At 37.2% G+C, this 72089-nt stretch overlaps 3 protein-coding genes and 1 non-coding gene across 7 annotated transcripts; 2 read left to right on the forward strand and 2 right to left on the reverse strand.

Annotated features, from left to right (window-relative positions):
• The first annotated feature begins 22845 nt into the window (after window positions 1–22845).
• Window positions 22846–29734, forward strand: LOC105045990 (vacuolar-sorting receptor 1). Of its 2 annotated transcripts, XM_029264748.2 has the most exons (13): window positions 22846–23191; window positions 23303–23615; window positions 24675–25367; window positions 25484–25572; window positions 25676–25745; window positions 25827–25910; window positions 26012–26088; window positions 26182–26263; window positions 27902–27984; window positions 28074–28131; window positions 28369–28497; window positions 28910–29016; window positions 29364–29734. In XM_029264748.2, the coding sequence occupies exons 2-13, from the start codon at window positions 23324–23326 to the stop codon at window positions 29460–29462; spliced, it is 1863 nt and encodes a 620-aa protein (XP_029120581.1). In that variant the 5' UTR covers window positions 22846–23191; window positions 23303–23323; the 3' UTR covers window positions 29463–29734. The 2 variants fall into 2 exon arrangements, with proteins under 2 accessions (XP_029120581.1, XP_073114502.1); XM_073258401.1 differs by having other exon boundaries at window positions 22846–23615.
• Window positions 29735–30989: 1255 nt separating this feature from the next.
• Window positions 30990–51279, reverse strand: LOC105045989 (protein FATTY ACID EXPORT 3, chloroplastic). Of its 2 annotated transcripts, XR_832174.4 has the most exons (8): window positions 50920–51279; window positions 49554–49941; window positions 49237–49404; window positions 35081–35127; window positions 34923–34960; window positions 31550–31651; window positions 31395–31433; window positions 30990–31309 (listed from the first exon to the last, which is right to left on the reverse strand). XR_832174.4 is itself a non-coding variant. In XM_073258402.1 (7 exons), exons 1-6 carry the CDS (start codon window positions 51163–51165, stop codon window positions 31564–31566), a joined length of 975 nt encoding a protein of 324 aa, XP_073114503.1. In that variant the 5' UTR covers window positions 51166–51279; the 3' UTR covers window positions 31394–31433; window positions 31550–31563. The 2 variants fall into 2 exon arrangements, 1 of the variants encoding a protein (XP_073114503.1); XM_073258402.1 differs by lacking the exon at window positions 30990–31309 and having other exon boundaries at window positions 31394–31433.
• LOC140858346 (small nucleolar RNA R71) lies at window positions 41042–41147 on the reverse strand. The gene has a single exon (XR_012141910.1). It is a non-coding gene; the product is annotated as a small nucleolar RNA R71 (small nucleolar RNA).
• A 15344-nt stretch (window positions 51280–66623) lies between the features above and the next one.
• LOC105045988 (uncharacterized) lies at window positions 66624–71187 on the forward strand. 2 transcript variants are annotated; one of them, XM_073258400.1, is made up of 3 exons: window positions 66624–68016; window positions 68146–68707; window positions 69391–71187. In XM_073258400.1, exons 1-3 carry the CDS (start codon window positions 67266–67268, stop codon window positions 70853–70855), a joined length of 2778 nt encoding a protein of 925 aa, XP_073114501.1. In that variant the 5' UTR covers window positions 66624–67265; the 3' UTR covers window positions 70856–71187. The 2 variants fall into 2 exon arrangements, with proteins under 2 accessions (XP_073114501.1, XP_010922754.1); XM_010924452.4 differs by having other exon boundaries at window positions 66624–68707.
• The last annotated feature ends 902 nt before the right edge of the window (window positions 71188–72089 follow it).

The following is a 72089-nucleotide window of genomic DNA, read 5'->3' on the forward strand; positions in this document are numbered from 1 at the left end:
GCTATAACCAACAAAGGGAAATAAAAAGAGCGGCAGTGCTACGAAAAAACCACTCAAGAAAAACCAACCAAGAAGCTGTGATGATGAAGAGAGCGCGAGGAGGGTTATTTACCTCGGAGGATTTGAAGGAATAGAAGATTGGAAACGAAGATGGTCTCGGGGCAGTACCATTTCAAACAACATCTGCTATTGACGTTGGGCCTTGTTGGTATATATTGACATAGAGGGTTCTCAGGATGTTGAAATTTTTTTTTCTTCCATTTTTCACATTTATCTTTTTCGCACAACGTCTGCTATTGTTTTGACACAAAAGGGATAGTATCGGCATGTTCTCTACAATGATTGTTCTTATTTGGGGAGTAATTGGACTTTTCAGATATGCCTTGAGAATGCATCGCAGCAATAAGTTGCTTGTTTTTTTTTTTTTTATCTCTCCATTGATCTATTTTATTTTCTTCTTATGTTTGCTAATTTTCTCAAATATCTTATTACATTTAAATAAGGGGAGGGAGGGAAGCTTTGACAAATGAAGAATTGAGACATCCTTTTCAGAATTTTCCTTTGAGTGTATTATTTAAATCATGTTATTCATCTAGTTTGTATTTAGTGTAATGATGCAATAACTCATAATCATATCTTTATCTTTCAAATTATTTTTTCCCCTAAAATATGAACTATATTCCAGCTGGTGGTATTATACAAAAATAATTTTCCTAAAGTTAGTATATATAACTGAGAATAATTACTGATAAAACTCGCATATCAAAATTCCTAAAATGAAATCCTTCACTAGGGTGGGTAAGGGTGGGAATTATCAAATCTGTCCTTCACTTGGACCACCTTCAGCACATCTCACCCTTGAAAGTTGAATTGGAGCTGACGTTGGTTGAACTCAATTTCTGTACAAACATAACAATAGTTCCAGGTATTACAAACAACTTACACTACAACCAATCTGTTAGACAAAATAAGTAATGGTTCAGCAGAGATCATGCCGCAATGATCTGGGACTCAAAACCACCTAAGATTAGTCCTGACTCCTGAGCTATCCACGGCCTAATCACCATATATATATCAGTAGACATTATGCTGTCGTCCTGCTTTTATTTCCTGTAGGGCACAACTACGCTTCGTAGTTACATTTTTCAGTTGGGCCGCGTCAAATTTTGATAAGCTCTACTGCTAGGGTCAGTAATTTCAGTAGGTTGATCAAAACAAGGCTGAGATTTGTACGTGTTTTTGTTTTAACACCTTTGTGAAACAAAAGAAGGGCACCTAACTTCATTTAATCTACGAACCATGACTTCTTGAGTATATTAGGCTGGTACTTTTACGTATAAAGTGGCCTCATCACGAGTGTTTGATATGTATATATTGGGTATGTATCTACACCAAATGGTGCCAATTACCAAGGCCTTGAAATTAAAAGAAAATAAATCTTGTGAGGACTTGAAAAAGAAGTTATCTATACACTCTAGGTGGTGACTTCAAGAAGGATTTAAGGGTATATTGGGTATGTATCTACACCAAATGGTGCCAATTACCAAGGCCTTGAAATTAAAAGAAAATAAATCTTGTGAGGACTTGAAAAAGAAGTATCTATACACTCTAGGTGGTGACTTCAAGAAGGATTTAAGGGGAAAAATTGTGACCTCACTTGAAAAAAGCTCCAGTGGTGATCTGCACATTTACGTACCTTTGCTTTTGGGGGTTGGCTTACCGAATGTCCTTCAGGCATTTCAGACCAAATGATAGAGGTCAATTTCAGACTTTAGTGTGAACATGGGAGAGAGCGTTAAACTTTATACTTAGGTTTTGTGAACTGTTTTGACTAAAGAGACTGGTTCAACAATGGACTCCATAAAGAGTGCACTCAAATGGCGTATTGTAATAGGTATACAATAGACTTTACCTTCCAAGGAGTAAAATCTCAGTAGTTAGTGGAAAGCATATAATATAACTAGTATTCTAAAGTTGCCAAGAGTCAAACTCAACACGGTGCAACTACAAAGCATTTCAAGCATGAAGACATTTTATAAAAGGCAAGAAAAATGTTCGTCAAAGAGAAGAATCAGAAGAATATATAGGTCTGAGACATCTCTCATCCACTCACCCTTATAAGGGCGTCTTACCTACACTAGAGAGCATGTGAAGAGATAAGCCCTTGAGGGAGAGCGAGTGATAGATGCCTCCAAAACAAAGTACACAGTCTCACTAGGGTTTTATTTCTCCAGTGCTGATTGCTTCTTAGGTTGCTTCACATTGAGGATAAGCCAGATTCTTTAGATAGATCTCTGTATGCTCCCATTACAAACGGGATAGAGAATACGATCCTCCTGTCACCCACTCGGCACTTTTCCTTTACCCCATTGAGACTTGTTTTTCAAGGGAAATCAGTCTCAACATTGTGTTCAGATTTTCATACTTTTGTTGTGGTTGACTTCTCAATGCTACTCCCTGTTGGGCTGACTCTTGGGATGCACTAAAAGATAGCATATGTTCTTATTAGAGAATAAAGGATAAAGAATGGAAATAATGTTCACTGAATTCAACCTGATGTCTTTGAGATGGGATCCAACAATTGCAAGGATGAAGATGCGATGATTCAACTTGCCTTATTGGATTCCAGAGATTATTTTTGATGGACGGTTGACAATGATGCATGGAACTTAAGATCATTGTTTCAACTCACCATTAAAATGTCCTTGCAAATTGTATCTCGTTCAGTTGTCTATAGAGCACCATCTAGTCATGAGTAATATAATCTGAGGATGGTCTATTTTAACTGCAGAAAATGTTTTTTTGGATTTTTAATCTTTGAAATTGTTTCCAACAACTATTAGTAAGATTTCTTGAATTTTAAACATCATAACAGCGAGCAAGTTATGGCTTGCTAACGATGCTGCTTGGATGATGTAGAAACACCTGTTCTTTCACAATGAGTGCTTCCTTCTCTCCTGCTACCTCATTATATATCGTTAGCTTCCTCATGCTGCACTTCACTCTTACGTAATAAAGAATGACCATTTCAACTTCTAAAAGAATTCTAAAAAGCTATTAATGTTATTTAAAACCTTTTCATCTGCCAAGGGGATGATGTATTGCAGATCGAATGAGCAGCAACAGCAGCAAGAAGCACAAGGGCTATGGATATTGGTCTCCTGACATTACTCCACCCATTTTGTATTTTTGGCAAATACATCCTATCTTCTTTTGTTCGTTATTTATCTCATTTACTTGTTTTTTAGAGAGAAGCTAGATCAGTGATGTCTAAATTTCTTCCAGCATGCATCAGACAAATATTGAATCAATCTCATCTGTTAAGTAGCAGAAGCTCATCTTTATTACATATTGTTTGAGCCTTTGATACATGTGAAATGCTTCCATATCTATAATTTATTAATCAAAAACTTATGAGCAGTTCTCTTGTTTTATTCTTCTAACAAGGGTTCGTCATATGCCATATTGTTACAGGAAAAAGAAAAACCAGAAAAGGAAAATTTGCAACTCCTCATAAACTCATTTTGGCTGTCTAACCATAATCTCCAGCACTTTATAAGCATGCCATTCTTTTCACTTCTTAAAAGAGCATCAGAAGTTTGTATGTGCAAACTATTTCCAATTCAATATGAACAAGTGTTAATCGATTTCAAGCAGTGATTGATGGAAATGGAGGATCTGTTGTCTCTACCTGGATAGCTAACTTGAATAAACTTTAATATTCAACAAATGGATTCAAGAAGGGAGTAACATCATCTGCAGGGAAAAATTGTGAGAAAAATTCAGATGCGTGTCTAGTGGTGAGTTACCCATCATCTTACCTTTGTTGGTTGCATTAAAGAATGCCCTTTAACGAGCATGAATTCTGTGGGCATGAACTTTGCTGGCTGTTTGGCCTCAAGAAAAGGTAATAGCAGTAGACCACCACTGCTGGCTGGTAACAGGATTTATTGACGACTTGACAGATGAAGAACCAGATTTCAGGCCTTACGAAAGGATAGAAGACTGCTTTACCTAGATCAATTGTCAATCTTTTGATTAAAGAAAAGGTTTTATGGGAGCTATCATAACAAGATTCTTATGAATCTTCTTAGTTTTTTATTTCTATGATCTTTTTTTTTTTCATTGAACTCAACAACTGAGAAGTTCAATCTAAAGATTAGAAGCATTTAATTGAAAAACAAACTATATACAAGTAGTATAATAATAGTCCTTGCTTAAAAAATAAATTAAAATCGTTTGCTCAAGTGTTACACTTGATGCGGAGTAATTGCAAAGCATTACAAACATAAGCTACTCTAAAAGGAGGACAAGGAAATGCTCAGAAGAAAAGATGATAGCAAGAACCAAAGCTTCAGACATCTCTCCTTCACTCTACCCCAAGGGCTTCTGACCTACACTAACAAGCATGTGAGGGGAGAAGCCCTTGAGGGAGAGTGAGTGCTAGATGCCTCCGTAGAACACGTCCTCTCTTGAAGCGTACATGTCTAGTGCTAGTTGCTTATTAGATTGCTTCATACGAGGACTCATGGGATGCCTTATATAGATCTCTGAATGTGGATAAATATCAGTGTATAAGATCTTCCATTATACACTGGATGGAGAATAAGATCCTCTTATCCATCCACTTGGCCCTCCTCCGTACTCCCATTGAGATTTCATTTCAAGGGAAATCAATCAAAGCATTGTGCTCGAAAATTTAGCTTGTGAATATTGACTTCTCAAAGCTACTCAACGTGCTCTCAAAGCTACTCAACGTGCTTTGGGTTATAATCAAGGAAATTGGGTTGTTGCCACGTTATGGTAGCTTTTATGTACGTAGTCTTCTAGAGGACTTAAAGAGGTTGCAATGCATGATTCGGATATGGAGGACCTTCTGAATTGGCTCTTGGGATATATGAGGAGTTAGCCTATTCTATTATTACAGAATAAAGTTTGAAGAATTGGAATCATGTTAGCTGAATTCAGGTTGAGATTCCAATCCCATATCTCTAACAAAGATAAGATCATGATTCCGAAACTTATTTCCTTGGAATGCAAAGGTTGCCCTTGATACATTCCATCGCTATTCAGATACAGATAGGTGGCAGTGACTTGCAACTTCAACGTCACAGAGACCAAACCTACTTGTAAACATGCACTCCTTCATATTTTCAAGCAATTTGTCCTTTGCTTCAGGTGTCTCCAACTCATCCAAGGCATCACCCCAGACACATGCACTACGGTTCAACAACATGTAATTGTTTTCCTGGCCTTCCACTACGTGGGTCATAATCTTGTTGAGGCATTTTACTTCAAAAATCTACATCTTAATTAATTCTCATCTATATATGAGTTTTATTACAGCAAATTATTTCCAAGAATTGCTGTAAAAAATTGAAATAGTTAAAGTTGAGATCTAGGCTATGCTCATGAATCATGATCCGAGAATGCTTTCACAAGTAGCTTTCAACCTTGTGGGGGCACCATCATTTTTTGATTTAAGAGACTAGATTTTAAGGCGTTTTTCAACACCGTTGCAAGTACAAAGCATGTTGATACTACCTTATTGGTGATCTTCTTCATCAAACATGTGTTGTATGATAATTCTGAAACACGCTGGACCAGTACATGGCTTAGTTTCTTAGAAATTGTTATTGAGGGCACCATCAGATGGAGAAATTGCTAACACAACTTCTTATGCTCATGATCACTGATGCATTTTGTTATAGCTTGACCTCCCCTTACACTCAAAAAATGACCAAAAAAAAAAAAACTGCACATATCTAATGCAATGAACATCTGACGTCCCTTGCGAAATTATTATTCATTCTTTGCTAAAAATATATATTCATATATTAGTTCTTGAAATCTTTAGATTTGCATATTAATTCTTGTATTTTCTATGTTTATATTTAAATTGCTTAGATCTTGTTAGGTGAAGTTAACTAGATGATAATAGAATATTCTACTTATATTCTTCTAGTCATATGAATTTTACGCTTTTTGATATTTTTATCCATATTTCTTACACTTAGTCAACCCTTAAGCCATGCCCTTCTACCATTTGTCTGCTAGTATTCAAATCTCCAGCGAGTAAAGGATGGAGTGAGTAAGAACAGACTGATTCCTGAGGCTCATTTGTTGTTAAGCTAAGGATGTCTATACTTTTTCTGCGCCTCTCCGGGGTAGCAAAATGAGCCATTTTACAAATAAAGAGCTTTACGAGATCTTTTTTATAAATATGAAAAACAAGGATAAGTATTTCATATGAAAGATTTCAATAATTAATATTAAAAAAATCCAAAAAATATATTATTCACTTCTATCAGCAAGTTTCTATCAAGTTTGCCTTCCCAAGCTGAGATGGCTGAGGAAAACCGATCAAGAGGTTTTATAATTTGTTCAGACATATTTACCAATAAGCTTATGATCTCGAAAGGCAAAGCCTCCCACCACATGGTTAGTAGAACATGTGGCTACAAGGTTTCTCAACGCCTTCACATCAGACTGCTGAAGTGGCTTTGATAGATGTAGGATCCTTTCTGCTCCTCCCGAGCATCTTTATGTAGCATTACGCAACAACTCCCCGTGCTCTCCATATAATGGCAGTTGCCTATCTATTTTACTTTATTTTATTTCATTTTCCAGTTAGCTCGTAACATGTGATAAGTGGCATTCCATAGTATAAATCAAATTTATTCAAATCTCCCAATGAGTTCACCGGAAAAGGAATAGAAGTTAGTGCACAAATTAGAATATAAATGTAATATAATGATGAAGCATAATAAGAAGAAAAAGAAGATAATGATGATGATGTTGAAGTTTTGTTCGGCACTTTTAGTTAAGAAATCATGTCTCCAAAATGCCTGTCAGTGAAATGGGCCACATCCCTTACCAATGTCTTTAGATTGGATCCGATCACAGGCCAGACTTGTGCCTGAAAAGAGAACTGCTTTGCGCACCGCAGGCAATGCGGCTCATGCGCACCGCCTGTAGGAGCCAATTACTGCAAGCGATGCATGCGGAGCTGCACCGCACGTAGTGCATAAAGTATTTTTCATCTAACAAATATCAAAATTTACTCTAAAGTCTGGACCTGAAGTCCGGCCCATGAGCAGATCTACTTTAGATATTACTTTTCTGGCTATTACTCTAGAGGGAAATTCTTTGTACACTGCCTGTAGTGTAGAAAATCCATCATACCATTTCGTTCTATTAAGTCATATGGCCATCGCTTTCCAATGCACATTTATTGTCCGCATTTCTAATTTTCGTTTGAAATTTTGGATAACAAAAATGTCCCTTTCTTTTCAAAAAAATTATAACATTCGGTGCCGATATTGTGGCATCCTATGTTGAAATTATAACTTTCTACATAGGATGTCATAATTTTTTTCATAAGATATCATAAAGAGGGAGGAGCATTTTCGTCATTGAAAATAATTTTTTCATAGGATATCATAAAGAGAGAGGAGCATCTTCGTCATTGAAAATTTTTCATAATTTTTTCAATAACGAAAATGCCTTTTAATTTTTATGACGTCTTGTGAAAAAATTATGATACCATATGTAGAAAGTCATAATTCAATATAAGTGCTATAATATCAACATAGGATATCATAATTTTTTCATAATGAAAAGAATATTTTCGTCATCCAAAATTTCAAACAAAAATATAGAACTATAGATATTAAATAGATATTAAATGCATATTAGAAAGTGATGGACAAGATGGTATGCTCCGCGCCGGATTTTCTAAACTGCAGTTGCAGTACAAAGAATTTCTCTAGGCAACGTCTAGCCTTGTAAGAATGGCCCAGCCCATTATCTGCCTATTTTTGTTGTTGAGGACAGATCGGATCAAACGCAACCAGGCCAACTTGACTTACCATGAACCTCTCCGAGCCTGGTGATGCTATATCTTTTATATGAAGTGAGAATATTGGGGGATGATGTTTTCAATTAATAAGGACTCATCTGATTTGTAGGAAGAATTTTTTAATATATTAAAGGATATTTTTGGGAGAAAAAAAAAAAAAAAAAGCTCCAATTCCTATCTCACGGGAAGCCAAAAACTTATATCCTATATCCTACTGGGATTTTTTTTCCTCATGAGTATGAGAATTATATTTTTATGAAAATATATTTTTTTAATCTCTCTTTTTTTAAAATTTTAATCAAATAAAAATATTTTTTTATTTTTCATTGAATATATTTTCTCCTTTCACTTCCCAGGAACTAAATGAGTCAAAGTATGTGCTCAATTTGCAACACTCATCAATTCAATACAAGGAGATGGTAGGAATCTATACAAATATATTAAAGAAAAAACCAACACTCTTCTGAAGCGATAAACATCGCAAATCCATCACATCACATGTCCATAATATGGAATGCCACATGTTCTGCATCTAATGGTGCAGGCAGCCCACTTTGTGGCTGAACTGCTTATATAAAAAATAATAAACAAAAAATATGGTGAATTTACTGATGGATTAAATTCACATTGCGATTGAACTGCTGCTATTTAAAAAAATAATTTAAAAAAAGTATGGTGGTTTTACATCAATTTATCTGGCATTAAAAAAAAAAGAAAAAAAAATATGTGCTTTGCGTGTGTTTTCTTGGCAACAGTGCCTTCCATGGATTTTAATTGCAGAATGGGACTCGATTTGAATAGAATAATCTCCATATAGTTTTTCAAGAGGATGGACATTAATTGCAAGGTGGACATTAATTCAGGAGGAATAATGGTCTAAAAATATTGGATAAGATTTAGATAGAAGCTCAATCTGCTGGCACCTCTGATCGATGGAGGGGACTGCTCGATCAGAGAAGCATAAGATACAATACGATGGACGACAGTCAGTGAAGGAGGGCGGGGTTATAAATATCCCTCTCTCGATATTGGCCGGCATGCATAAGTGGAAGGCAAGATTTTTAGGTGAGTTCTTTCACTATGGATAAAATTTTGTGCATTATTTTCTTTGCTTTGAACTCATCAAACTGTATGGGGTGGTTGCTGTAGGTGTGCTGCAGCCATCCCTTCCCCATACTTCATCATCTGAGAAAGGGGGAGGGTCGGTCCAGATCAAGGTGTGGTCCATTAGCCCTTTCTCCATCAGAGCTACGGGGAGTTGTTGCATCCTTTGGTAGCCTTCCCCTCTCGTGCTACATCATGTGGGAGATAGGATTATTGTGATCAATGTGGATGCGAAACCACCATTGATCGTGATCTATAAAGGTTGCTGCCCTCCAATTTTCAGAGACCACTATGGATGATGCTTTAGCAGGCATCCATGGTGATGTCGAGGAAAGGAGAGCGAGAGGATAGTAGGGGTCGAGATGGTTGCTGAGCTTCAGCCCCCCGATCCCTTAGTTTTTTTTTCTTTTTTGATTTTTGGGTTTCAATCCGAAGGACTTAGTTTCGGATCTCAAGTTCGGCCAGATCAGTTTAGGTTTTATTAATCGAGCTAATGGATTCGATCTGAAGGATCCGACTGGGTTAACAGGTTAGGATTGGAGGACCCCTTTTTTTGCATGGACAACTTAAGGGACTTGGGCTATTGGGTGATGGGTTATCAGATATAGGAATGGGTGAATTTGAAGTAGAATTTTGAAATTTTTTTCCCCAGATTGGGTGAGCCAGGGCGATTGGGTTTGGTCTGGATTTTGCAGCAACCTCCAATTTTCAGAGACCACTATGGATGATGCTTTAGCAGGCATCCATGGTGATGTCGAGGAAAGAATAGCGAGAGGATAGTAGGGGTCGAGATGGTTGCTGAGCTTTAGCCCCCCGGTCCCTTAGTTTTTTTTTCTTTTTTGATTTTTGGGTTTCAATCCGAAGGACTTAGTTTCGAATCTCAAGTTCGGCCAGATCAGTTTAGGTTTTATTAATCGAGCTAATGGATTCGATCTAAAGGATCTGACTGGGTTAACAGGTTAGGATTGGAAGACCCCTTTTTTTGCATGGACAACTTAAGGGACTTGGGCTATTGGGTGATGGGTTATCAGATATAGGAATGGGTGAATTTGAATCAGAATTTTGAAATTTTTTTCCCCAGATTGGGTGAGCCAGGGCGATTGGGTTTGGTCTGGATTTTTCGATAAGATTAGGCCTGTGTTTAAAGTCAGAGTTTGGTCCCCGATCAACTTCAACATCAGGTGGCCTAGGCTCAGGGTGATGGTTGGGTTGAGCCTAGGTGTTTTTAGGTCTGGGCTTGGGGTCAAGTGGGCTCAGGGGGATCATTGGGTTGAACCTGAATTTTTTGGGTCTGGACTTAGGTTAGGTTTGGATCCCTGATTAGGGCCATCATCGAGTGTCTGGTTTAGGGTGATGGTTGGGTTAGGTTTGAGTTTCGAAATAGATCTTAGTGTAGGCTTAGGGCTAGATCTGGGTCTCTAATCAAGGTTAACAACAGAGAGTCTGTGATAGGGTGATGATTTGGTTTAGCTAGTTTTCCAAATGGTTTTGGCCTGGGTTAGAGTCAGGGTTGGGTTCCTAATCCGTGTCGTTGGGATTAGGGTTAGGATTTGGTCTGTGGTGGTGGAGGAGGGAGATGACGGCTGGTGGTGAGGGTCCAAGTTAGGGTGATCAAGATGGTTGTCAGTAGATTGACAGTCGGTGTTGGGTAAGGATTGGGGATCGGTCCACAGCATGATGATGGCGATGTGCTAGGGACTTTGGAGGGTTAGGAGTGGGATGAGTACGGTCCAAAATAGGGTTAGGGTTTAGATGGAGATGGTGCCTACGAGGGTTGGGGTAACATTGGTGTCCGAGCTAGGGTAAGGATTGATGTTATGGTGATGGGGATGGCAACAGGGCAGCCCACTAGAAGATAAGGATATGGATCAGAAGAGGTGTGGAAAAAAAAAGGATGTTGAATCTAAGACCATGAGAAAGGGAAGAAGGTCGGGATGATAGAAAGTACCAGAGGCGGAGGACCCAGTAGTGAGCCAGCACCGTCGCATCTTGTCGATGGGGTGCTTCTCAACAAGCATTGGTTTGCATTGGTTTTAGGCTCCTTGGGTCGCTTCCTTGAACGGTTGGATGATGGAGAGGGTTTGGCAATGGATGAGCATCAAAAAGGGATCCGATGGTCGATCGGGAACTGATAGAAGACTTCGAGTATGGGGCGTTGGCCAATTGTGAGGGGTTGCAGGAGGCATTGGGATAGATGGGTCGAGAGAGAGTCCGGCATCCGATGAGGGAGGAGCATCAGGCATGGATATGATGGGTGAATGTGGATAGTGGCGGCGTTCGGAGATTGTGCGGAGGTGGGGTCCGAGAGGGGGTGGTATTGGACTTTGGGGGAGGTGGTGGGGTGGGATGGGTTGAGAGAGGGTTAGGATTATTTAGGGGCCCGTTCGCATTGAACAGTTTATGGGTGAGCCATGCATAAAATAACCCCGATGATGGAGGGTCTCCATAGAAAAAATTGTGGCAATAGATGCATATAAAATATATGTGGGTGGTAGCATTTTTTTAGCTTTAAGATTTTTTTTTTATGCTGGCATCCTCATATCCGTATATATAGAAATTAGGAAGCATTTATATTGCTATGCCTTTTGTTTGAATTAATTTTATTTTTTAAAATGACAAGGTAAATCCAATATCGTATTAGCTTATTTTTGTTGAAAAAAATAACATAAATCACTAAGGAAAGAGCCTTTTTTTGAAATGATTTGATCCAAAAAAATAATTTTTTCATATCATAAATCTTATATAATGTTGGCATACATAAGTTATTTTTTCAAACAAAAATTTATCGACATAAATTACCAAGAAAAAAAATTTAGGAGATAGAAAAATTAGATATTTAGATATGCTTATTAAATAATTCATTTTTAGATACTAGCAAGAATTGATTAAATCTTTTTTAAAAATTACTCATTAACATATTCAATTTTCTCCTGCACTTGTTTACCAGTAATCTTGGTTCTATTTATTTATGCCGTATTTAGGTTCATATATTATTTGTTCCTTTTTTTATAGTTCGGTGGATGACTTTCCTGCATATGAAGATTCATGATATATTCCATAGATATTTATTCTTCAACGAGCAAATTCAAGTGGATTTGGCGACTCCAAGCATGTCTTGATTTATTTGGAGAACTGTTTATGTATTGCATATTTTATATTTGATGTCTGTTTTCTGGATAAAAACAATGAAGATAAAAACAAGAAGATTTTGTAGGAGATGAATAATATAATTTTAATTAAAATAATTAATTTTTTAAAATTATTATTATATTTTTACCATGCATTTTTTTGTCTTTGTTCAACCCGCTGTGCAGTATGTAATGCATTTAAGATGATGCAACATTATGACGTAAACAGTTTGTCCATGAGAAATTACATATTCTCCTCCATAAACTCTGTTTGCAGGGTGCTGGACAAATAAAAGAAATCCATTTTCTTCGTAGTTTTGCAACATATGATGTATGGGAAGTACATTTCAAGATTTTTTTTTTTTGACGACATATGTTTCAAAATTTTTATTAATATGAGAATTATCAGAATATTTTTTTTTTTGATAAGATTGTTAGAACACTTTGTCATGTCCCAAACCTAACATCCGAGTCGGATACATGATGCAGCCACATAAACCCTAAATTGATATCATAGAGATCATGTAAGGCCTAAAATAAATTTAAATTCAAATATTTTTAAAATAATCAAATAAATACCAATCATGTCAATCAAGTCAATCCATCAAAATAAATAACTAATTTATTTAATTACAAATATTCAAATGTCCAATGGTATAAAAAAATTTAACTAACTAAGTAATAAGAGTTTCAGTATTTGACTTCTCGCCTAACCCATCTGAACTAAGCTTTTGGAGTCTTTGAAAAAAAACACAACAAAGGGATATGAGCTTTTTCAGCTCAGTAAGAATTATCGTACATCTACATCAAAATAATAAATATATTAAAAATATATCAATAAACATATCAATATGAAATCATGAAATTTCATAACACATGTCTAAAATAACTCAAATACTGGCATAAATATGCATCGAACACATAATCAAGAAATAGACTATCACATGCTATCAGGTAAGGTCTTTTAACATAAGTCCATCTGATCTTAACATCGATTTTTTCTTTTCTATAATTTCGGTTTGATAACCTTTAATTTTTTAACTTTGGACTAATCAAGATCATGCGACAATCTTTATTCGAATCGATTTTTTCATGATCTTCCTCAAATCAACTTTTCATGATCTTTTTTGGATCAAATTCTCATGATCTTTCTCGAATCACATTCTTCATGATCTTCTTGGATCACATTTTCACGTGTAAGTCTATGGAGGCTGTCTTAGGCATAAGCTCCTAACCAGCTATCCCTTGATCTTTAACGGATCGAATTTCTACACATAAGCCTGTGGAGACTATTCTACATGACGAGGCTAGTCCAAACCACATACTTTTCATTAAATTATAATATATTGACTTCATTAATCAATTTCAATTTATAGTGTGATTAAAATAAATATATCGTATCCATATAATCATACTATTAATTACTGATACTCATACATAATCAATACATAACGTACTCATACTGAAAATCATACAAGAAACAATAATATCTAAAACATAATAAATCCATCAACATAAATCCATCTATGCAAAATCAATGATACAAATTCAATGATAAAAATAATATATATATATATATAATGGTAATCATGTACAGAGATTCTTATCTTCACCAGTGACCGATCTAAATATAGAAATCGATGAACTTCTCAATCTATAAATTCGAAATCAAGATATTTTGTTTGATACCTTCTTATACAGCAATTGCACTTCTACATGATCAAGATTAAACATAAAAATCATGTGTGATGAAGGATAAAAAATCACAAAAAAAATTTTAAACATTATAAGTCCAGGACTCTCTTAGGATCAATCAATCGATCTGGGTTATGTAGGTATCTGGATCCTCTACTGATCTATGAGATTTTTAGAGAGAGAAAATCATGAAGAGAGAAAAAATTTTAAAAAAAAAATTAAAGAAAAAATTTAAAGAAAAAATTTAAAGAAAAAGTAGAGAGAGAAGCTTGTAAGGAGAAGGTAGAAAGACAAGAGAGAGAAGAGAAAAAATTCTTTTTTCTTTTCTTTTTCTTTTTTCTTTTTTTTCTTTTCTTTTCATTTTTTTTCGCTTTGGTTCGATCGACGTCTTCTTTCTTCTTCTTCTTTGAAATAGGGGAAGAGGAAAGACATGAGGCCAGCCACCTCCCTAGCAGCAACCTGACGAGTGGTGATCTCTCATGGTGGCAGACCATCCAACAGCCTCGGATCCTCAGCAACCAAGGTCATCCGATGATGGTAGCTGATCCGGTGGAGAGGAAAGAAAGAAACAAAAATATAGGATCTCCGGTCCCCTATGAAATCTGACAGTCGATGACCAAATCCGGTCATTAAAAGCTTCAGGGGGTTTTAGAAAGAAAAGAAGAAGGAGAAGAAGAGGTCCTTACCTCATCTTCGATGAGAAATCGACAGTGAACCATCGAAGGACATCGACAAAAATCCAAAGAAGATCTGACAGTTTTTGCCAACAATTTGATTGGGGAGTTAGGCGATGCATTGAGGAGGATGGGGGAAAGAATTTATAGATCCGGATCCTAGGGCCTGCTGAAGTTTGAATAGGCCTAGGACCCCCTATCGATCGGACTTCAAAGAGGAGAAGGATTCCTTCGAAAGTCCTCTTCCATTCTATTTCTTTTTTTTTGCCCTGCTTTATGATTGATGCAGGAAAAAAAATCTGGATTATTATATTCTTTCTTTCTTAAAATAATTTTATCCTCAAAATTAGCATGCAGCAAGTTAAAATCTTAAGATTACAAACTTATCATCTTATCTTCAAGCTCCTAAATAATCTTCTTAATGGAGAAAAAAAATTCAAATCCTTTATTATGATACCTTGACTTAAGCCATCACACTTTCGCTGTGCACTCTAATTTAAATTCATCAAATTTCTCGACTTTGCTAAATAATTTTTGAATCAATAAAATTGTAGATTGTTAATTTCTCAAATTACAAATATGAGATCCAAATTATCCATCCAAACTCTATGATTCACTTCTGTCATAATCCCTAGTAAGCATAACCCTAAGCTTCAAAATTCGTTATGTCATAGTTCACCATAAAATCCAATCCACCAATAGAACCAAGTATATTTTTTATTTACATGTGAGTTTCATACAAAATCCTCTAATAGGTTCAGTGCTTGAAAAATATTTCTCTCTCATACGATGCGATTCTTTCTTGAGCCACACTCTAAACAAACTTTCGATATATAAATCCAAAATTGTAATAATCAAATGATTGACATCAATTAGAAAAATCATCATAATCTTCATTTATATCATATTTAGAATTTCAAAATCATCTAAATAGCAATTGAACAAGTATATCCAGCACAATACAGCATATCAATGTATATCTCACTTTATTTCGATATCAACACATCTCATATTTAGGTCAAATTCTACTTATTGAATCCAAGACATAACCCATCAATTCTGTTATACACATCATCATAATACCTAATGATCTAAAATCCAAACTTTGAATCTTTTATGCTATATATATCATGTACCTAGTGATCATAACCATATACTCAAATACCCTTTTAGTCATAATCCCTAGAGATCATAACCTTAAGCTCTAATATTATTCTGTTACACTGTATTAATCATATCCCAAAATTTTAATATCACTTATATCACAGTCCCTAGTGACATTAAACCTATGATTTGATACCACTCTATCACATCCTAATCACTTATGTCATAATCTCAAGTAATCCAAATCTAAACTCTGATACCACTCTGTCACCATCTTTAGTGATCATAATCTAAGCTCTGATATCCTTTTGTCATACTCCATTGATTATAACCCAAAGCTTTGATATAGCTTATATCACAATCCCTAGTGACCTAAACCTAAGCTCCAATACTACTTTGTCACATCTTATTGATCATACATAAAGTTTTGATGTCACTTTATAATCCCTAGTGATCTTAAACATAAGCTCTGATACCATTCTATCACGTTCCGAATCCAACACTCAGGTCGGATACGTGACACGGCCACATGAACCCTAGATTGATACCCTAGAGATCATATAAGGCCTAAAATAAATTTAAATTCAAATATTTTCAAAATAACCAAATAAATACCAATCATGTCAACCAAGTCGATCCATCAAAATAAATAGCTAATTTATTCAATTATAAATATTTAAATATCCAATGGTATCAAAAAATTTAACTAAGTACTAAGAGTTTTGGTATTTGACTTCTCACCCAACCCATCTGAACTAAGCTTTTGGAGTCTCTGAAAAGAAACAATATAAGAATATAAGCTTTTCCAGCTCAGTAAGAATCATCATATATCTACACTAAAATAATAAATATATTGAAAATATATCAATAAACATATCAATATGAAATCATAAAATTTCATAACACATATCAGAAATAACTCAAATACTGACATAAACATGCATCGAACACATAATCAAGAAATAGACCATCATATGCCATCAGGTAAGGTCTTTTAACATAAGTCCATCTAATCTTAACATCGATTTCCTCCTTTCTATAACTTTAGTTTGATAACCTTTAACTTGCGGCTTTGGACTAACTAAGACCATGCGACGATCTTTATTCAGATTGATTTTTTCATGATCTTCTTCGGATCAACTTTTCATGATCTTTTTTGGATCAAATTCTCATGATCTTTTTCGGATCAAATTCTTCATGATCTTTTTCGGATCATATTTTTATGCATAAGCCTGTGAAGGCTGTCTCAGGCATAAGCTCCTGGCCGGCTATCCCTTGATCTTTAGTGGATTGAATTTTCATACATAAGCCTGTAAAGACTATTCCACATGACGAAGCTAGCCCAAACTACATTCTTTTCTTCAAATTTTAATATGTTGACTTCATTAATCAATTTCAATTTACAGTGTGATCAAGATAAATATATCATATCCATATAATCATACCATTAATCATTGATACTCATACACAATTAATACATAATATACTCATATTGAAAATTATACAAAAAATAATAATATCTAAAACATGATAAATCCATCAATGTAAATCCATCTATGCAAAACTAATGATACAAATCTGAAGGTAAAAATTATATATATATATATATATATATATATATATATATATATATATATATAATGATGATCATATATAGGGATTCTTACCTCTATCGGTGATAGATCTAAATATAAAAATCGATGAGCTCCTCAATCTATAAATTCAAAATCAAAATATTTTGCTCAATACCTTCTTGTACAATAATTATACTTCTACATGATCAGGATTAAACATAAAAATCATGTATGATTAAGAACAAAAAAATCATGAAAAAAATTCTTAAACATTATAAGTCCAGAACTCTCCTAAGGTTAACCAATTGATCTGAGTTACGTAGGTATGTGGACCCTCCACTGACCCATGAGATCTTTAAAAAGAGAAAATCATGAAGAGAGAGAAAAAAAAAATCTAGAGAGAAAATTTTAGAGAGAGAAACTTAGAGAAAGGAGAGAGAGAAGAGAAAAAAATTTTTTTCTTTTCTTTTTTCTTTTTTCCTTTTTTATCTTTTCTTTTCTTTTTCTTTTTCTTTTCTTTTTTTCCTTCGGTTCTACTCACATTTTCTTTCTTCTTCTTCTTGTTCTTTGAAACAACAGAAACAGAAAGACATGAGGCCAGCCACCTCCCTAGCGGCGGCTCGACGAGTGGTGGCAGGCCGTCTGATGACCTCGGATCCTCAGTGACTAAGGTCATCCGATGATGGTAGCTGGTCAGATGGAGAGGAAAGAAAGAAACAAAAATAGGAAATGTCCGATCCCCTATGAAATCTGACGACTGACGATCAAATCCGGCCATTAAAAGCTTGGGGGGATTTGGGAAAGAAAAGAAGAAAGAGAAAAAGAGGTCCTTACCTCGTCTTTGATGAGAAATCAATAGTGAATCATCGAAGAATGTTGACAAAAATCTGCGAAAGATCTTACAGGTTTCACCGATAATTTGATTGGGGAGTTTGGCAATGCATTAAAGAGGATGGGGGGAAGAATTTATATATCCAAATCTTAGGACCTGCTGGAGTTTGATTGGGCCTAGGACCCTCTATCGATCGGACTTCAAAGAAGCGAAAGACTCCTTCGGGAGTCCTCTTCCATTCTATTTCTTTTTTTTTTGGCCCTGCTTTAAGATTGGTGCAAAAAAGAAAATCTGGATTATTACACACTTTCAATTAGAAGATGGTATAGGGGACGGCAATGGCTATTGCTGTGGCCATCTACAATGTTCTTCTTAAATAGGAGTTGCAAGAAGATAAATCTAGGGACCTTACTATGGTGCTCAAAAGTTTTTTTAATCATTTTATTATTAACTTTTTTCTAGCCATCTGTTTTGAGATAGATGGCACCGATCTATTTATCAACAATCAATTTTAACTGATCATGTGTGTAGTTCGTATGATAAATAACTCAAATTTTAGGTATAACCTAGAAACCAAAAAATTGGTAGGATGTCCTGGAAGTCGCGCCCCTCCTTCCTCCTTTCTCCATCTCGATAGACCACCATCCCTTTTTGTAAGGATTGATGAGTGACTAGCCTGAGCAATGAGGAGGAGGAAGAAGAAGGTAGTGTGTGGCTATGGGAAGGTGAGCAATAAAAGTGGAGAAGGAAGGGGACAACGGGCCTAAGTGGTGGAAGGAGAAAGGAGGTAGAGAAGTAAGCGGTGACGATAGGAAGACGAACAACAGAGAAGGAGAAAGAAGAGAGCAGTGGGCCCAAGCAGCAGAAGGAGAAGGGGGTGAGGAAGCCAACGGTGGCAGTAGGAAAGTGAATGAGAGGCCCGAGTAATGAAGGAAGAGAAAAAAAGGGGGACAACATATGGTTGTGGAAAGGTGAGCGACGGCTAGAAGAAGCCACAAAAAAAAAAAAAAGGAAGATTAAAAAATAATAAAATATTATATTTTTAAAAAGTAAAATATAAAAAATTCTATATCTAAACTTAGATATGCTCACAAATGATTTCTTCAAGATGTGGGTGACGAAGAATTTTTAAAGGCTTTAAAAACAGGTGGTATATGTGAATGGGAAATGCTGCTAAGAGATTACGTTTTATATGCTCCAAATGAAGTGAATGATGCAGCACGCAAGCTCAATTAACAGACTCATCCTATTTTCCTAAAGAAAGAGTCTCTTGGGAGACGAAAAGTAGCCGTGCCTTGGTCGTGATGGAGGCATGGTCAACTTTTGATCACGAACATGGTTCCAGAGCTTTTGAAGGAGATGATTATGCCCAAAGCATGCCTAGATATTGGCGTGAAAAGAATTTCAGGAGCTTTCGAAAGTCTTCGGCTTCTTCCATTTTTTATAAAACCCTTCATTTCTTCTGAATTTGGCTAAACCATCTCAAAGTCACAAGATCCCTTCTATCAAATTTCCTTCCCTTGTTTAGTTCCTCATTTTATATTTTCTTTTCCCATATTCTATTATAAAACATCAATATAATTTTTTCAATACTTATATAATAAATTGAGGGAAGTTTCTCATTTCCTCCCCTTTCCATTCAAAAAAAAAAAGCAAAAAAAAATTCCATTAATAGCAAGATGTTGGATCATTGTGCCCACTGTGCTAGAAAACCCCCGTGGTTGCATTTACAATCTTTCCCAAATTAATTTTAAGTTATTTATGAAATATGAACTTCCTTCTTGGATGAATGATTTCTTCAAACTAATCAATATATTGCTAGTTATTTAGTAGATTATATAAATCATAAATTGAATTGCAGCTCAGCAGTTGCAGTTCTTCTTCATTCATGTTTAAATTTTCAGAAGGTGTACGCTAAATATATAATGAAAATAATTTTAGCATCATTTCATTTAAAGTGCTCGGTGATATGGATAACCCCAATATTTCCTGAAATGATAAAATTATAAAGGCATGATGTTTTAAGAAAAAAAATAGCATTTATTTGTGGCATAACTATTGCTATCATTCGTCATCACCTCACTCTCCGTGCATAAATGAATATCTTGTAACAATAGATTAATGAATCATTCACCAAAAATGAAAAAAATCGAAGTTGGATTTTTCCCCGGATCGTTCGTTCCCTCACATCACAGCGTTGCCCGTGCCACACGTGTTCATTCCCAACAATTACCACACGTGTTCTTTACGTCGCACGTAGAGAGATCGCGCCAATCCGGGAGCCGGAGAAGCTTACGTGGCAAAATGTAATTGGTAGTGACACGCGTGCGTCCTGAGATGGGAGATGTTACAGGGCCCAACAATGGTACCAACATGAAACAACGGTCCCGGCATTCATGTGGCATGATAGGAAAGACAAGAGAATGAAGTTTGTATGGCACTTACTTGAGTCGGAACTAATCCAAATGGATGGCGCACACACTGTAAATTATAGACCGGCAATTATTAACTTGCTTTCTATATTTTCAGAGACACTTATCAGTTGATATCATTTGCGTAAGTGTAGTATGATCAAACTATGTCATATGGATAGCATGTAATCCGTGAATTGGCCTCAAAATAGTCACCGCAGCGTCTGCTTGGTATCATATTTGGGCCCCCAAGCACTTCCTTGTGGAGTTTTTTTTTATTATTATTGGTAAGATTCTTTGTGGAGTCGCTTTAATTCACGTGCTTCACGTCTAGAAATCCAAGTTTGTCATATTATCACGTCGTTGTCGCCGTGCAGCGTCGGTGTGACCGCACCGTGGTCCGTGCCAAAATTATTATTTTAATTTGAAGGAGATATATATTTTGATAAAAATATAAAAATATTTTTTTTATGACTCCCGTACTTTGGGTTTTACCTGTTGTCACGCAGCTAAGTATCTTAGTTTAATTATATTATCTTATTTAATTTTATATGTTTTCGATTTTTCTCAGTAACTGTAGATGCCATTTGCTTTTCAAGTGCAACACTATGCTCCATTTTCTTTTATTTCTTTTATGAGAAAGAGGAATGAGAAACAACTAAGGTAAAATGTGTGCGTTATTATAGAATTTTTTCTTATTGTTAGTTAACCCAATACTTGCCACAATTGTCATACCACCCTTTAAGCAACTATAGATTCTATCTTTAGTTTGGAATGATGCATCTTCAAAAACTGGACCTCGATACATGATTCCCCAGATGAGCCTCATACAAGTTGACACGTAAGTTTCTTGGGCAACACTGCACTACATCCTTTTTTAATGTGAGTAGTGCTTGGTCGATGAGCATGTGATATTAATGGTTTCCTCATCATGTGAATTTTGCTTATCCTCACTATGATTTGGATATCGTCTATATCATGCATTCATGCTTTATATATTTTAGTAACCCCAAAAAAAGAAATTTTCTTGGATGATATTTCCCAAAAATTCTTTGTGCAATATTTTTTTATTTATATTATATAACTTTTATGCATCAGAAAGGATAGATTCATCAATATGTAATGTGATAATTGATTTGAGAATTTTTTTTTTTTTTTTTTGATAAACAGAATCTATGTTGTTTGTTTGCTGCTCAGACACCTCCATTTGGCCATTTATCAATAAATTCTCTTTGATCCGATCTGGCCTTTATTTGCATTTGTTGGGAGAATAGAAGGGAACTCCACTTTTACCGGCATTACCTAAATCTAGATTTATGGGGATGTATTATTGGAGTATTAAATAGCATCTACTGGCTAACAAAATGATGTGATCACTGAGGTCCGAGAGACTCCAATAAGGTTTGGTCTTTGTTTTCACTATTTTATTCCTATAATAACATAATGGTGATTGGCCTGCTAGTCTTCGACATATTAAATAAAACAAAAAACAAAAAAAAAAAGTCATTGCTTACACATAATAGATACTAATGATGCAATGCATTGTACTAAATATTGATATAATTATTAAAATCATTAATTAAGCTAATGTATTATTCGCATGGAAAAGTAGTTGATATGATCATAGATGATAAGGATAAGCTGGCAAAGACCTATCATGAGCCTATACGAATACAAAATCACAATACATTACGAATATAAATTGTTAGATTATTATTTTTACCTTAGTTTCTTTAAATTAAGATTGTGTGCAATTTTTCTCACATTTTTGTTAATAGGTTGTCATATTATTAAACTTGTAACATAATTTTGGATAAAAATTTTATATAGTTAGTGGACCATTAAAATATGATCATTGTTAACACCTTTTGCTTGCATATAATTCCGGTAAAATCTCTCTTGTATAAAAATATTTGATAAATTAATATTCATATAGTTTCAATTAATTGGCCGAAGTTTGGATGGTGATGATTATAGTCACGAGCTGTTTAGTAGTTACAAGATATTCCTCACTTAACCAGTCTCAAAAATTACATTCTTCGTACGGAACAAATCTGTTAAACAAATATCTTCAATCACCATCATACTAATTATATTTACAAAAAATATATTTTTTATAATTATAAAATTTGATTATTATAGTGTATATATATATATATATATATCTTCTTATCTCTCGATATTTTTTATTATAAAGATGGTTCGATCATATTAGATTGAGCACATCCAACAAAATTAAAAAATAAAATATGCTTAAAAGTAACAGGAGTAGCCACGGCCTCGTCTTCCGGATGCTTAGCAACGAAGATGACGGCCTAATCCGCCGCCCCCTCTCATAATAATTTTTCCCCCCCGCATCTCACACCGTCCATCATATTTGATGGACAGTCAATCATACGGTTAAAAATATAGATCATGATGAATGATGTCTTGTTATAAGTATTAGTGCGGAGTCGGTTAACTCGAAAATTCTGAAGAGTGGAAGCTGCAAAGGCGAACACGTCGCTGCAAGCAGCCCTGCTGCTACGAAAAGAATCCCACCCCCTCTCTCCCTTCTCAAGCCCTAGAACCAGAACCAGTAAAAGACTTCCCTTGTTGGAGAGATCCGACTTCACAATTCGTGTTGGCTTTGTTTATCCCATCGCGTCTTTAAATAACGATCAGCATCTCCCTAATCGGCCTTCTCTTCAAAATCCGATCTTTCGAGGGGAAAGAAGCTATCTCAACAATTTTTCTTGGATTTTATAGCTGTCCGCAGAAAAATTTGGTTTTTTGATCTGTTTTTTCTTCCTAGATCGAGTTTGTGAGGTAAAGATTGGTTTTTTATGATTGCAGTTTCTCTAGCTGAAGTTTTAGATCTATCGATCTGGATTTTTCTCCCTAAGTGAGCTTTATCATTTTTCTGGGAGATTGCCGTAGGGTTTTTATAGTTGGGGAAGAATGAGAGGAAAGCTGTGGTTCTCGGTCTGGGTTCTGTTTCTCTGGGGCTCTTCTTTGGGGAGATTTGTGGTGGAGAAGAATAGCTTGAAGGTGACTTCACCTGAATCACTGAAAGGGATTTATGAGTGTGCTATTGGGAATTTCGGTGTTCCCCAGTATGGTGGGACGATGGTCGGGATCGTGGTCTATCCGAAGGCGAATAAAAAAGCCTGCAGGAATTTTGCTGATTTTGACATCTCCTTCAAATCTAAGCCAGGAGGGTTCCCCACTTTTCTTCTTGTGGACAGAGGAGGTGAGATTTGATGTTATTTATATTAAATTTAATTTACCGTGTGTTTCATTTCGATCCATATGATTCACCAACAGTACGGATTTTCTTGAGCTTTTTGGTGTGTCTTTTTTTCCTGCTTAATCTTGAATTGGCGAGGATTTTTTTTTTTTTTTTGGTTCAACTATAACTGTGCAGATTTTTTTTCTTTTTTTTTTTTCATTCGGCTGGGTTTAAATTGTTCCAGAAATTTTTTTTTCCCCCTCTTGTTGCTCCCCCCTCCCCCCCAACACACACACACACCACCAAGAACAAAATAAAGTGGTCTGAACCTTTTGATTTTTAGTTTCATGTATTGCATACCATCTTATGTATTTGCTCTTGTAAAACAACTATTAGGAAATTAAAAAAACTGGGGTGTTTTATGTTATGTTGGCATCTTTTTAGCTGGATTTCACATTTGTTAGCTCTTGCGTCTTGGTTTGAGTGATGTTTTGTCATTTGATTGTGCTAGTGGAGTCTGATAACTGATTCATGAATTTGCTAGTTATGAGATGTTTCCATGTTCAGCATCTTTAACATGATTTTGGTGAGACATATTTGCTTGTGAGAATGTGGATCCTGTCCTAATTATAGGAGGCAGTCTAAAGAACTGATTGAATTTTGGGAGCTAGATATGTAGAAAGCTACATGTCTCTATCCTGTTGAAAGTGCAAAATCTTTCTATTTCTTTCAAGAGTGATTCATATGATCATCTATAATTGATTGAACAGCCTACCAGTGGAATCATACTCACTCCAAGTATTATTTCATATTCAAGCACATAATGAATATTGGCACTTCCCTTAGCAATTCTATTTGGTTTCAAGTTTTTATTTTTAAAGAAAATCTAATTTTTTATTAATTTACTGGTTTTCTTCTTAATGATAATTGCATTTTCTTCAAAACACTGCTATTCATACTCATCTGTGGTTTATAGTTCATATCTAACGATGATAGGCTGTTGAAACTCTTAATACATTGATTATTTTAGATTCCTCCATGTGAACTAACTAATATTCAATTCCTTCTCATGATGAGCAGATTGCTACTTTACAGCAAAGGCATGGAATGCACAGAATGCAGGAGCTGCTGCAATCCTTGTTGCTGATGATAAGGTAGAACCTTTAATAACAATGGACACACCTGAAGAGGAAAGTGGTGGGGCAGATTATCTTCAAAACATCACAATTCCTTCAGCACTTATTAGCAAGAGCTTTGGTGATAATCTAAAAAAAGCACTAGAAAATGGTGACATGATTAATGTCAATTTGGACTGGAGGGAATCTCTACCTCATCCTGATGAGCGTGTGGAGTATGAGTTTTGGACCAATAGTAATGATGAATGCGGCCCAAAGTGCGACAGTCAAATTGAGTTTGTAAAGAGCTTCAAAGGGCCAGCACAAATAATGGAGAAAAAGGGCTATACCCAGTTTACACCGCATTACATTACTTGGTACTGTCCTGAAGCTTTTATCCTGAGCAAACAGTGTAAATCGCAGTGCATCAACCATGGCAGATACTGTGCCCCTGATCCAGAACAGGACTTCAGCAGAGGTTATGATGGGAAAGATGTGGTGATCCAAAACTTGCGGCAGGTCTGCGTATTTAAGGTTGCTAATGAAAGTGGGAAGCCTTGGCTGTGGTGGGATTATGTGACTGACTTCTCGATCAGGTGCCCAATGAAGGAAAAGAAGTACACAAAGGAATGTGCTGAAGAAGTAATCCAATCACTGGGTAAGTTTGACAGTTTCTTCTACCATCTATGCTGTTTGATAGGTTGCTTTACTGATCAGGGTAAGCATATCTGTGCTATTTAGGCAGGATCAGATGATTTTTGATGGTTTGTACAGGTGTTGATCTCAAGAAGATAAATAAATGCATTGGAGATCCTGATGCTGATGAAGAAAACCCTGTGCTTAAAGCTGAACAAGATGCTCAGGTGAGCCTGACATTCTTGTACTAGGTTATACTATCTTAATCATGACCATGGCATTATCTATCCACCTGATTTATTACTCATATCTTGTAATTTCTAAACTTAGATTGGGAAGGATTCTCGTGGTGATGTTACCATATTACCAACTCTTGTCATTAACAATAGACAATACAGAGGTGTGTTTTGCAAACAATTATGATGTGCACAGTGGTTCTATAGGAGACCACTGAGTGTTTCTTTAAATCACTTGTTTTCAGGTAAGCTGGACAAGAGTGCCGTGCTTAAAGCAATCTGTGCAGGTTTCCAGGAGACCACTGAGCCAGCTGTTTGTTTGAGTGAAGGTATCTGATTTATTTGTAACTTGCCTTACATTGCCAATCTCATGATATACGTGTAGGAGATTTATTTGTATTTGTTTACTTATTTGATGTTGATTTTGCAGAGATAGAGACAAATGAGTGCTTGGAAAATAATGGTGGATGCTGGCAAGATAAAGCTGCAAATATCACCGCTTGCAGGGTATTTGTTTTATTATGCATCATGTATCATCCCTTAATGTATTAAATATGTGTTTTTGTGCTATAATTTTGCATCAAATTTATCCTAGTACAGGATACCTTTCGTGGAAGAGTATGTGAGTGCCCTTCCGTGCAAGGTGTAAAGTTTGTTGGTGATGGATACACCCACTGTAGAGGTATGATATTGATCAAATCATTAAAAGCAGCCCGATTATGTATTTATCTATTTTTCCTAATGTTAAGTTGTACTAGGTAGCATTTGGACCAATCAGGTATCTGCTCTGTGACGTACTTCTGCTTCCTCAGTATTTATTATAAATGAATGGGCATGTATCATGCATTTGAAGCATGGCTGCTCCATATTTCCAATAGAAAGTAGCAGCAAGATGTTTCTAATTCCATGGCACCCAAACGTCTCCGTCTAAACTTGATTTTTTTCAAACAGTCATTAGGCTATCCTGTTTCTTGATGGTTAAAGTATTGCAGTGAGTTCCAATACTGATACGAGCAGCATGTTGACCATTAATAATTGTCGTAATCATCATTGTCGTTACTCGAAATTTTAGGTATTACTTTTTCCACCCAAAGTGATTGAAAATGCTGCCATTATAATAACTGTATAACATCCATTTCAATGCCTAACCTAAGCCTGAGGTTGAGACTGTTGGCTCTCTAGCTTTTATGGTCTTTTATGCTTTGACCCTCATAAGATATGCATATTCAGATGTTGATACAAGCTCAAAAACTAGACTAGACATAAGACAAAAATATCACTAATGTTTAAATATTCTAAGTATCTTCAGTGTCTAATTAGAGAAAGAAAAGAATATGTATATTCAAATGTAATTTATGGATTTATTTTTTGTCTGAAATCTAAACATTCGTCCATCACCATGATCATGTTTTGAACGTGCCATCTCATCCTGAGAGCTTAAATGCAGAGAACTATGGAAGTACATGACATGCTTCTTTCTAAAACACACTCATTATTTGTAAACAGTGTATTTTTATTTGTTTTGTTCTGTATGTTTTTCGGTTCTTTAAGTGAGTTGTTGTTGTTCTACAAAAATAATCAATACTTTCTGGATCAGTAAGATAGCAGAAGATTAATATTTATCAGTTTTCATGGGATCAACAATTTAAATTTTAAATGCATTTGTAATGGAGACCATGCAAGATGCTTATCTGAAAAAGAGAACCGTGCTACTGGCTTCCACAGGGTCAAATTTGATGAGCTATTATGAGATAAACATTGGCTGTGAGAACCAGAGGATTATCTGGAAATCCCATAAGTGATCTGAGGGATATAGAAGTTACAGCAGATAAAAATATTTTTGGGAGATTGATTTCAATCCTGCTTTTTGTTGTGAATCAATCGGATGGTTTTGATGAACATTTAGAATTCATTAGAACTTGGAATGTATCAAACCAAACTGGCAATACGTATCCCTTCAAGAGTGGTTGGCAGTGTGGATGAACAAGCAATCCATCATAAGTTTGAGAACATTCTACAACTAGTTCCCAATCTGAGAGCAACCCTCAGCTGAAACATTGAATGCATTCTGTGTAAGTGCTTCCTTTGTGCAAAGCTGATGATTTGTTCACCATGAAGGGGCTCTCACAGGCACATCCAAATATCCAAATTCATCTCAGTTATTGAATGAGGCAATTTTCATAAATGTGAAATTTTGCTGCCTTTTCATATGTTTTCATTTATAGGCTCATCTTTTTGCTGTCAATATAATTGCATCCTTTAGAAGCAAAATGACCATGTACAACCATCAATTTGTAGACATGAACTTTTTGTACTTCAGCTTCAGGATCTGGACGATGTGAAATTAACAATGGAGGCTGTTGGAAGAAAACCAAAGATGGCAAGACATACTCTGCCTGTGTTGTAAGTGTTTCAAAGGAAGGGTCATTTTGTTTTTTATATTCTTTTAAGCATGTCCTTCAATTATAAGAATTTTATTATGGATAATGCAGGATGATGGATGCAAGTGCCCACCCGGCTTCAAAGGTGATGGGGTCAAAACTTGTGAAGGTATTTTCTTACGGGGGCTTCCTTGTATTTTTGAAAAACTTAACTAAAGATTTACCTGTTTTATCTAGCTTTTGAACCTTCTGGGTCACAACCTTTTGGAGACAAGGTTATGCATGCATGTGTATAAATCCAATCATGTTCATTTTGGCATTCCAGTTCAGTTTGCACTGCTGAGATGGCATTCATGTGTTCGAGTTCTCTATTTTATTATGCATTTCTAATCATATTTCTTTTCAGATATTGATGAATGCAAAGAAAGGACTGCTTGTCAATGTTCAGCATGCAAATGCAAGAACACGTGGGGAAGTTATGACTGCAGCTGTAGTGGTGATCTGTTGTACATTAAGGAGCATGACACATGCATAAGTGCGTATTTTTTTGATCTCATATTTTATATGTTTGATATCTTTTTCTGTAGTACAAAACCTGAGTAATGAGAAATGCGTATAAATATTTTCTCAACAAGAAACTACTCATAAACATGAAGGTGCAGCAGGGTATCAAACTTTTACATATTATATTACTAGACGTGCATGAAAATTAAGTTGGGTTCAAAAAGGATTAATTGACATCTATGGTCTTTGACTTTTCACATTGCCATCTTAGTCATGTGGCACTACAGCAGTTTCGAAATATGATGGATCAATGAAAGGATTTTCACCTGCAAAATTTTATTTTGGAGTATTCCTTCCTAATAGGTTGTAACAGTTTTAGTATTGCTATACCAGTTTGGCTTATACGGTTGTGGTTGTGTGTTGCATGTGGAAATGTTGTGCAGGTAAAAGGGCCACCACAGAGGTTGGCTGGAGCTTTTTGTGGGTTATTTTCTTTGGCCTGGCAGTAGCTGGAGTGGGAGCCTATGCGGTGTACAAGTACAGAATCCGGGTAAAACTTAGCTTAATAACCTTATCAACTTTGCTCAATTTCATCATCTTTCTGTACATTTATTCATGCTCGATGCTTTGAAGTTTTGAACTTGCTTGCATTAATAAAATTGATTTTTTCAGTAGTAGTGCTTTTTAATAGAAAATAGTGAAATATATGAAATCTTTTTTTTATCTTTTTGATCTTTACATTATCTGTATTCTGTGCGTTAATCTATTATGCAATACAAAGCTGGTTGATCTGTGCGTGTATAAGTTAGACTCTGTACAGGTTTAGATTTTCTCTTTCGTTACTGAATAAATATTATACATCAGCAATCTGATTTTAGTTCCTCACTTTGTGGTCAGAGCTACATGGATTCAGAGATACGTGCCATCATGGCTCAGTACATGCCATTGGACAATCAAGGGGAAGCTCCCAATCATATCCCTCATGGGGACATCTGAGTCGCAACAGCTTGTTGTGGGAAGGAGAGCAAAAAAAAAGGGGGGGGTTGTCTGCCACCAGTTGCCCGTTTTAATGGGATTATATTTGTACTAGGCTAGGATTCGCACAGGTTGGTATGGTTGCTACTCCCTTGATTATGAGGAATCTAGGCAGCTTTTATGTAAATTTGAAGTTCATCGATGGTTCAGGTGTGTAATGCTCTCCTGCTATTTGTAACTTTTGGACCACAGACCACAGATCTATGCGATGAATAATGTGAATTTCTCCCTCATTAGATTGTCAGACAAAGCAAAATTGAATCTTATGATGTTGCTAGTGGGTGTAACGATTTGTCAGGTGAATTTCTTACTGATTGTTGGGGCGGCAACAATTTTCTGATCTGGGTACAAGTATCCGGAGTGGTGTACTTGCATTACTTAATCACAGTTCAACATTATTCCAGAGGTTGAACAGTATTCAACCCTTGTGGCAACGTTGTGCTTCGCTGTTGCCTTTTATGGTGGAGTACCCAGAAGGCTGAGGAGAAATTGCTGGCTGAGAATGTCAAGACTGTCTTACAGTTTTTTTTTGGCTAATTAATATGGTTGCATTAGAGGTTGAGCATTTTTTATGCTAACCGATTCTATTATTTTTTTTTTTTTTTTTTTTTTAAAAATTCTTACTAGACTTTTTTACTAGCTTATGGCCAGGTTGCTCTAGTGCTATTTCGACCGTGTGAATCCAAAACTTTTAACCGACTGGCTCCACTATCAGCCGTAACCTCTTCTCACCGGTCAGAGCCCGACGTAAACGTAACAAATATTTTCTGCTCTCACTTGTATTTATAGAAATTGAATTTGGTCCTTTTCGGATGCCCGAACAGCTCGTGGGAAGAACATTCGCTATGATGCTTGTCGTTGGAAGATCTTAGAGGCAGGAAATAAGAAACTTTTCTAGTTAGAAAATTTTCCTTAAAAGAGGAGGAAAATATAAATCATAATTCAGGTTGAACCGTAATCCTCCTTTTTCTTTCCTTTTTAGGGTTATATGCTTGGGAGGGTTTTGGATTTCAGTGTTTCTTCCTCTCAAGTGGTCATCTCCTCATATCAACTCTATCCCAAGCATTGGCCCTCTGGCAATCTACGCCTCCACAAAGCTGCAAACGAGAACACACTGTGAATAGCTTGTGCTTGCTTCTGTAAACAACTTTAACGTCCATTGTTGATCTTAACTCGACCAGTGTTTTAAACAAACACACATCGGCTTGCTGCCAGATGCTGTGCTTGTATTTACTGACATGGACGACGGACACTTGGTTCTCTGCGACAGCAGGACAGACCGTGGGAAAGGCTTTGATCAAGCCGAGCCATGCAAATTTGCACCATGAAACAATGCAAAACAACCCAAACTTCCTATAAGGAAAGCTAATTGGCACGATGTTGCAGCAACATTTATGGTTCATCCCAACATTAGGAGCCGCCAGTAACAGCAATCTGAGAGCCACAGTTGAGATTCGAATACTTGTTACGAGAGCTACGAGAACAGCATACAAGGAACTGACCTGCTTAAATCTGTCCAGAAAGAAAAGGCAATCCAATCACATACACCAAATGTTCCTGGAAACGGTGCCTAGTGCATCTAGTTCTGATGATGAAATACACGATTGGCCCTACAACAGCACCTGACAATTTAGACAAATGGTAGGTGCCATGTGGGCTCCTTGAAGATCAAAATTCTAGGGAAATCTGTGGAATTACTAGTTACATTACAAGCCCAAGAAGAAAAGTAGTGTTCTTCTTGATTCAAGGATGGGAAATCCTCTCACACAAGCAAATTCTACAGACCACCAAAATCCAGCTTTTTATGCCTGATGAAGGGGGAAAAAAAATCAAGAAATTAGAAGAAATCCTTAGCAAAAGAGAAGGCAAGACAAAAAGATGGTGAGTGCTCACCCTTCCTGCTGGGGAACACTGAAATTGACCCATTTATTCCTGATGCAACATTTTTAAAACATCCGAGAGTTTGATATCAGGTAAGAGGATGTCCGATAGAACAAGATGAGATGACCCCAATATTTCAGAAAATCCAACATATTTGATGAACTAACCTTTACCCAGAGCATTAATTCTCTGATCTTTCTTCCATGGCTGTACCTTTAAAGCGACGGACTGATAAGATCAAGTAAACATAGGAAGCTAGTATTGCTCCACTGCACTCCATAAATTTAACAGTCAGAGCACAAATTAAGAAACCAAAAAGCTGAAATCAATACAAGGTGGTCAAAATAATAATAATAATAAGAGCAATGCATAGAAAAGCATATAAGTTATTAACCAAGGAATGAATCTCTTGGGGCCTGGGGTTGCAAGCAATTTGCAAATTCAACAAATTGAAGATACTGCTAAAATTTACACGGAAGAGTAAAAAAGTGCATTAGAACTTCTTATGATATTTTCTGATGAGCCATATATGCACTTTTTCTATCAGTAGGGGAAAAAATATGGACCTCACAGAGCTGGTCTGCATTCATAGGGACAAAAATAAAGAAAAGGGAAAAATTGCATACTTTCAAGCTTGAAAGATCTTAAATCTGCAGAAATAAATTACCATGATAGTCAACGGCAATGATTAAACTATAACAAAATTTGTCTGTTAACTAGACAAAGACAAGTGGCTTGCACATGCTTGGCAAAACACCTATCACATATTACACCAGGAGGCTTTGTTTATCTGGTAAAACAGTGAAAATGACAATTAAAACTATGATTTTCAGAAATAGTTTAGGCAGTTAATTTAAGTGCATAAAAGATTTCGTTACCAAATGATCACTCTTTATGAAGACAAGCAAACGAGCAACATTCAATTCACCAAACAAAGATACATCCAAGAAAATAAAACCAGAACAAAAGGACAAACAACACTATTGGAAATGATTGCCAACTTATTAAAGATTGAAACTTTTTCATATTAGAATCAAAGTAGAGGAAAAAGAACAACTTTTTCATTACCAAACATCAATAGCGTCCCAATTTTTTCATTATCAAACATCAATAGCATCTCACATATGCGATGGACATGATTAGGATATATGAATGGTTTTTGACATTTTATTAAAAAATATTTATATTAGTGAAATGGCTGTAATTTATTTTGTTGACGATTAAGATAACAATGGAAGAACGCTTATTTGATTTGCTAGTCTCAAGAAACAAAGATTTATTGAGAGTCATTTATTTCTTCTTTCTTTCTCATCATTGTATCATGATTGTATTAGAGGTATCATTAATTATTCCCTTTCAATTAAAAAAGTCAAACTACATTAGGATATGTGTGTTAGAAAGAGGTCCAGCTACAAACCTTCTCTCAGTAGAATAGTAGAGACGACCCTACATATATGGTGAACATTCCAAACTACAAGCTCTGATCTATTAAAACCTAACATTGCTCAGTTCAATAATCAACTATCTTCTCTTGTGGTGCTTGTCAAATCCCATCAATGCATGGAGATTTTGAAAATTATAGAAAGTATTCAAGATTTTTTGCTATAATTCATACCCCTTGGTAGAATCTTCTGACTCATCCACTTCTTGCTATTATTCCTACCCTTGATAGAATTTTCTGACTCATCCACTTCTCTTTTTTATGGTTGATCCACACCACAAGACTACAAAAGCAGGGAAAAAATGACAAGACAAAAGACAAATGAAGTAACATTCCTGCTCCCTCTGATATGGACTCGTATTTGGTGCCGCCAAGGAGGTAAAAATGAGATCATCTCCTATCTTAGAAGTTAGGGCTAACTTATATCATGTTGCTTCACCAAGGCAATAGTGCAGCTCTGGATGAAAAAATTGGCTTGTCAACATCTAACAATTTATTAGAGGTGACAATGAGATTAGATCATAAATCAGTTCAACAAAGTATTTTTCGTTCAATGCCTTCATTGATGATCCATGGCTGTAAATGTATCCTTTTGCTAACCTTTTCAACACACTATGACGGGTGTCTAGAAGCTAAAATAACAAATTATAGAAATTTAGCACAGGCATTTTTCCAACAAGCCACATAGCAAGCAGAGAGCTTTTAATTTAATTTAGTAAATAATTTAATAAATTAATTATATACGAATGAATTTATTTATATATCAATTATATATAAATAACTAATTACTTTATAATTTAATTTAAAGAGTTAATTAATTTTATACAAATACTTAACTAAAAATAGTAAATATAAATAGAAAAATAGAAGACAATTCTAATTACTTATAATTATGAAAATTATGTCCTAAAATAAAATAATTAGTAATAAAATTTAATTATAGGATCAATAGTGTAGATAAAATAAATATATATAAATAAAATGGATGAAAAAGCGAAGAAATATCATAGTTTTGCCAAAAAAATTAAAAAGGGATAATGTTGTAAATGCAAAAACCCACCCCTCACATGCTCCATCCATCTTTTCTTGTATCTTATGCAAATTGGTGGGCCAAGATGAATAGATAATCTCTTTTTTTCATCCATCATCTCTAAAACTTTGTGAACCAAATGGCATATGAAGGTTATACATCCTCCCAACTCCATCCATCCTCTCTAATGATCCTAACCAAACACAAGATAAAAGAAGAGATAGCAACAAGACATTAAAAAGAAGAGATAAGTACAAGTACTTTCTGCAAGTGAGAAGAAACAGAAACCCTAAAAAGAAGAGGGTATGAAAGAAAAAGTCATTAGATCCATCTAGTGAGAGGTCAGACTTGTTTGCAAAGTCAATCATGTGGTTTTGAATTGATCGATGTGTCGCTTAATAGTTATAGGTCATATAATATAGTATAGTCATCATAAATAAATTAATAATTCCAGCACATCTGTAAAGTATTTAATTACTTGCTTTTTTATTTTTTTTTATTTTTTTTTTGCTGCACGCTTGTGGACCCATGGGGAGAGGGGGGTTCATTTAATAAAAAAATAAGATTGTATTCTTTTCACTGGGATCAGCAATAGCATGATATATGATGCCCAAACCTTGAACAGGAATGTAGTTGGTGTTTGAGAATCTATCACTTAATTCATTTAATAGTGGTCCCAAAAGAACTTACTATTCCAATTCTGGAAAAACCTATATAGGTTTCAACAATATCAAATAAAAAATCTATAAGAAGCACAAATTAATCTCAAGTTCATGCAAAAGACTTGATGCCCCTGCATCCATCATTGATAAGCAATGAGCAGAATAATTTATTTACAGAAGCAGGAGCACATATTCAAAGCATATTTTTTATAAATAATAATAAGAGATGCAGTGAAAAAATAAATGGATTGCCAGGCATCTGAGTGTGTTAGTTTGTGTCATCAACTCAAACATCAAAATTTCATAATTCTGTCATAAAAGTTTAAAGATGATCCTTGCTTTAGTTAGAATAAAACAGTGCAAAACAGCAGCAAACGTAACTAACTCTAAAGTTCTTTAACACCAACCTGATGATGATCATTAAAAGAGATGGAAACGATCTCCTCTGCAAGGTAACAAATAAGTCATTACAATCAGGCTTATTTTCTATCTTGTTTCAGACAAGCCTACATACTCTAAATGTATTGTAAGCCATTCTAAGGCTTAAAACTAGAAGATCTTTCACCTGACCGAACAATGACCACTCCTTTATGCTGATAATCGACACAATTGCTGCACAACCAGAGTTTAGGTCAATAAATGTGATTCTAAAAGTCAATATGGTAAAGAATAGAGAAGGGATTGACAATGAATAAAATAATATTCTCTCACACTGAATTTAAATTCAAGATGATGCTTGAAGACAAATTATCTAAAATCAGAATAAATGAAAAATGATGTAACACATTGATAATTAAAGCCCCAAACAGTTGAAACAGCGTGATAACATAGATTGATCATTTCTTTCAGCAGTTGTATCTTAACTTTTTACATATAGCTTGAAACTATTTCATGCTGATTAATGCTGCTTCGTCATACAGGTGGTGTACAACAAGTCTATCAACCAGATTCTGCTTGCGTAATGTATGGAGCAATAATAACATGCTGTAAGCCATATATTTTGGATCATAAAATTGATCTTGCATTGAAATATACTGAAGTGAAGGGTAATGACATCCTTAATTTTGAAAACTAATCACCAATTTCAAGCCACAGTTTTGGGCAACAAGTATTAATACTACTTCACATCTGTTAAGCTATGAAGACACATTTAGCTTCTTGCTCATATGTTGATCGGTACAACAACAGATAGAGTTACTGGTGCAGTGCAGATGTGCAGCACATCCAAATGCATTATTTGTAAGGCCTGGGTCTGGCCCAACTTTATGGCCAAAATAAGGTTCAAAGGTTTGTTTCCAAAAAAAACAGGGAGTACCCCTGTGTCAATCCATCCTCCTCTTCAACCACCAACAGGGACTAAGAAACCTATCCTCTGCCAGCTATTTAAGACCTCCATCACCCCTCAAGAGGTCATGCCATACTCTCCTATTCTCTCTTCCGAATTTTTGAGACTTCTCATCACTGCACTATTCCTCTTCTTCTTGAGATCATGATCGAACCTGGCCGGATATGAGGTACGAAGTATTTCCATCCCACTATTTTCTTCCTTGGCCTTCTCTCTTGTGAATTGAGTCACTGTCAGCCGGATTCCAGCATGGAGTCAGCAGAAAAAAGATATGGAAACCCCTTCTATTTTCCAGTTTTTCTCTCTTCCTTTTCCCAGCCACCCGATGCCATCGCCCATTGACATTGAACCCTTGATTGGACTCCTTGGCCTGGCTATGGCCCTCCATGGTAGAGCCATGGCCGCCTTGGCCTCCCTATGACCACCCTCCATGGTGGAGCCATGGCCGCCGGTGAGGGGCCAACGGCCAAAAATGAGAAAAGACCCTAGTTCCCCTATTTTTCCTGCCTTTTCCTTTGATTTCACGCCTGCCGATCATAGTCACCGATTGTCCTCTACTACCCACCATCACCACGTCGCCAAACCTACAGCATTAACCACCACCACGACCACCAAGCCATGGTCTAGTCTCCTCCTTCCTCTATTTTGCCAAGAAAGAAGAAGAAGAAGAAGAAGAAAGGAAAAGAAAATAAGAGAGGAGAGAAAGAAGAAGAGATGTCACTCTCTTATTTTTCTCTCTACTCTCTTTCTCCCTCGAAGAGGACTCAGAGATCCAAGTTCGAATTTCTATCTTTCTTTGCTATGGATCTGTATTGACCCAGCAAGAAGGCTCTGAGTCAATCTGGTGCCCTAACAGCCTGTCTGACCAATCATCTCAGTCCTATTGAGTGTCTTTGAAACCCACTATTGATAATCTCTATCAAACGATCTTGGCCTTGATCGAGTCCCTACTTCATGATTTATTGATTGAATCGCTTAGACTTGATCCGCCCGGAGCCGCCACATGCCCAATCAACCATCCCTTTTTCTTGTGATGCTATTAAGTTATCAAATGGGAATTAATTTTGCTTTTTAATATCTTTAAATAGGTTCAACAAATTTGTATAGTTAAATTTTGAGGAGTTTAAGATGAAAGAGGTAAGTAGACCCTGCATTTCTTGATAATTCTCAAACTAAAACTAATCCTTATGCTCCTTACTTGGAAAACTATCGGTTGTTTTATCATGAAAATAATGATTCTATGTTTTTCTTAAAATTAAGGATCAAGCATATGATATTTGAAACTCGTGATTTGTCATGAAATAATAATTTCATGAATATTTTAATATTAATGATTGATTTATGAAATTTGAGTTCTGTATTTATGAAAGTTATATTTTTGTCCTGAAAAGATTGATTTCATGATTGCTTTACTATTAAAGGCTTATTTGTGGACTATGGACTCTATAAAAATATTTAATATTTTCTCTATATATGATTTAATAATATATATTATGAGAAGATATGATTTTAAAAAAAGTTACTTTCAGAAATATAGCCAAAAGCTCTCAAATAGCTATGACTGGGATTAGTTGATACCCTGGAGCTAGCATCCAATGAAAATGCCCTCCACCAACGAGTATAAAGTTGGTAATAAATATAAATCAATATACTTTATCGATTATGATGATGGCCCTGCCAGAAGTACAAAGTGATCACAACACTAAATATCTGCAAGCAATATTTTGCACAGTGAACCAACAAAATGGCATACATTTATGATTTTACTATGCTATACACTTGGAACCATCTTTATGAAATCTTCATGATTTATGTATATATGATTGCTTCTAAGACTTATTTTATCACGATGTACTATGAAATATTTTAATTGGCATCAATAGCTATTCTCTCTAAATAATGCATTAATTCATGTAACATTTATACTTGATCCGACAAAGTAGTGCAAGGTTTGCTTACTGAGTTGTGTAACTCATATCTCTTTTAATTTTTTTTTTCTCTTTCTAAATGAATAAGATCACTAGAAATGAAGCATGATCCAAGCTTGGAGTTCATACGAGCAAGCTTGATGATTTTATAACAAGATTTTAGTTTATTTGTTGCTTATGGCTTTGTAGTTGGTGATTTTATGAATTTTGGACTATGGATCTTAGTATTTGATTTTGGATCTAGTCGCTCTACATCAGTATTTATTTGATTATTTAATAGATGATAAATTTGGATTTTTATTTTATTTGAGATTATGATTGTTGACTTTGTGTTATCATAAATGGTACGCCATGATAGTATGGCTATGTTATCCCAGATTTAGGGCGTGACATTATTTCTCTGCATATATGATAAACACTTAATTTAAGTATTTTAAACTGAAAAATTATATTTAATTTATCTTATTTATTAAGAATTTGATGTTTCTTTCTATGTTTTACAGGAAAGGTGATCGCCGATACAAAGAGTCCGATTCATAGATCAAAAAGACTCAAGTTTGAAGAAAATTGGACTTAAAATAAAATTAAAATAAAAGAAAGACGCATCCGGTATTATAGAAAATGAAGATACTATGCAAGGAATCCAAAAAAGATATAGATGTCATTATGAAGGAACTTTTATTTCTTTTTAGAATATAAAAAAAAAAAAGAAAAGGGTATCACGTGAATTCTTTGGCTCCTGGGCGCGCGTGAATTTTTTGGCTCCTGGGCGTGCGTGGATCCTTTGGCGCGTGAATGCGCGTGAACACGCGGGAAGCTGGCGCGTGAACACGCGGGAAGCGGACGCGGTTTGGACGCGGGGCGCGGACGCAGGACGCGGCGTGGACGTGGGACGAGCGCTGACGCGGGTGTGGGCGCACCGCAGACAAGTTCAAAATAAGAAAAAAAATAATATTTAGAAATGTTTTGAAAGATTTGTATTTTTTTTAGTCCCACATCGAAAAATCATGTAAAACTCCTCCCTCCTAACACCTATAAAAAGACTTTTGTACTCTCATTGGAGGGGGGAGCCCAGAAATTCTTCTAAAGCCTTGCATAGAGGAATAGAAAGGGACTACTTCATGAGCAGCTAGGCTAGCAGTCTCGGGAGTGGAGAAGAAATTTTGTAACGACACAGAGATGGTTTATTGTTCTAAACTTTTCTGTATTTCTTTATATGCAATAAAGATTATGCTTTTTATTTAAATTGTCATGAGTTCTTTATTTGCTCCCTATCATATGCTTTTATTTATGCTTTCTTGTTAGATTAATATTAGGAACAACTTTTACTTTCCGGAGACGCGTCGTGATCTACGGATACGGGGCGTGCCGAGGAAAGAAGAGTTGTGTACCTAGTCTTTCCGGAGACGCGCCGTGATCTATGGGTACGGAGCGTGCCGAGGAAAGACAGATATTTTTCCTAAGATTAATCACATCTATTTAGTTAAAAAAGAGATACAACTCTGCTAGTGCAAATTAATTCAAAACTCCCGAGCTCTTTATTTTTTAATTACCTCAATTTTACGATAATTTATTTTCTAAATCAAAAACAACGCTTCTTTCTTTTACCTTGCAATCTCAACTTAGCCCAAGGTCCCTGAGGATACGATCTCGACTCATCCTACCTACGTAGTGAGTAGAGTTATTTTTGGTGCTATCAACGACTACGCATCAAATTTTGGCGCCGTTGCCGGGGATCTTGGCACGGTTGAATTAAAAAAAAAAAAATTGAAAAAAAAAAAAATTTAAATTTTTTTTTAAAAAAAAAAAAATACTTTTCAGTTTTTATTTCTCGTTTTAAATTTTTTTTTCAGTGCTTTCTAGCTAAATAATCTTATTTGCATAATTACAGAATTACCTTGCATAACTAATTTACTATTTAGAATTTTGCTGCTTAGAATAATTTGCTACTTTTCATAGCCCAGTAATTTATTGCTTTTTAGACTTAATCACTTAAATTTATTTTCTTGCAAAACTAAAAAAAAAATTAAAAAAAAAATATATAAAAAGATAAAATTATATTAAAAAAAAAAACCCACTGACATTTCATAACACTTAACTAAAATAGCGTAACCTCAAATATAAAAATTTCTAACTTGATTGGACACCTTGTTTATTTGCATTGCATCTCCATAATTAATCTTAAGGGCAATAACCCATTAACCAGATAAGGTGGGGATTTGATCACCCTTCCTTGGCCCACAAATCACTCCCTTGCATTTGCATAACCTAGACCTTAATTTAAAATCAACTAGATGTCAGCCCTAGGAATTTCGAGCTCAATAGGATAAGAAAGCTCTAGAGTTGAACCGAGTGCGGATTGGTTAATTGCTCGGTGTCTAAGGCAAGTGGTTAAAGAAAGTGGTTTTTAATTGGTTCCGTTGACTGACCTGGCCAACTTAGTTGGTGTCTAAGGAAAGCAACGAGCAGGGAACCTCCCACATCTTACGCTTACCTGGTCGAGTCAGTTAGTCAGTCTTGAGCTTGGAGTGCTCAAAAGCAATCTTGAAAGTTAGAAGCTGTCTAGATCTAAGTTAACCGTAGGATAGAGAGTCTATGATTGTTTAAGTTGATTGCAATTAACATCTAAACATTAATTAATTTCTCCCTTTTCATAGATTTAAGATTCTTAGGTTCTTCTCTTTAGATTTTCTTCATTCTTTTCTCACTTTATTATAAAAATATATATTAAAAAAAAAAAAAATTTCTGTGTGTGCTCTACAGTATAATTGTAAGGTGTATGCTTGGCCGTAGATCGTTACGACCAGAAATCCAACCTTTTGATCCAGAAATAGAAAGAACCTTTAGAGCCAACAGACATAAAAAGATGGACCGAAATCAGGAGAATGATCCACCCAAGCAATTGAAAGAGTACTTTACTCCTTCCACATATACCTACTCTCCTTGTATTCAAGTACCCCCTGTGGAGGCCACTCAATATGAAATTAAGTCCAGTATAATCCAAATGTTACCTTCATTTTATGGACTTAGTAATGAAGACCCTTATAAACATCTTGAAGAATTTCTTGAGATATGCTCAACTATCAAAATTCACAACTTCTCCGATGATGCTCTTAGGTTGAAATTATTCCCTTTTTCACTTAAGGACAAAGCCAAATACTGGCTACATACTTTGGATTCCATGACTATATCAACCTGGGACCAGCTGCAAGGAGAGTTTCTCAAGAAATATTTTCCCATAGGAAAAACTAATCAAATAAGGAAAGCCATAACTAGTTTTTCCCAATTAGATGGAGAAATGTTTCATGAAACATGGGAGAGATTAAAAGACCTTATTAGAAAATGTCCCCACCATGCTGTACCCAAGTGGCAGTTAATCCAATGTTTTTATGATGGGCTCTCTGAAAGACATCGACAAATGATCGATGCATCATGCGATGGGACATTTATGCTAAAAAGTGAGGATGAGGCATGGCAACTGTTTGAAATTTTAAGTGAAAATTCATTACATCATATGTCTGCCTCTATTAGAGATAAACCCATGTTAAACCCAAAAAGATGTGGAATATATGAAGTAGGAAATGCCATAGATATCCATCAAAAGGTAGATGAACGGTCCCAAAAATTAGATCGTCTTCTAAATACTGGACAATCCCCGATTCCACCTAATCCAATCCAAAAAGTTTGTGCATTGTGTGCAAGTCCGAACCATTTTGTTAATGAATGCCCAACCGCACCTCAATTTCCTGAGTTTGTGCACGAGCAGGTTCAGCAAGCTCAAGTCCAACAAGCTCGCAGACCAGGAAACGATCCATATTCGAACACGTATAACCCCGGCTGGAGAAACCATCCAAATTTTTTCTGGAGACCACAACCAGTGGTTGGTCCTGCCACACCTCGACCTCAATATCAGGATCCAACATATAGGCATGGACCATACCATCAATTCCAAAATGTTCCTCAACCGTCTACTACTGGTCACAGCTCAGCTTTTGAGGAAAAAGTCCTGAAAGCACTAGAAAGATTAGAAGTCAACACTCAGATCCTTAACTCCCACACACAATCCATTGCTAAGCTAGAGACCCAAATAGGTCAACTAGCGACTGCATTCAGTAGGAGGGAAGAAGGAAAATTACCTAGCCAACCCGAGAGCAACCCAAGAGGGCAATTTGTGATTGAGAGTTATAATACCCCAGAAGCTTTTTCTGAACATGCCAAATCAATCATGACTCTGAGAAGTGGGAAGGTCATTGAACACACTAGTAAAACCAATGAGACTGACCCTAAACCTCTAACCGAATCCAAATCACCCAAGAATAAAGAGGACCTGAAAATAGATAAGGAACCAACTGCACCGGAATCATCTTACTTGCCTAAAGCCCCATTTCCGGATGCCCTGAAAGCCCCTATTCCTGCAGATAAGAAGGGAGGAAAACTCGATGAGATGTTGGAATTGTTTAAGCAAGTCCAAATTAATCTTCCCCTTCTAGACGCAATCAAACAGGTCCCGGCTTATGCCAAATTTTTGAAGGATTTGTGCACCCAAAAACGTAAATCTAGATCACAAATCCCAAAGAAAGTACGTCTCACTGAACAGGCTAGTTCTGTCGTCCAGCATGCCACTCCTCCAAAGCTTAAAGACCCAGGAGCCCCCATCATTTCCTGTGTTATAGGAGATTATCACATTGAAAAAGCTCTTCTAGATTTAGGGGCAAGTGTGAATCTTTTACCTAGTTCGGTGTATGAACTTTTTGGATTCGGAGAACTGAAACCCACATCAGTCACATTACAGTTAGCCGACAGATCAATTAAAGAACCACGTGGAATGCTTGAGGATGTCTTGGTCAAGGTAGATGAGTTTTACTTTCCAGTTGATTTTCTGGTTCTCGATATGGAATTAAGTGGCAACCCCAGACAAATTCCCATTATCTTAGGACGACCTTTCCTAGCTACGGCGAATGCATGCATCAATTGTAGGACAGGAGTCATGGACGTATCGTTTGGGAATAAGAAACTGAGACTGAATGTGTTTGGTGCTTCCCAAGGACCATCAATGGATAGTTGCTTCAAAGTAGATACACTAGAAGATATTATAGAAGATGCAACACCCACAATTCTAGCACCTGAACCCTTAGATACTTGCTTGGCTCACTTTGGAGTGTATGACTTTAAGGGATATATGAAAGAAGTTAACATATTGTTGGATACACCACATGATAAAACCACTCCTCCATGGACAATCAAGTATGAGCCATTACCCATCTTTTGTTGGTTTTATCGCATATGACGTCTGGCTGAAGACGTAAAACTTAGCGCTTTTTGGGAGGCAACCCAAATTTCGTCTATTTTGTTTTAACTGATCATCATTTTTTTAAAGAATAAAGGACCACTCTGTATGGAAGAGTCTGTTAATAAACTTGACGTCTGGCTGAAGACATAAAACTTAGCGCTTGTTGGGAGGCAACCCAATGATTTCATATTTTTTTTACTTTATCGCAGCTGCAGGAATTTAGAACAAGAGCCTATTAATCAATGAAGCTATCTTCAACTTCCGAAGCAAAATTATCCCAGGTGCACTCTCTCCTTTTATTTTCTTTGCTTTCCTACTCCATTGAGGACAATGTAGATTAAGTTGGGGGGGAAGGAAATTAATCAAATCCTCGAGTATGGTCAGAAATAATTAGTTTTGTGTATTCAAATTTTATTTTGATTAAGAGTCAATTAGGCATCCTAATAAATGAATGATTAACGGTCAAGATAATTTTAGAGATACTGAGGAATAAATTATTAAGAAAACCCAATGAATGGTAGGGTTTAAACTAGACCAAATTTTAGGAGTGATTCTACAACCCTCTTCTTACTGATCTCAATAAAGAATCTGCTTCATGAGAAATTGGGTAAAGATCGAGGTATGCAAAAAAAAAAAAAAAAAAAAAAAAAAAAAAAAAGAGAAAAACAACATTGGTCTCCTACTGAGTAACCGGGCCCTTTCGCCTAAGTAAGTGTTGTGGTTCGCGTAAAAAGGTAGGCAATGTTATATATATATATATATATATATATATATATATATATATATATAAACCTCTTTCCCATTAAGTTAGAGAATTTAAAGAGTAAAGTGGGGAGTTGGTGAAAGAAAAGCTCTGAAATTTCTTTAGTTAATACTCAGCCACTAATTGGGTCAAATTGATAATCCAATGAAATATCTCTTTAATGGTCTGATCAAGTATCATCTACCTTTTGGGATGCCTAAACTAATTTTTGATTCAAAACCGAATTGGTACACAATGCTGATATATCTATTTTACTCGAGGACGAGCAAAATTCAAGTTGGGGGGTGTGATAAACACTTAATTTAAGTATTTTAAACTAAAAAATTATATTTAATTTATCTTATTTATTAAGAATTTGATGTTTCTTTCTATGTTTTACAGGAAAGGTGATCGCCGATACAAAGAGTCCGATTCATAGATCAAAAAGACTCAAGTTTGAAGAAAATTGGACTTAAAATAAAATTAAAATAAAAGAAAGACGCATCCGGTATTATAGAAAATGAAGATACTATGCAAGGAATCCAAAAAAGATATAGATGTCATTATGAAGGAACTTTTGTTTCTTTTTAGAATATAAAAAAAAAAAAAGAAAAGGGTATCACGTGAATTCTTTGGCTCCTGGGCGCGCGTGAATTTTTTGGCTCCTGGGCGTGCGTAGATCCTTTGGCGCGTGAATGCGCGTGAACACGCGGGAAGCTGGCGCGTGAACACGCGGGAAGCGGACGCGGTTTGGACGCGGGGCGCAGACGCAGGACGCGGCGTGGACGTGGGACGAGCGCTGACGCGGGTGTGGGCGCACCGCAGACAAGTTCAAAATAAGGAAAAAAATAATATTTAGAAATGTTTTGAAAGATTTGTATTTTTTTTAGTCCCACATCGGAAAATCATGTAAAACTCCTCCCTCCTAACACCTATAAAAAGACTTTTGTACTCTCATTGGAGGGGGGAGTCCAGAAATTCTTCTAAAGCCTTGCATAGAGGAATAGAAAGGGACTACTTCATGAGCAGCTAGGCTAGCAGTCTCGGGAGTGGAGAAAAAATTTTGTAACGACACAGAGATGGTTTATTGTTCTAAACTTTTCTGTATTTCTTTATATGCAATAAAGATTATGCTTTTTATTTAAATTGTCATGAGTTCTTTATTTGCTCCCTATCATATGCTTTTATTTATGCTTTCTTGTTAGATTAATATTAGGAACAACTTTTACTTTCCGGAGACGCGTCGTGATCTACGGATACGGGGCGTGCCGAGGAAAGAAGAGTTGTGTACCTAGTCTTTCCGGAGACGCGCCGTGATCTACGGGTACGGAGCGTGCCGAGGAAAGACAGATATTTTTCCTAAGATTAATCACATCTATTTAGTTAAAAAAGAGATACAACTCTGCTAGTGCAAATTAATTCAAAACTCCCGAGCTCTTTATTTTTTAATTACCTCAATTTTACGATAATTTATTTTCTAAATCAAAAACAACGCTTCTTTCTTTTACCTTGCAATCTCAACTTAGTCCAAGGTCCCTGAGGATACGATCTCGACTCATCCTACCTACGTAGTGAGTAGAGTTATTTTTGATGCTATCAACGACTACGCATCAATATACAAGAGTGCATATTTTATGAGCAGGTTCTCAAACTTAAGCATATATTTCAGCCATGTTTTGCTGCTCAATATAAGATGTATGACATTAGTCTCGTACTACTACACTATCTCTTACCATATTGATATTTGATCCACTGTCTTGTACCATACCGTACTGAACCACATATGGAGACTGTAATAAGATGGTACCTCTATAAGGTCCGATACTAAAACAACAAACTTTCATTTTAGCACTTTCCCCTATTGTGTAGATATCACAACATGCATTCGGTCTTGCCTTATCTCCTCTTCAAACAACAACATTATCAGCCGTGGCTGATCAAAAGGCTTAAATTTAGGAACATTGTGAAGCTGATTACTCACAAATTAAACCCATGAGAAATATTAGGAGCATTCTCATGATCTCCACGGTACACATGAACCCTTTCCTACTGCTGGTATCAGCAATTTTTAACGCAAAACTGACTGCTTAGAGGTTTCCAATGCTGTTTTGGGATGTGAAAGACATTTTACCATCATAACAAGACATGTTAATTTGTTAATGTTATCGATGATTTTACAGTCTGAAACTCCTTGTTACAAACATCAAAATTGTCTTCTAACAATGCCCTTTATCAGATCAGGGAGAGAGATCCTCGCATTCAAAGACAGCCTTAAAAATTGGTGCACAAAATCCCCACTAAAGCTGCTCCTCAATAAGGGGACCATCATGTTCCTTGTTATCGAAGGAATCACCAGGCTATTCAGATCCATTCCTACTTCTTATGTCATTATTTTCTTTCAAAATTTTATGTATCTCATGTGCGACAAGGTGAAAAGCATTAACTAGAGCATTTTTCCTTTTCTTTACCCAACAATCATTTTCGAAGAATCCATACCAACATGCAAACTAGTCTTCATCGGAACACATATGGGACAGCCCATCTATCAGAGCCATTATCCAAAATTAAAAGACTCATAACATTATGTTGCACATTTCCTTTTTCTTTTAAGGTTTTGGATGTCACACCTCAAGCTACATGGGCCCAATTGACTGTGCACACCACTTGAACTATGCATTTGCATCAGCTCCACAACCAAAACCATGTTAGAACCATGATTGCCCGCTCTTCACAATTAGAAGTAATACAAATCATCTCCCATAAACATAGTGAGTCATTTCGACTGATGGGTCAGCCAATATGGGGTATCCTGTTCAAGTATCTCAGGTTGGTGTATGCATGTCTACTGCCTTTTCTTCTTCTTTTTTTTTGGTACAAGTGGGCGCGGACATCACTTTAATGTGAGTATACCCCAAAAAATCAAAAAATAAAATATTCTACAAGACTCACGAGCATATCTAATTCTGTTGTCAGATTTAGTCACCAGTGTGCTCAGCCACATAAGAAGCGACCCAATTAGCGGCATTGTTCGCCTCCCGAAAGTCATGCTAAACAGATACCGTGGCAGAGTCACGAAGAAAAGTCCCGATGTCACGAAAGAGCAGATGGGCCTCCAACTGCTTCATGTCGCCCCAGATCTAGCCAATAACGGTGGCAAAATCATCCTCAATAAAAATCCTCTCCGTCCGCAGCTCCTACCAGGTGCATATAATGCTCGTCCAGATAGCTCAGAGCTTAGCTCTCGAGATGGAAGGCTCAAAAAGTTGTGAGCCCCTCGCCACCAGCAACCTGATGTTCGGCCCTCCGATGACAAAACCAATACCACCCCTGCCATCCCTAATACAACCATTGAAATTAACCTTAACAAACCCCGAATAAGGAGGCTCTCAGGATATGAAGATAACCCTCCGAATCCTTAGAGGAGCAGCATGGGAGTCCCACGAATCGGAGACATCAAGAAATGAACCGACAGCATCAAAGCGGCTGTCCTTCGTAGCCAAGCAAAAGGCTATCTCTCTAGCATTCGATGTACAAGCACCACCTCAACTTCAAAAATCAAGCTATTCCTAGATAGCTAGATCTAATAGACAACATATGCCATCCTACCCCCCAGATACAAGTCGATCCCTCAATAATACTTTGATGGATCGCATCCAAGAAGGGATCCAACCAAAAGCCGCTACTCACCTCCCACGGCTAACCATCCGTCCTCCTTCAAATCAATCTCGCCCTCAAACAACATAGAAGGGCATGCTCCGTCAACTCATTCTCCAAGCCGCAGACCAGACAAAAAATTGAAAGCTCCAGGCCCCTATCGCTGAGTAATATATGCGTCGGGAGCTGGTCCCAAGCAATCTTCCTGGGATCAACAGCCACTCTCTAGATCTAGACTGCCTCGATCTTCTTACTCATCATAGGCTTGCACATATCGAACAGATCCCTCATGAGAAGTTTAGCGCAGCAAAAGCAGCTCCACACCTTCAAGTTCTAACTTTGATGGATAAGAATCGGATTAGTGAGAATCCGATCAATGAGCGGACCACCAAAAAGATGGATGATATCCTGTGCTCTCCATCCCCTACTGTCTATAGTGAACAAGTCACAAATCCGAAGCTGGTTGTCCACCTCCATCTGACATAGGTTGGTAACGGGTGAGAGACAAGCTGGAGATCTAAGCTTCCTGGCTCGCATCAACCAACCTTCCATCCCCAATCAACTAGTTGAACTGGGCCAAAGCTACTAGGGCACGGGCATAAATCTTCTTCCAGATGAACAAGCAACCATGAACAACCCAAACCTCGGACCTCTAACTCCATGCCCCATATGAAGCCCTCATCACCCTGCTCCACAAACAATCCGGCTGAATAAAGAATCTGGCTACGTGCCTCACAATTACTTCTTTTAATTAGGAAACACATTCTCTTCGTTAATGCCTCCCTGCCACGCCTCCCCCCTTCTATCTTTATTTTTGAGAAGATTTCATATTACCAATAGAAACATTGCCTTAACAAGTGGTCCCACCACAAAAATTTTACATAGATAAGTTACTTTACAGTTGTATGTCTAGTGGAAAATTAGAAACTTATTGTGGTTGCCATCCATTAACAATCTTGCTGAAATTCTCAAGTTAAACCTAAATCACCTATAAAACACGTACTTAATCCTAAGTCGCATACTTTAATCTCATTTTCCTAACAATTTCCATGATTCATCATCAATTATTTCCTAGAAGTTATCATGATTCATAGCTAAATCAACAAATCAATTTGTCCCTATCTCGACAAGTGACCTCTCTTTTAAAATCATTTATAAATTGAAGATGTTTATTGCCTCCAAATTTACTATGGTCAAAGGACAAAAGATATGCAATTGTGCCCTTAATGATGAATTACCAGCAAACATGAATGGCAATAGAAAGACTGACTTTTCTCAGCCTGACCATAAAATATATTACATTAATAGTGAATTCTAAAAATGACAGAATGTGATATAGATGGTCCTCAGCACATCTCAGTTGAAATAGTATAAAAATAAAATATCACATGAGCAGCAAAATATACAAATAGCACAATTCTACTAACAAACAACAGTAGCTCCAAATATATCTTTTTCCATAATTCTGAGTTACTTACACGCCTCAATGGGATTATTAACAAAAAAACTGGATTATAATATAGTGTTACTAGATGATTTCATTTTATTACAGGTGAACTGCTTTTGGAGGTGTTCATGATGCATTACATGCACTAAGGGGTCTTCTAGAGCTATTTGGTTTAGGCCTGGTGCTTGTACATTGTATGACCTTGTGCCCGAGGAAGCCCATCAGGCTTCTGCATCCCAGCATCTTGCCTTTAAGGATCAATTACCATTTAATAGTATCAGCAGCAGCAATAGTAACGGCAATAATTGGACTTACCAGCTTGCCCTGTCAAATTTAGTGCAGATGGTTGTCCATTCTTCCATGATCTCAGACTCGATATACTGAGAGCCAAAAGTGCAGTGCCAAGAATGATACCAAACCGAATAGCAGGAATGCTTCCAGTCAACATGAAATGGAGAAAGCCTCCAATTGCAAGAAAGGTTCCTGCATAAATTAAACAAGTTTTTGTCTGTAAAACTAACCATAACTAATGACAGTAATAAAACCATATAAGCAGCTACAGATTAATATAGAGAAGAAGATGGAATCCTTAAAAGCAATTTTCATTAAAAAAATATATGATATTCACATACCATAAGGAATGCCAATGTGGTAATCACGGACCTCAGATATGTTCTTCAATTCACTTAATGATGTGAAAGTTTCCAGAACATCCTTAACTGAATCAGGATAATTTTTTGCTGTTGTATTAAGATATTCTTTTCCTTCCTTACTGAGTTCTTTTGCTATTATACTCAAATCTTGTTGCGCTTTTCCTGCCTGAATCTTCAGCTTCTCAGATGCTTCAAGCAATATCTCTGTTGCTTTCTTGGAGTACACTTCATATGCTTCTTGAGAGATGGCTTTTGCTTTCATGGCTTCTGCTTTAACATATTCTAATGACTGCTTCCATGCTTCCTGTGAACCCTCCATCTTTATTTCAATATTATGTCCTTCCTCCACTTCAATATCTGGATGTTTCTGAAGACAGATATCATACAATCATCAAAAATTTGTAATAGTATGAGATATACTAAGGACGTCAAGAAACATAGGTCAATTCAATTGATAGTTAACATAACATTCTTTTAATGATGATATAGCACTCCCTTTATATGAAATTTTGTTGCGATGATAATGCTAAAACTCAAATATCTGAAATAAACTTCAAGCACATGGCACTCATTCATTTCCAACCAAATATATTAACAAGGAATTATCATTTACCACATGGTATACATGAGAAAATTTTAGTTTTGGTCAGCATTCCTTTGATTCTACACACACACAAAAACAAACAAACAAACAAAAAAGCTGCTGCATTCCAAGCAAATATTGCAATCTCACTTTCAAAATTCTCACTCATAGAATGGTTGTGCCTGACCCACTCAGTCTACCTCACTTATATGATCTATTGCACGTGCATTCTCTCATAAATTAGACCATGTTTTCTTCAAGAAAACTTCTGATTGTTCAATCATGTTCAATCAGGAAGACTGGCACCAATCGTGCGACATCTCAAACTTGGTCCAAGCCCAAATCCCGCCAATGATTCTACAAGATCGACTCCTCCAATGTCATAAATCAAATTCAGCACCACATTTCCTGGTTCAACATGATAACAGTCCAACACGAAATCACAGCATCCCCTAAAATCAAAGTAACTTATAAACGATTTGGTCTTTTTAATACTCATTATTACCACATGAGCAACAGTTCATAACCATAAGTTGTGATCAAAACCCTAACAAAAACAAAAAAAAGGGTCGATTTTCCTAACTCCGATCATCCGAGAACAGTAGAAGGAGAACGGTATCAAATTTGAACAACGGAGAGCAGCCACTCTCTAAAGAACCGACACCAAACCCACCAATTAGGGAAAAAAATAGCGTGGAAATCAGGATCAAAGAGGACAAGGCAAGCTCCAGACACAGCGGAGATCTCTCAAGAACGGCTCACCGATTCCTCATGCGAAGCCGCAAAGGGTACAAGCCTCGAGATCCGTCGTTCCACCGCGACAAGACGAAAGCCGGGGTTTCTTTTCGAGAGGGAGGATTGAGTTTGAGCCAGATCCAACCCGCGGGCAGGAACGGCGTCGATGTGGAAGAAGTGCGAGAAAGAAAGGCGGCAGAAAGCCTGCGGCACCCTGCTTCCATACAGACTAGGATTTCCGAGGGTGGCGAAGCTCTGGAGAGAGACAGCCATGGCGGACTGCGGCCAGAGAGAGAGAGAGAGCAGAGCTATGGAGATCGAGGAAATGGCGGAGAGCTCGAAGAATCGGGTTTTTTAGGAGGTTTATTGGGGCGTTATGAACAGTAAGCAATCATTCTATTATGCGCCTGAGAGGTGCCACCGAGTTGGAGCGTCAATTTGCCGTAGCAAATCTATCGAGAGACGGCCACGTGTCCACAAATCTTCGGATGCTCGTGGGAAGACTTCGACACTTGCTGTTACGGGACGCGTGGATACCCGAGAGACGGGCCGGACGTGGAGAGGGTCCAGAGGTGACACGCAACTCGCGTGCGGCACGACTAGCAACCCAACTGGAGAAATGGGACCCGCGTCAGGCTCCATCTCCGCTGTGACACCAGCTCAGAAGCCTCTGGAGGGAGGTCGCATTTCATTAATCTTGGCAACATATCATGCGTGTAGGTTAGGAATGCCTTCATCGAAAAATTAGAATGGTTTTGGATCATAAAGAGAAGATTTCATGCGTTCCAAAAGTCATATGCGAGACATCAGCTGCTGTCATCGGGCACCTCAGCAACTGCGCAAGCAATCCGTTGATCTCAATGTTCTTTCCAGTTCTGGTTTTTAATCAAAAAACAGTGCATCCACATATACCTTTGGGAAGGGCAAAAGCTAAATCCTCTCTACAAGAACCCAACCGTCACTGTCGGCAGCAGCACTTGCTGAAGAGCACAACAGTATTGCAGACTCTACTGTTCTCACACTTTTCCAATGGCATGACACCTTAAAGGCAAAGGTGGGCAAGTCATTGAGCTCAAGAAAAGAACCGATGCTTCCTCATGGCCACAACTCTCTGTGGAGTAAAGCAAAGAACCTGTGCTTCTATGCGGCAAGCAAGAAACAAACACTCCACGTAGCACAGCTTCAAAATCATTGGAAATATGACAAATTATAGGTCACCCACCACCCAGTAAAGTGCACTATGAATGCTGCTTAAAACATATAGAGAATGTTCCCCACCAGAAGAGCTGCTAGCTCTCAGCTGCATGGATGTTCCGGTGTCATTCTCTTTTCAGCATCAAAGGGAATGTCCATGACAAATGCAACAAAGAGGTTCCTCGTATAGTGATGATAAGTAACAATGACCTTTTGCTGGAATCAAAATTTATAATTACTCAAATATCTTGCAGTCAATCGAAAGACCTGTATTTTGAGATGCATGCTTTAAAGAAATCACTTCTTTTGTCAGAAATTAAGAAATGTGACCTACAAAATCAGCCAGCTATCAAGGCACTAAAGGATTAACACCTTCCTGCATTGTTCTGGCACTTGAGGACAACATCATCAAGCAAGAGATAATTTACGGATACAGCATAATGTAGAATGCCCCCCGATGATAAGGATGATCTGCTCACTTGATGCTTGCATTGTCAATGGATGATGTGCATGGGCCAGCAGATGTCATGAATGGCAGTTCCCTCTACGTTGGTCCACCTTTGTCATTGGTATATAGATGCTGAACGAACCAATATAAGAAAAAACAATAATCCAGGTGCACACATGTAATCATCATACCGAGTCACATGTGACCAACGAGTTTTAGCATTCATGCTTGATCCTTTCTGATGCTAAAAAGAACAATAACGTAAAGAAAATAGCTAAAATAGATATTCCTGGAAGAAGGTTAGACAGAAACATTAGCATGCCATCAGAAAAAAGACAGGAAATGTATCACAGAACGATCTCAGTATGTCAGACCAAACCCACAAAAGACTAGCAAAATACCAACACAAGGGATAGAATGGAAAGAGTGTTGGATGATAAGTAGTAGTAACTTGAAATAGCAATAAATACAAGAAATTAACCAGTTCTTTAAGTAGGTAGTCTGGAATATGTGTAAAAATTTCAAATCCATAACAATTCATACACAAAAACATGCATAATCACACAAGTTGTGATAATTTTTCTTTTAAAAATAGACAAATTTTGTCTCAGAAGTAGATATGGAAAGGACTGAAGGAAAATGATTTGTGATTTCAGTTTCAAGAGTTTATTATCAAACAAGGCTTTCCCAGCCTAGTTGTTCATCTGGGCTATAAAACTTTGCAAGACCACAAGCTACCTGGAGCAAGTTGCTATCTCCCAGATCTATCTCCTCAACCAATAAACTGTAGAATGGATCAAAAGCTATGAAGTTCTCAAAATTTCAGGTAAATGTCTTTAAAGAAACAGAACTACCTGTCAGCAGATGGATGCTTCCATGCCTCGCAAATAACACCAACCTGTATATTCAGACTAGTAATACAGCATTCTGCTTCCTTCTCTGCAGACTCTTTTTCTGAAGCTTTTTTTTTTTTTTCCTCATTGGTTTTATTACTTTGTTGATGCTTCAGTAGCTTTATCATCTCCAGAAGCCTTTTTCTTGAAATTTTCAATCGACCAACTACTGATGCCAACTCAACAATATAAATTTTGAAAAGGTAAAGAATGTCATGACAAAGGTGGATAACCAAAACAATGTAGAAATAGCAAGATGTCACATTATTTCATCCTTCCAGATGACTTTACAAGTATGTTTTATAAGCTTTTATATGCTTAACACCAGTAAGCAAAAGCACAACGTTATCAACAAGGAAAAATATGAAGGCATTACAAGGTAACAAAAATGCGTCATGCACACACCTGAACCACATGACCAATGAGCACATGGTAGCTGATGGACAGTACTCCATTAAGGTAAATAAGCTGAACAAAAGGCATATCGGCATTATTTAGGGCACAGATTACCTCAGCAGCACCTTTCTTTAGATCAATATTTCCTTCAGGCTTGTCTGAATTCTTTGGGCCCTGAATAACATTTTCTGAAGTCAGATCAGCATCAGTCTTATCTGCTTTTTTTAAGCACTGAAAAGTGAACCAAAGAAAAGACTCATAATCATTCCCCACTGTTCCAATGCATGGGCAGCATCTAATGTTGCATGACAATCGGTGCAAAATTTATTGTCCACCATCAAACAAAAATTGTCAAGAGATCTATAAATACTCCCAAACCATGTTTGCCATCCTATTTCTATCATAGCATAAAGGCAGCCAAATGAAATCAAGAACAATTTTTTAACCATTGAAAGTAACAAATGATGAAATTTGGCATATAACTGTCAAAAATAATATGTAGTTGTAATAATACAGAACACAATTAGTGCAGATTAGCAACTGAGCGATGTTTGAGAAATGGAAGTGATCACTGTAAGAGAACAACATGGTATGGCCTCTTCAGCAGTCAAGAAAGAGCAGATCAACAAAATATGCATAGAGATTACTTGCAAAATGTTCAAATACAAGCTTGTTTACCACAACTGCTTTAAGCTCTCCACCAAAATCTTCCTTGTGCTACATCCCACAGAGGAATCACAAGATATAATTTGAAACTACGATCTTCTTTGCAACATAGTTAGACAATATGTTGACAAAAAAAAACTGGAACCAGACTTGGCAGAAAAAAGGATAATAAACATTCAGAAACAGATAAATGGGAGGTGTTATGGTTGTTAAAGAACACGAGGAACTAGTGGCAATAGTAATCCACAGGCCCACAGGCATTTTCTAAGATCAATGCAAATTAGAGTCATGTTTCTTGGTCTTCAATGAGATGATAGAATTTTTCATGATAAAATAGTAGGATGCAATGAAACAATGATCAATGACATTATCAATCCAATCAACATCAAGAATTTGAAACATGCTGAAAGTTGAGTTGAAGAGGACAGAAATGGAAAGAGCCCACAAATGGTCTATAATCTGAGAAAGCAAACCATAGATATTATCATAAGTTCATAACCATCAAACCTTGTCCCCACTATTCAGTTATCAGCTTTGTGAATCCCTCACAAGCATTAGTATTTAGTTATAAGAATAACCACAACGCTCACTTATTTCAGGATACCCTGACATTCGCAGAAATTAAATTCCATCTACTTTATGCAATCACATGCTTTTATGATTGGCTGTCAACTGACTTCAATCCCCACATATTTCAGTGAAGCTATTGACCAGTATCAATAGTGATTTATTAGAGCTTAGCCTTAAGCTAGTAGCCTTCCATGTAACAAACTGATCGCCAAGATAGGAAAGGCGGTGCCACAATGACAACTAGTGACATCACCCAGCCCAATCAGCATCAAAAGAAGCTCAGAAAGAGGATGGCACTCATGGTAGGACCACACTCCAGATGGTGCCCAAAAGTAGCAATTGCTGCAATAAAATTAAAGCATGATGGATTAATAGGGCATGATGAGGCAATTAACTGGCAGACTATGTAGATGACTGACACAATGCTAAGCTGAGAAATGTTGCCATAACCAAACTATCAATAAGTCAATGACTGAGTTAAATCAGTAACCCACTTACCATTATCCAGTCAAGGCTTCAAATAAATTACAATAAGTGTGGAAATATATATCAAGATGTACAACTATCACACCTTGTCCCAACTAGCTAGAGTGGCTTTATGAGTCATAAATTGCCACACAATCCTATTAAGGGCTATAAGATCTACAGTGAGAATGATCTAGAAGATCCAAAACTAAAAACAGCGGTATTTGCTAGCAATAACATAATGGAGGCAGTCAATCAAAAATCCGGTTCAAATCCAATATAGCACCTATGGGTACATGAGAAATGTACACATCGATTCTTTTTAATGATTGGTGTGACTGCATGATCTTGCAAATCCTTTCTCACAACTTACATTTTCTCCTTCTTAAGCCTTCAAAACAAACTCACTTTTAGTGATTGTTGCTCATTAGCTCCTATGGCATTCCAAAACAATGAAAACTTACACATAAAATTCCCTAGACATGACATACAAAAGCAAATCAAATGTAGTACAAGACTAAGCCTCTGAAAGATGAAATAATACATGTCATCTAAAGCAGAACGAAATAGCTTAATACATGTAGTTCAATGATCAATAATAATACAGTCACTGCAAACAATAAGCACAAGGAAGATAAAAAGTGAAAACTTAATGCATTTGTCATGAATAACACTATTATAGTACAAAATCTGATCCAACTCCTAATAAACTAGATCCAACCCTAGCCTATGCCAACGGCACCTGATGCATAATGGCAGCAGTTTTGCATTTTCTTTCCCATACTCAGTGACATTGAAAGGAAAAAAGCAAATCATTTAAAATATAATGCAACACAGTATTACCACTTTATAAATATACAAGTTAAATTGACATTTCATAAGGTATTAATTTAACTTTATACATGTTTAAAGCTAAATTAACACTTTATAAATTTATCAATTAAATTAACAATCTTTTACATGATAGTACTGTTATGTAATACTAGATCTTGACAGGCATAATGCATATGCACAGCTTTGATTAAGTATTTTTTATACATTTGGAAAATATGGGTTTTGTTAGAGATGTAAAAGAATCGACGTATCGGGCATAGGATTTTCGCTAATCGGATCAAGAACTCACTGGATGGAGAGAAGGCCGCTTGGAGAAAGCGTGAACGATGGCTTTGTTCCGATTAGAAGCCATGCCTCCGTCCTCGAAACCCTTAGACTCCATCGCTGCGGTCATTTCTCGCCCTCGCTAGCTCTCGAATGGCGAATGGGTTTTGCTGTTGGCGCGAAAACCCCGAACTCGCGCGTGAAGTACGTGAGAAATCTTGGTATGCCCACCGAAGGACAAGCAGAGGAGACGCAAGAGAAAGCGAAAAGCCGGTGTTGGGTGCTATCGGGTCGGGTCTGATCCGGGTGTTGCCTAGCCTAACCTGACCCACTGGGAGGATGGTTGTCTACGTTTGAATCCAACCCTATCCATCCAAGAACCAGATTGGATCATGTCAGAGTCGGATTGAGATAAAATTGGATAAAACTGTGTCAGGCCAGCTCTAGGTTGAATTCTCTCTCTCTATTGACCACCTTAAGACTTGTTTGGATGTTTGAACATAATTTTAAAAAAGGTATGGACATACTGATGCCTCTGGAGAAAATCAAGAAAAATTTAATGACGGTTGTTTCGCTAATCATATAAAAAACAGAAAGAAATCAAATCCTAATTTATTTGCCAAATCCCACTTTGTATATTCAGCTTGTAGCTACAATTAAATCTTAGATTAAACCTTACATTGTAGGTTGTTAAAGACTTTGTGATTTCTCTACCTGGTGCCAGAGCAATTAAGATTCAGGACACTCATAGGAGAATCAACCATTCAAGACATTTGAATTTGCAATAGTGTGAATACATGTATCTTGTTCTAATATTGAAAGTCCTTTTTTTTTTCTTTTTTTTCTTTTTTTTTTTTTGACCTTAAAGTATCTGGGAATGGGAAGACCTGGGGCTGGTTTGAGGAGATGAGAAACTTTTGAGAGAAAAAGAGAGTGGTTTACAATTTACACAGGAGTAAAAGGTTTCTTTTAAATGGTAGCTGGTGCTGCCAAGCCCAGATCAATTCCAAATTGGATCAATCTCACGACTTGTCATCAAGTTTATTTTCCACCGTAACAATAGCTTTGGAGGAAAAAAAGGGGTTACATTGTAATGGAGGCATTTAAGATTTATTTCTATGAAGTTTTGGATTCTGTTGGAAATGGTGAAATGCCTGGCTTCCATGGGAATTGTGTACATTCAAATAGGCCCTAATGAGAAAGCTAAATCCTAAGATTATGAGTTAGGCATCCCAGTATAACGATTCTGATCGAGACCATTATTAACTATAATAACTATTATAATGACCATTATTTATCTCAAAAAGCAACCTTTTCAAATTATGATACTAAAATAATAACCAATTAGTTACTATCAGGCATCAGCAAGGTGTTATAACGGGGAACAACGAAAAAATAACAATGCTGTTTTTTCTTCATTTATTGTTAGATAAAATAATATTATTTTCTAAACCATAAATTCATTTGTAGAATTTTTTAGATAAAAAATTGACTTTTAAAAATATTAATTATTAAAAAGAGGATGCAAGAGAAAATAACAGTGTTCATATCTTTTCAAGTTATTTAGTTTAATTGGGGTAGCCGGAGCCATTATAACAACCATTTTTAATCATTATAAACTATTGTCCAAAACTATGCTTAATTTCTTTCAAATGCTCAATTTATTAATAAATAAATATAAAATATAACTAATAAGTTTTATTAAAAATTGAGATGTATATAACTATAAAACTAATACTTTGTACTAGAATTTATTCGGTGTGATTGAGTCAGGTCGGGTCTATGAAAATCAACTGCATTTCCTAAAGAATATATTAATTATATTTGGGGGCCTCCATTTTAGTAACTTTTTAGTAGTTTCGGGCCTGGATCCCAACATTAAATAGGTTTATTTTTGGGCCCACACCAATCCGTGGGCACCAGTTCGCAAATAGTACTGCTAATTGCTGAACTCGAGCGTTCCAAAGAAGCAATTTCTTGAAATTGTATGCATATAGATGGACTGGAAAATAATTCTACCTCTAATGTGTAGATTTGTTGGATTAGGGCCAGACCTAAATTTAGCTCAAAACTAATATCTCTAGCATAACCTTAACCTATATCTGGGTAATATCTTAGCTCAGATGATCTCTAATCAGGCCCTATTCTTTTTATTTTTTGTTCTCCAAGAAGGAAAAAAAAAAAACCTCAGGCCCAAAGCCAATCAATTCAACCGGTCTAGACTTCAGGCATAATCAGTCTTCTGGGCCCACACTCAAGGCTGGGCCTAATCTTTTTTGGGTCTAGTTTTTGGATGCTAGGTCAAGCCTAATCTAGTTTCTTGTCCAAGTCATGTCTGGCCTATGCTGTTTGCTATATTGAGAGCATTATTCCCATTGTGCAGCATAATGTGACCTACAAGATGTACTACCAACACCAAAAATTAAAGAATGGAGAAGCTAATGGTTAATTATAGTGTTACAAAAACAAAATAGTACCCATCAGGGATTATATCCAGCAGTATATGTTCAAAAAAAAGGGAAAGAAAGAACCATTTGAGGCCGAATTTAGGTAAAACTGAATATGTTAGAACCAATCAATGGTACGTATATCTACCTCCTAGAGAGAGCAAAGAAAGAGCAGCAGTGGCTCACTTACTGGTAAGGAGGATGTCAGCAAGGAAATTACATGGAGCAGGGGTTGCATCTTCCTTTTAGTATATGGAATTGATGGATCGCCAAAATCATCCATTCGATTCCTAGCATTTGAATAAATAAACTGTTGTTAGCATCAGGGTTAAACTAAATCAAGCTAGTTAGAGCTAGAATTTGATATTAAGATTTCAACACTTCCAACTTCCCCATCATACACATCACCCTGGGCCAATAGAAGTCCTGGCTAAGTCGAGGAAATGGCTTTACTAACATAGCCTGTTTCTTATTAAGTAGGTCTTATTCTACACTCATCCACCCCGCTAGATGCAGACATCTAAATGCAAGTGGAGCTTGTCCTAAAGGTTCGTTATGTCATCAAGATATGATGCAACTTTGGCTGGCAAAGTGATGACTGATTAACTTGTATTTGTCCAGCTCACTCTTATCCATGTTATGAATTTGTCCTTGAATGGGCCGGGCCAGCCCAGGCGGCCCAAAGATTTGCCCTGGTGAAAGGGTTTCAGACTCCTATTTCAAGCCCTAAATCCTGATTATACCCAGGTGGTTGGTTCTTAGGAAATTCTTTGTCCACCGTCTGCGGTGTAAAAAATTCGACGGAGAGTACACCACCTCGTCCAATTGAGTCATGTTACCATTATTTTCTAATATGTATTTAATGTTCGCAGTTCTATTTTTTCAATTGAAATTTTGAATGACCAAAATGTTCCTTCTTTTATGAAAAAAATATGACATCCTATGCCTACATTATGATATCCTGTATTAAAATTATGACTTTTTATATAGGATGCCATAATTTTTTATAGGATGTCATAAAAAAATGATATTTTTATTATTAAAAAAATTTTATAATTTTTTCAATGATGAAAATGCCCTTCTCTTTTTATGGTACCTTATGAAAAAATTATAACATTTTGCACAAAAAATTATAATTTCAATGCAGGATGTCATTATATTGGCACAGAATATCATAATTTTTTTAAAAGAGAAGAAATATTTTCATCATTCAAATTTTAAATGAAAAATAAAATTATAGATATTAAATAGATATTAAATATATATTAGAAAGTGGTAGTTACGTGATCCAATCGAATGAGATGATATACTCCACATCGAATTTTCTACATCGTGGGTGGTGTACAAAGAATTTCTCTTTAGTTCTCTGTTTGCTACTTTGTTTCTCAATACACAGAAGATGGTTGAGATTTCTTCGTATAGCTTTTGTCTCACCTTCATGTCGGAACGATAAGAACAGCACGAAAATGTCCCCAAACGGGCAGTCACGTAATTAACCCACTAGCTGAGGGCCGTCTCTTGTGCAGCTCCATCACCTCCCGCCAAATCCCAGCGAACCAAATTTTTGAACCTCGTCAACTGGCCCGCCAAAGCCCGCCCACGGATCCTCCCAACCTCGATCTCAAGAACAGAAACTATTCACACCTCAAAGAGGCCCCCACAATGAAACCCAGTCACAGAATTCCAACAAATTCCACGTGGATGACATGGACAGGCACCCAAACGTCCAAAAGATTTCAAGCCAGGAATTAATGCACTCGTGTCCTGATGTCTTCAGTTCGGTGTGTGTCAACGACCAAAACTAAATGCTCATTTAATGAACTGACACGACCCATCGCACCAAAACGGTCCAAATCTGGAGTCCGCTACAGACATAGGATCGTGTTGTCGTCAATATCACCTAAACGAGAACCTCTACAGAGACCCAGAAACCAGACTGCTCTAGTCTGGACCCCACCATGTATCGAGGACTACTCAGCGTCATACTCGAAGTTGTGGCCAGCAGATTCGGGTTTCTTTTTCACGTGACCTCCTGACGAGATGCCCGAGGCAGCGACCGGATTCCATATCGGCGATTACTTGCCGATGAGTCGGGGGATTTAACGGGCACGACATGTCGGGAATCGTAAAGCCTGATGTGTTTTTACTTTTGCCCGCGGAAATCGAAGAGAATGGGGTGGCAAACGGAAACCGGCTGTGTCCGGTGAACGCGGCCGGTTGGATGAAAACCTAACGGCACGGAGCCGTGGATTTCGAGGTCTCCATGAGAGACGGAGAAAGTGCGTACGTCTTTGTATTTTTATTTATTTTTTCACCTTCTTTTTAGTTTACTTGTATTCATCGCTTCCATGAATCTTCCCAACAGCAAAACGACAAACATTTGAAAACAGGCTCTTTGGATGGAGGTTTGTTTTTGTGAAAGACGGTGCCTACCGGAGGTAGAGTACTTTTATCGTCTTTGATGGTCGTGCCCAAGCGAGCACGAGAAATTGCATGGTCTTTTTTTGATACGATGCTTACACCTTTTTTTTCTGATATATATATATATATATATAAGTTTTTTTTAATAATGAATACTTTTATAGTAAAAAGGTTATTACTAAAGATCACTCTACTTAATTTCATCTCAAACATGCTACAAATATCTTGCACTTGTAAAATGACATGGCCATCTAAGTTAAAGATCAAAAAATGGTTTTGATACTTATATACACAAATTCTTCTAACTAAAGATATTTACATCTCATTTCTCAGCTTCGCTCATATATCAAATTGCAAAATTTGTTTGTGTTTGTTGAGAAAAAGCTCGAACATATCTAGATATTCATCCAATCTTTATCACTTGATTGGTGGTAATTGAAAACTAGATGTATCTTTTGATTTTTTGGATTAAAAAATATATCTAGCATACATGATAGTAAAGACAAGGGAATGTAATTTCTTCTAAAATTATTTATACTGAGTTACAATATTTAGTTTATATTTACATTTACTTGGATATAAATTTAAATATTTTTTTTCGAAAACTAATCATTTGCATCAACTGGCAAGTCATTGTAGCTTGATTTATATTTGACATGATTCATTGATTAGTAGATGCAGCCATACATACGATGCAAATCATAAAACCTTAGTTTAACCCACAATTCTAATAAGATAGATTTACAAAGGATAACAAAACATCCATGTAAAAGTTTTGGAGAAAAATGATTTTTGTTCTTATATATTCACTATGTTTTTTCATTAAAATTATAATCATATTAAGTGGTAAAACTTGCTTCAGAAGCTTGGCCAACCTTAAAGCATTGCAATGTTGGTTGGGGATTAAGCCTGGCAAGTAACAACCTGGCACCTAACATATTAGGAGCATCAATGGTTATAAGAATAATGGGTTTCAACTAAGATTCAATGATGCACACATTGCTTGGACAACAAAATTTATGCATCGAAGCAAAATCCAAATTATCAATAGACCGTGACACAAAGTAATTGATGATAATATGCATCCGAAATCACACATTGAATTGCATATATATTCTTCCAGATGTGAGTTGTAGCTCTTATGATGCAAAACCTCAAAGAATTCCTCTCTCGTTCAATTTCAAGTTAGTCCTAATGATGGCTGCACGCTAATCCAATAGATCTATCATTACTTAAATTAATGCTGTCTTCATGCTTTATTTTATATTTACCTAGTTTTCTTTCTTTGAGAAGATCAACAAGAACCAAGCATTAGCATGCGCATCGCTAATAATGATGTCCAATGTAATAAGAGTGAGGTCTCTTCCAGGCCCAGCAATTACAAACCAAATTAAGCAGCCTCTCCCTTAGATCTGCGGCCTCTAAAAATTAAAACCAGTTCTTCTACTTCTTTCCCTCGTTATCCACAAGGTACTTCCCTTGAAGTCTCTGAATACTATCACGTGAACCATCCTTCGCTCCATCGACATACACCGGCTTCACAGAAAACCTCGAAGAAATCTATATAGTTATATAGCAAGCAATAAATGAACTTTGAAGCATATGGGGCCTAGGGAGTGTAGTAAATGAGAGCTATCCCACATCATTCCAAACTCGATAAAAGGACGGAGAAAATAAAACTCTCAGATTCTTCCTCATTAAAGCTGTTCTCAGAAGCTGCCTCGGGAAAAAAAATAGCATCATAAGGACTATTACCATTACTCTTTACTTTATACTGAGTTAGACGTGCAGTGCAATGACTTGTTGGCATTCCATGTGAGGAGAGCCACAGCATGGCTTTAAACAATGGAGGACAAAGAAGAATGGGCCCTCCGCATGGCCGTTCTGGCTGCAGCTTTATAAAGAAACCAGTGAGTTGGTATTCTCTCACCCAACCAATAAAGGCTCTGGTGTCGGTTCATACAAGAGCAATTTAATGGGGACTGACAGAAATTAAATTCTAGTAGTCTCCGACCAAATTGTCCCCACCCTAAAGGTTGGACATGGGCCTAGAAATTTACTTTGCTCATGTTATTGTTCGCAGTGCATTGATTACTTCACATGATATATGTTTAGAGGGATGTGTTACTAAGTTTTTTTTTTTTTGTGGGGGGGTGTGTTTGGGGGGTGGTAGAGGGATAGGTTACTAAAGTTTGATAGGTTAAATGTTGCATGAGAATCCATACCATCCTCACTCCTTATGACAAGGTAGAGCTACTAAGAGACCATGGCAAGAATGGGTATAACTTCCAAATTAAGCGTTCGAGGTAGCTCGTAAACGGGAAAAAAAAAAAAAAAATCAAATGATTGGAGGCAAGGTGTGCACCTTGTAGACAGAACGTCACTCAAAGTTAACTAATTTAAACATGGTTCAGGACTGCCATGATTAATGCTTCTCCCACAAGCTATGCGATCGACATTTCTATCCAGTCTAAAAGTAATTAAAGCAGATGGTATGGTTGCACTTGATTGGTTACTGTTGCTCAAAGCATCATTGTAAGTGAGCCAACTTGACCTCCGGACTCTTTTTTTTTTTTTTTTTTTTTTTTTTGTGGTCTCTCAAAATGGTAAGAGTGGCTTAACATCTCACAAATTCTTCTGCATTTCTATAGCAATGTTTTCTTGGTTAACGAGACTGATAAAATCAAGTATTTTGTGCAAATGTTTAGAGCTTGTGATGATATTGCCAATAAGTTACATACCTTTATTTTATCCTGCACTATAGTTTTGAAAATGTTGCTAGACTAAATGACTTACTAGTTAGTATATAGTTTATTACTTTGGACATAACAATAGTATCCAATCTGTCTTGCTTCAACTGGTTGACATTTTTCTATAGGGAGGATATCCATGGTTTGAACAGTTTTGACCCCGGTGATGGCACTTTCACCGTACATGGAGCCAGGGGTGGCTCAACATATTTGAAGGCCTAATATGGAGCATGCAGACGGGATCGGGACCGGAACGGCGAGATGCCGGATGACCGGAAGTGGAGGCGTGGAGGCGGAGGCTGGACCGCGACTGGACTTGGAGGCGGGACCGAGATGTCGGAGACGGGATCGGAACGTCGGGATGCGGTCACTGATGGAGCGTGGAGGGCCTGGAGGCGGGACCGGGACGTCAGAGGCGGAGGCGGAGGCTGGACCGCGATGCCGGATGCGAGCGAGCAGGGGGCCTTCTGGGGGCGGGGGCCTAAGGCAAGGAATTCGATGGCCTTACCTTTCAGCCGCCCCTGCATGGGGCAATGAGCTCGTATGATGGTCTTTATTTCACTGTAAAGCCTAATATTTAGTGTATTGCAATAATCCAGTACCCATCTAAAATGTCAGTTGAAAGGTGTTAATTAAATTTTTTAATTATATATAAATATTTTTTTCAATTACATAATCAATATAAAATTAAATATATACCTATATAAATATTTATATTACCCTTCCATTTAAGCTTCCCACTTCTTAGTTAGACTAAAGATTTAAATTTATTTAAATTTAATTATAAATATCATAAATTTATTTTAAACTTTAACGCTGCAACAATTTTTACTCCCAATAAATTATCGGTCTGACAAAATTTGATATCATTTGTAGTATATTAATATTTTATTCAAAAAATAAATTAAAAAATATTATTTATAATTTTTAATTTTATATAAATATTTAAGGTCCATCCATTATACAGTCAACACGAAATTAAACACACGTCCATACGATCCTCGTAAGCATTATTTTTTTCTCTTCAACATTTTTCTCATTGTTTTTTCTGTGTTTTATGTGTGCCATATAAGTAGTTATGTCCTTAACAAGTACTTACTTAAAACATGTCCTTTGTCCGGCACTTCTGTAGGACAAATGGTGACGTTAACTTTTTAAAAAATATTTAAATCTGGTGATGGCATTAACTTTCTGGGTCAGAGTTGTGGGACATTTTTTAAGACCCCCAGACCCCAACAAAAAAATTATTAACTTTCTCTGCGAGAAACAAACAATGGCATTAACTTAGCTTAGAACAAACACCAAAAATACACTCAGTTATTCAAATAGATAAAAGACCAATATGAAGAGTTTGCCTGATCAGCATGTTAAAGGAAACTAGAACTTGATGATCCAATAACCTCAGGATTATGGAGTGAGTGTATACAGGAAACAGCCTCTGATTTAATGATATTTATTGCCCTTTCTAGCAGCAAAAATAAGATCCAAGATGGTTGAATTTTGATCAAATATCAATAAATGACTAGATTGATCCTATCTGAACCATGTACATTATAATTTAGTATTAATAACAAATCTTACATTACTTTATGTTTACATATTTATCATTTGTATGTTATTTATCATTTATCCATTATAATTATCATGGTATATATAACATGGACAGGAAATATTATTTGAATTTTTTGCTAACTTATTACATGATTTTTTTTAGTCATACAAAGATATTAATTTAATTAAATTATAAAAATATTATATCAAAATAATATTTATATTAAATAATGTTACTATTTATATTGGCTATCTCTTATCTTTTTTATCACAACTATACTTCTGCAACATTAGTCATCATTTTGTTCCCAAAAAAAAAAAAAAAAAAACAAAACAAATGCTGCACTAGACATACAATGATCGTTTCTATCTTGTCAAAAAAATAATGATGTCAAACCTCGAGAGGTGATCATCATTAAGACCAAAAAGAAAAAAAAACCCAAGCATATTTTCCCCAGACCTCAAACTTTAGCAAAGTTAAAAAAAGAAAAAGAAAAAAGCAAAAATAAAGGCGCGGCCCACCCGATTGCCTACTTTGGAAGCTTGGGACTTCGAAGAAGCCCTTTCTTGTTGGGTACGCTATTCCATGAGAACGTTACACTTGAACTACGTTTATGACAGGTGGGCCCCAAAGTTTAGATGCCAGATCTTACCCGTTGGGTGCAATCGTGAGTGCGAGTTAACCATGGCACAAACAGAAAGAGAAAACTTTTTTTTCCCGCAGCAGACAGGAGAGCCACGTGTCATCCACGTAGGATTCCGTTGACCATGCCCAAGTGTCCGGCCCCTAATAAAGACACCGAGCGACCCCCTTCGCCGTGTTGAGGTGAAAAATAGCTGTTAGTGTTCAGGCACGGCAACCCAACGGTAGAAAAGGAAACAATTGTCTCTAGTTTCCGGCGGCCGGCCGTCTTCCGGCGAGAAGTTATCCGCTTTCCGGCGAAACTCGACGCCCCTCCTCCGCGGATTCTTTTTGATCAACCCCACTGTCGCCTTCTCCTCGCCGGAGTCCGACGGTGTTTTCCGGCCAGAAGACTGCCTAATTTTTCTTCTCCTACTCTCTATTATCCGAGCTCCCAAGCATTTCGTCTGCTGTTATTTTTCTCGTTCTTCTTCTCATTTCTGTCTTCGCTGCAGGATAGCGGATTTTTCTTTGGTTTCCTTTTCTAGGATCGTTAGCTCGTTCTTTCGTTTCGCTTTCAACTAACTTGCCTCTGATGGTCAATGCTGGCGTTTTCTTCGTGTTCTTCTGGTTTTTCTCTGTACAAGTTTCTCCTTTTTGGCTTCCCGTGTTCCAATCTCTCGTGCTACCTTAAAAAGTCGAGGTCTTGGTGTTGATTATTGAGAGCCCAGTAGAAAAATCGAAATCTTTGAGCTTGGTTTTAGATCTTGTGATGGAGAACTAGCATGTCACAGAAGGCAAGATAAGGGAGGAATTTTTCAAAGGAAGAAGGGGGAGAAATTTTGTTAGGAGATGAGAAATCTACTGTTCTACCCAGTTTTATTTCTCGTTTTCTTTCCTCTTTTGGCAATGTCCGGCGCTCTCAACGACGACGTCCTTGGCCTGATCGTCTTCAAGGCCGACCTCCAAGATCCCACCTCCAAGCTCACATCTTGGAACGAGGACGACAACGACCCCTGCGGCTGGATGGGCATTACGTGCAACCCCACAACCAACCGGGTCACCGAGCTCAACCTTGATGGCTTTTCCCTCTCTGGAAAGATTGGGCGTGGTCTCCTCCAGCTCCAATCCCTCCGGAAGCTATCCCTCTCGAAGAACAACTTCTCAGGCAGTCTCAATCCCAATCTCTCCCGGCTCGAAAGCCTCTGGACTGTGGATCTCAGCGAAAACAATCTCTCCGGCTCGATCCCCGACGAGTTTTTCCAGCAATGCAGGTCCCTGAGAACCATCTTGCTGGCCAACAACGCATTCTCAGGGGAGATTCCACCAGGCGTCGGTTCCTGCTCGACGCTAGCGGAGTTGAACATCTCCTCCAACCGGCTCTCTGGTCGGTTGCCGAGCGGGCTCTGGTCTTTGTATGGCCTCAGATCACTTGACCTCTCCGGCAATTCTCTGTCTGGTGATATACCAATGGGAATAAGTCGGCTGTACAATCTGAGGGCAATCGACTTGCGAGGTAACCGGCTTTCCGGGGGGCTGCCGGATGACATTGGAGGTTGTTTGCTGTTGAAATCGCTCGATCTCAGTGAAAATTTGCTCACCGGTAAGCTCCCTGAAACATTGCAGAAGCTTTCTATTTGTAGTTATTTGAGTTTGGGCTCGAATTCTTTCTCCGGTGAAGTCCCGACATGGATTGGAGAAATGAAAAGTTTAGAGACTTTGAATTTGTCAGGCAATGGGTTTTCTGGCCAGGTTCCAGACTCCATTGGCAACCTTCAGGTAGTGAAAAGATTGGATTTTTCCCAGAATAACTTCACAGGGAGCTTGCCAGAATCGATAGGCATTTGCAAAAGCCTCTTGGAGGTGGATTTCAGCCAAAACTCCCTGATCGGTGATCTGCCAACATGGATTTTTGAGTTGGGCTTGCAGAGTATTTCAGTTTCGGGGAATAAAATGAGTGGCTCTATACAAATTCCTATTACTACGGATCAGACCCTGAAGATATTGGATTTATCCAACAATGGTTTCTCTGGTAGAATTCCAGTTGATATCGGGAACATTCATGGCTTGCAGTTCCTGAACCTATCCTGGAATTCGCTGTCGGGTTCTATCCCGGCGAGTGTCAGGGAGTTGAAGTCATTGCAGGTCCTTGATCTAAATGGAAATCGGCTCAACGGAAGCATCCCGCTGGAGATAGGGGAAGCAGTCTCTCTGAATGAGCTGAATTTGCATAAGAATTCACTCACTGGAGGAATCCCAACTCAGATTGGGAACTGCTCTTCCCTCACATCTTTGTAAGTTCTCTCTTCTTGTTTGTTTCATTCTTGATGTCTCCCATTTTTGTTGCTTTTGGCCTGACTTCATCTAGATTTGATTGGTTTTTGGAGGTAGATATGAGGACTCTTCCCATCTCTAGATCAGCCATTATGGGATTGTGTTTTTTTCCCCCTCCACTGTTTTGTGTGTTGGACCTTCCTTTTATGGGTACCTTCACCATATTCTGATTGTTTAAATTCTCCCACCAAAAAACTTCTCTGTTTTTTGCTTTGGACCGGCAACAACTGTTCTGTTACCAATGCTGTCTTAGTCACAGCCTTTTGGGATTATCCATTTGGATTTCAGCTTGATGCCTTTGCCCTTTATTACATGTCTTCATTTGGTGACTGCCCATGCATATTAGGTTTGACTGCCACATATTATAACAAGTCATTTCTCTCTCATTCATGAAATAATCTCTCACTAACCTCATTGTTCTTTGTATGAAGTTTCCTTCATTGGAAGTTTGCTAAATTTTTGCTACCCATTATCATTAGAATCTTCTTTTATTTACTTATGTACGCATGACAACTTGCTAAACTTTTGGATTTGTTTGCCTTTATAATCAGTAAAATCTTTTAGTTGCTGTTGTTAGCTTGTTTAGTTCATTTATCAAACTGATTCCATTGTTCTTTTTTGTTTGTTTGATTTGTTCGTGCAGGATATTATCACAGAACAATCTCACAGGCCCAATACCCCCAACCTTAGCCAATCTCACCAACCTCCAAACCATAGATCTCTCCCACAACAGGCTAACAGGAACTCTTCCAAAGCAACTTTCCAACCTCCCCCACCTCCTTTCCTTCAACATCTCCCACAACCTCTTCTCAGGGGACCTCCCAGCCGGAAACTTCTTCGACACCATCCCTCCCTCCTCCATCTCCGACAACCCCGGCCTCTGTGGTTCTGTTGTCAACCGCTCCTGCCCTGCTGTCCTCCCCAAGCCCATAGTCCTCAACCCCAACTCCTCCTCACCCAACCCCTCTTCCAATTCGGCCTTCTCCCCTGGCAAACTCCGCCACAAGAAGATCATTCTGAGCATTTCTACTCTCATTGCCATTGGAGCTGCTGCTTTGATCATGCTTGGTGTTTTCACCATCACCGTCCTAAACATCCGGGTCCGTGCTGCAGCCACCTCCCAGTCTGCTGCAGCCCTGGTCCTCTCCGATGGCTACTACAGCCATTCCCCCGGGACTGAAGCAGACTCCGGCAAGCTTGTCATGTTCTCTGGAAACGACCCTGACTTCAGTGCTGGTGCCCATGCAATCCTTAACAAGGACTGCGAACTTGGCCGGGGTGGATTCGGTACGGTATACAAGACCATCCTACGAGATGGCCGACCTGTGGCCATCAAGAAGCTCACTGTCTCTAGCCTAGTGAAGTCCCAAGAAGATTTCGAGAGGGAGGTCAAGAAGCTGGGGAAAGTTAGACACCCAAATCTTGTAACGCTTGAAGGCTACTATTGGACTCCATCTCTGCAGCTCCTCATCTATGAGTTTGTCTCTGGTGGGAATCTCTACAGACATCTCCATGAAAGCTCTGCATCGAACTCGCTCTCCTGGCGAGAGAGGTTCGATATAATTCTCGGGATTGCGAGAAGTTTAGCCCACCTCCACCGGCTCAACATAATTCACTACAATCTCAAGTCCAGCAACATTCTGATTGATGGCTCGGGAGAGGCTAAGGTGGGGGACGCTGGATTGGCAAAGCTATTGCCAATGCTGGATCGCTATGTACTTAGTAGTAAAATCCAAAGCGCACTTGGATACATGGCACCGGAGTTCGCCTGCCGGACGGTGAAGATCACTGAGAAATGTGATGTTTATGGATTTGGAGTGTTGGTGCTGGAGATCATAACAGGGAGGCGGCCGGTGGAATACATGGAGGATGATGTGGTGGTGTTATGTGATGTGGTGAGGGGGGCATTGGAAGAAGGGAGGGTAGAGGAGTGCGTGGATGGGAGGCTTGGTGGAAAGTTTCCGGTGGAGGAGGCTGTGCCGGTGGTGAAGCTGGGCTTGATTTGTACGTCACAGGTGCCATCGAACCGGCCGGATATGGCAGAGGTGGTGAACATTTTGCAGCTGATCAGGTGCCCCCTGAATGAACCAGAAGAGGAGTTGAGCTGAGCTGAGGCTTCCTCCTTGAAGCTTCTTTTGCTTTTCCATTTTATTACTTGAAATCTAAGACATGAACTCTGAGAGAGAGAGAGAGAGAGAGCTATAGGGTTTTTACGGTGAAGAGGAATCCGGTTTGCCAGTTTAGAATGAGAGGAAGAGGCTTGGGATGTGGTGATTCGGAGAGGAAGTGTTATGAGGCGGTCTCATATTAGTTTGGGGGAAGGTGCTGTTTTCCTCTGCTCTCCAAGTGGGTGCTAGTGTTTGTGTTGACCGGATTCCCTTTCACCGGGCACTTGGCACTGTGGGACCCTTTAAACGAGTTTATTCCTTATTTTCTCTGATTTTTATGTGCTTCTGTTTACCAACATTGTTCTGAGATTGGACATGGAAGGGTGATGGTGGTGGAATATTTTGTTGGATTATTGGATATATATATATATATATATTAAAGTAACATACTTCTAAATCTTCATTGTTATGGCATTACATTGAATTGACATGTAATGCTAATTTATGATGACATACAAGCATGCTGCTTGGTGTGCAATGGCTGTAAGACTGCTAATTATCTGATTTCTATGTGACCTTAGCAAATCGGATGGGCCACACATTAAGTGCATAAATAGTGTCTATGCCTGTCGCTTATGAGTTCTTTTAGTGAATGGAAGTACAAAGTTGTGATATATGGTACATTTGAAGTTACCGTCTGAGCACTTTAATCATCAGAAGTTTGGCCACATCTTGTGAATTTGTCTTCAAGGAGGGAAAGCAATCTTTCTTGCAGTGTCCAATGGTGTTCAGATTCCGATGGAGCTCTAAAGAGTAAAGAAGACCTGCCACGATGTCTTTATCCCAAATTTCGAAGTCACTGCTGCACATCCTGCCCAAAGACATGAACTTTATTTTGCTTTTATGTGAAGCTTATCTAGTCAATTGTATCAAAGCAACTAGGGTGGTATTTGGATTGCGTCCGATTTTGATTTTTAATTTTTATAAAAATTAAAATTATTTTTTATTTTTTTTTTTTAAAAAAATATAATGTAAAATTTATTTGGAGGGTGTCTTGATGCAAGGATAAGATTGTTGCGTAGTTCATTGTGATCCACAGATTATGAGATAGGGATAACATGTAAATAGTCATTTCATATAGGATAATACACAATCATCTTGTTAACGACGAAATCTCATGTGTTGGATTGTTATTTTAAAATTTTTTTTTTGATATTCACTTAAGTTGTATTTT

The sequence above is a fragment of the Elaeis guineensis genome, chromosome 5, assembly GCF_000442705.2.
Source record: "Elaeis guineensis isolate ETL-2024a chromosome 5, EG11, whole genome shotgun sequence".
Classification (NCBI taxonomy): domain Eukaryota; kingdom Viridiplantae; phylum Streptophyta; class Magnoliopsida; order Arecales; family Arecaceae; genus Elaeis; species Elaeis guineensis.

What these genes read in the sequence shown, in the direction of transcription:
- LOC105045990 (XM_073258401.1), top strand. Translation starts at nt 23,324, where the DNA reads ATGAGAGGAAAGCTGTGGTTCTCGGTCTGGGTTCTGTTTCTCTGGGGC. An exon ending in TGGATACACCCACTGTAGAG is followed by an intron (nt 26,264 to 27,901) that starts GTATGATATTGA and finishes TTTGTACTTCAG; the next exon opens with CTTCAGGATCTGGACGATGT. An exon ending in TGTACAAGTACAGAATCCGG is followed by an intron (nt 29,017 to 29,363) that starts GTAAAACTTAGC and finishes CTTTGTGGTCAG; the next exon opens with AGCTACATGGATTCAGAGAT.
- LOC105045989 (XM_073258402.1), bottom strand. Translation starts at nt 51,165, where the DNA reads ATGGCTGTCTCTCTCCAGAGCTTCGCCACCCTCGGAAATCCTAGTCTG. An exon ending in AGTGGTCATTGTTCGGTCAG is followed by an intron (nt 34,961 to 35,080) that starts GTGAAAGATCTT and finishes GTTACCTTGCAG; the next exon opens with AGGAGATCGTTTCCATCTCT. An exon ending in CTTTTAATGATCATCATCAG is followed by an intron (nt 31,652 to 34,922) that starts GTTGGTGTTAAA and finishes TATGGAGTGCAG; the next exon opens with TGGAGCAATACTAGCTTCCT.
- LOC105045988 (XM_010924452.4), top strand. Translation starts at nt 67,266, where the DNA reads ATGAGAAATCTACTGTTCTACCCAGTTTTATTTCTCGTTTTCTTTCCT. An exon ending in TGCTCTTCCCTCACATCTTT is followed by an intron (nt 68,708 to 69,390) that starts GTAAGTTCTCTC and finishes TTGTTCGTGCAG; the next exon opens with GATATTATCACAGAACAATC.